Source organism: Ceratotherium simum, chromosome 11 (genome assembly GCF_057802395.1).
Source record: "Ceratotherium simum simum isolate JZ-2026a chromosome 11, ASM5780239v1, whole genome shotgun sequence".
Lineage (NCBI taxonomy): Eukaryota > Metazoa > Chordata > Mammalia > Perissodactyla > Rhinocerotidae > Ceratotherium > Ceratotherium simum.
Window position 1 is genome coordinate 35,879,797 of NC_141910.1, and position 72,089 is coordinate 35,951,885.

Consider the following 72,089-nt stretch of genomic DNA (forward strand, 5'->3'; position numbering starts at 1 on the left):
GGGACCAAGTTTCTGTCTCCTCTTTGGTCAAAAAGACAGCCTAGAAAAAATATCAGGTGGGTCTAAATGCTACAAATAGCTCAAATAATATCTTAGACTGGTAAAGGGTTAGTAAGCCATCTTGACATGGAGGACATCACACTTTGTTTCTATTCTTAGGTACAAAAGGCTTTGTAGGAGAAAGCAGAGGGTCCATTGAATGGAGATCTCCAACCAGTGGAATTATACAAGTGTAGATAAGGACACAGGCATAGCTTGGCTTGTATATCACCCAAGCTGGCTCACCCCTGTAGAAATAGTCTGTCTGAAAGCACAGGTAAATTTATGTGATGTTAATGTTATAAAGCAATGTGACCTCAATTAAAAAAAATTTATTTGATGCACGTTGATGGGCATAAAATGGGGGCAAAAATGTGAAAGCTGGCCTATGATTAAGGCTTAAGGGGATCCAAAATTACCTAAGGAGAATGATATTTCAAGACCAATTGGCAGGGAGCGGAGATAAAATGATTCAGTTTTAATCAACAATCAAACTATGAGGCTCCACACTAGTTCTATGGAGATTGAGGTTCAACAAGACAGGGTTCTCAGGGTTCTTGGTCCTCATATATTCCCTTGAGGAGTTTCTAGCTTCAGTGGTGAGACAGATACCCACACAGATAATACCAGAACATAGAATTAACAGAATCAGGATTGGTCTGGCTACTATTCAGTTCTAGATCACTATAAATGTTAATGAAACAGACTGCTTTCTTTTCTGCAGCTTATATTTTAGATTCTTCTTACACTTGAGGGTTTTCAGAGCCTTATTTGGCTACTGGTCAGAAATCTTCCCTAGTAGTTAGTTAATTCAGTAGTTAGTTAATTCAGCTGATCATTTAGAAAGGAAGAGAAGGGAAATGAACATTTGGCAAGCATGCACAATGTGCTTTCTTTATGTTATCTTATTTAATCTTTGCGGAGACTGTGAACTAGTCTCCATTTTACAAATGAGAGAACTAGTTAAGCAACGTTAGGTAACGCCCAACATCCCATTAGCGCATGGTGGTGCTAAGGCTTGACCCTAGGTTTGTGTGACTCCAAAACCTATATTTCCCTACATCATGTAGCTTCAGGCTTATCAGCCCTTAAGTTTATGTCTTAGTATAAGTCAAAACTTAGAGAAATGTTTGTGTATCAGATAAGCTCTGGCACTTAATAATTTCCAATTGATTCCCAAAGAAGCTTGTAGTTGAGGTGCTCATCTCTACAGGGGGCCTTCATTTTTTGAGATAGAGTATCATACTTTCTATCCAAAAGGCTATAAAATAGTTTGTACTTTGCTTACTTCTTGTAAAAACGCCCATACTAATGAAGGTAATAAAACAGCCAAGCCCTTGTAACCATAGGAACCTTCCCTGTCTGCTTCCTGCTGGGGGTTGGTAGAGAAGAGAGGACCCTGCCCGGTGGCCATGACCTCCCCACTCACTTTGGGATCCTGCTGACTTCTGACTCCTGCCCATCACCCTAACAAGCAATTTATAGAAAAAAATCTTGGAATTATACACACAGCGGCATTTGGGTATAAGTACGTCATACATGGGCATAGGTGTGTTTGTGTACAGATCACTCAGAATTCAGAAGCTATATTGGTTGTGGGTCAAGGGCCATACCACAACAACCCATTCCCTGATGATTCTTGAGGGCAATTCCAGGTGAGAACTGGAGTTAATAAAGCCGTCTGGTTCCCCTAGAAATTGTTTTTCTCTGCTCCCCCGCTTTGGTTCTCACTGTGATACTGAACCAAGTGGACTCGCCTCCTGGTGAGTTAAATGAGACTCTATACCAGTGGAAGTTGTTTCACAAAGTAAAGCATATTTACAGCAAATGGGAGGCCATGAGGAATCATTTCTAAAGTCATAGCGTCCCAGAACAAAGGGAAACAGGAACTTTTATTTTGGGTGGGGAATGAATATTCAAAAGGGAGAGGTGTGTACACTGCAGATTACAGTAATTAGGCTTAATCTCCTCTGGAAGAGATCTTCCCATTAAAAATAAGGCAAGGTCATGGGCATAGGAGGCTTGGTTAGCTTCAGGGTGGTTGCTGGTTGTGTTTCTTTAAAGTAAAAAAACTTGGAAAAACAGTTAAATGCTTCCAAACCCACCCTTAAGTTCCTCTGGGCACTAGTTGGTGACAATGCAATTGCAATGAGATCAGCAGTTATTTCTGAAGTTAGAACAGCCTAGCTCCTAGTCACCATTCAGACAATGCTCCAAGTGTAACCTTGGGTCAGTCATTTGTCCGCCTTGGTCAGGTGGGAATTCACTCTAATACTTGGTTCATATCCCACATCACTGGGTTAATTTGTGAATGCTCTATGCTACAAATCAATTCTGGTTGTGTCCAGATGCACTCCAGCCCAGTTAGGCATTCCTCTGCCCCACCCAGGTGCTCAGCCCAGCGGACTCAACCTCTAAGCTCCACCCCTCATCTGTCACAGCCGTCACTGGGGCGCTCCACCTAATTCGCACCCCAAAGTGGGACCCTAGGTTCTCTGGCCCTTTCCCTGGGCACAACCCTAACCTCAAGCGCCCTGCTAAGAAGCTGTTAAAGACCATATGCTAGTGAGTGACACTTCCCAGTCAAATATTTACATTTTAATACAGGTCTTCTGGAGACAACATTTTATCCAAGAGAGGCAAATGATGGCGGGAATCTCAGGCACAGAAGCATGTCTTTGAGGGAGGGTTTTAAGGCAGCAGAGTCTTTCAGTACCTGTGTAATCACCCCACTGAAGCACAGGACTAGCATGGGATTAATTTGTAACTTGTTTACTTAATACATATTTACTAAGCATTTAAATTACTTAAGTTATGCAACTCTAAATTTAGTGTTAATGGTGTCTGGGAAGTAAAAGACATAGGTCCTGTTCTCAAGAATCTCCAGCTCAGTGGGGAGTGATTGGACACACACGTGAAGTTAAAAAATAAAGAGCTATGTCTTAACACCAGACAATAATACTAGGGTACAACACTGAGCTTCTTAGAAGAAAGGTACCTTATGGTGCCCAATTCCATCATAAAACTGGGGTCTGGGGAATCCATAAACTAACCTCCAGCAGAATCTTTCAGGTTAATTGAAGTTAATTGCTTCACTTTCAGGGCTCCAAAGTTCAGTTTGGATACTGATATTTTTCCAAACACCAAAGAGAATGATTATTATTTGAACACATTCATGGCACACCAATGAGTAAGCATTTCAGCTGAGAGAGCATGTTGGCTAATAATTAAGCATTTTATTATTATATTTTAATTTCTCATGCAAGTCTATTTTTAACAAATTGTAATAATTTGGACCTTAAGCTACAACATTTCAATAATTTGTGATATCATAGCTAGTATGTATGCATTAACTCATGGAATGCTGTTGTCAACCCTAAAGTTTATGTCTGAGTCATCAAAACGGAGAGAAATGTTTATTTGTCTATCAGATAAACTCTGTCACTTAATAACTTTTGATTGATTCCAAAAGGAGCTTGTAATTGGGTGCTCATCTTTACAGGGGACCTTCATTCTTTGAAACAGGTGTCAGGTGTTACCATTACTGCCTCTGTTTTTATAAATACATGCAGGGCAGTCAGATAGCTTCTGAAGAGTAGAGGAAGCGGTAGAGAGAGGCAGAGCCAGGCTGGAACGGAGGGTACACACCACTTCTGCATGAGCTAGCTCTGCCCAAGATACATGCCTCGTTGGTAGAAGCACAGTTTGCTAACTGATGTTGGTGACTCATGAATCTCCAGTGGATGGGAAGAGTAGAGGTGAACATGGCATCAGCTGCAAATATCCAGGGCAGTCAGCTTTACTTGATGGACCTTATCTCCACATGGATTTCACTTTCCTTCAAACCTGCATGTGTCAAAAGAAACCAAACAAACTGATTTGTAGCATATAAATAACACCTTCTCATAGGAACATCTAGAAGCATAAAGAAGAAAACCATAAAAAAAAAGAAGAAAACCATAATCATCCATAATACCACATATATTTATTTTTCTAGAATATTTGTTTATATACATATTTAGACTATTTAGAATGTCATAGAACATTTATTTTTAAGAAAATTTGGATCACATGGTATATAGTTTTGTACACTGATTATTATTATTATTTTTTTTGGTGAGGAAGATCAGCCCTGGGCTCATATCCATGCCCACCTTCCTCTACTTTATATGTGGGATACCTGCCACAGCATGGCTTGATAAGCGGTGCGTAGGTCCCCAACCAGGATCCAAACCTGTGAACCCTGGGCCGCTGAAGCAGAGCGCACAAACTTAACCACTACTCCACCAGGCCAGCCCCTACACTGATTATTTTATCAACATTATATCACAAATATTTTTCATGCCATTAATTATTCTTCAAAAATACAACTTTTAAAAATTATTGCATAAAGTGGTGCAGCCACTATGGAAAACAATATGGAGATTTCTCAAAAAGTTAAAAATAGAAATACCATATGACCCAGTTATCCCCACTACTGGATATTTATCCAAAGAACTTGAAATCAACAATTCAAAGAGACTTATGCACCCCTATGTTCATTGCAGCATTATTCACTATAGCCAAGAAGTGGAAGCAACCCCAGTGCCCATCAACTGATGATTAGATAAAGATGTGATATATATATACAATAGAATACTACTCAGCCATAAAAAAGACAAAATCGTCCCATTCGCGACAACATGGATGGACCTTGAGGGTATTATGTTAAGTGAAATAAGACAGAGAAAGACAAACACCCTATGATTTTACTCATATGTGGGAGATAAACTAACACACAGACAAAGAGAACAGTCTGGTGGTTACCAGAGGGGAAGAGGGTTGGGGGGTGGGCACAATGGGTGAAGCGGCACATTTACATGACTGACAAATAATAATGTACAACTGAAATTTCACAATGTTATAAAGTACTATGACCTCAATAAAAATAAAATAAATAAAAATATCAAACACGCAAAAAAATTATTGCATAGTATTCCATTATATGAGCATGCTATAATTAAGCAATAATTTCCTTATTCTTGGACACTTATGGTGCTTCTAATTTTTCACTATTACATGAGATGTCAAGATAAATGTATTTACATATAAACCTTTACCTATATCTCTCTTTTCCTCATGGAATGGATTCTTGAAATGGAATTAATGGGTAAGAGGATGTGAGCATTTTTAGCCTCTTGATATTTATTTATAAATTGCTTTCCTGAAAGTTATTCTGTTTAAGCTTCCCCCTGCTGGGCATGAGTGTGTGGCTCATTGGAAACTCATTTTCATCAACTATTATTATCTTTTAAATCTTTGTCAATTTAATAGGCAAAAAATAGTATCTAATTATTGTTTTACTTTGTATTTCTTTGATAAGTAGTGATGTTAATTTACTAATCATTATGCTTTCCTTTAAACTGTGTATGTGTCCTTTATTTTCTATTGAAATCTTAGTGATTTAAAAAGTCAACTTTTATAAGCTCTTACATGAATACACTTTGTCATACTTATAGAAAAGTGTTTTCCCCAGTTTGTTGTTTGGCTTATAATTTTATGATATTTTTGATTCACAGAAGATTTTCATTTTCATATAGTCACATCTATCAGCCTTTTAAAGTTTTTTTTCTTTCATTACTGTTGTGCTTAGAAAGAGAGTTTCCATCCAGAAAGCAAATAACTATTTGATGAACTTCTCTTCCAGTTTTTTAAAATGGTTTTATTATTTGCAATTCTCTCTCTTTTTTTTTTTTTTTGTGAGGAAGATCAGCCCTGAGCTAACATCCATGCCAATCCTCCTCTTTTTGCTGAGGAAGACCGGCTCTGAGCTAACATCTATTGCCAATCCTCCTCCTTTTTTTTTCCCCCAAAGCCCCAGTAGATAGTCGTACGTCATAGTTGCACATCCTTCTAGTTGCTGTATGTGGGACGCGGCCTCAGCATGGCTGGAGAAGCAGTGCGTCAGTGCATGCCCGGATCCGAACCCTGGGCCGCCAGTAGTGGAGCGTGCGCACTTAACCGCTAACACACGGGCCAGCCCTATTTGCAATTCTTTTTTTTTTTTTTAATTTTATTTATTTATTTTTTCCCCCAAAGCCCCAGTAGATAGTTGTATGTCATAGTTGCACAGCCTTCTAGTTGCTGTATGTGGGACGTGGCCTCAGAATGGCCGGAGAAGCGGTGCCTCTGTGCGTGCCCGGGGTTCCGAACCTAGGTCGCCAGCAGCGGAACGCACGCACTTAACTGCTAAGCCACAGGGCCGGCCCCATTTGCAATTCTTTAATTCATATGGACTTAATCTTGGGGCATGGCATGAGGTAAGGACTTTAAATTAATACATTTAAAAAACAACCCAGGGCCGGCTCCGTGGCTTAGCGGTTAAGTGCGCGCGCTCTGATGCTGGCGACCCGGGTTCGGATCCCGGGAGCGCCCCGAGGCACCACTTCTCCGTCCAACGTGAGGCCGAGTCCCACGTACAGCAACTAGAAGGATGTGAACCTATGACATACAACTATCTACTGGGGCTTTGGGGGGAAAAAACTGAATAAATAAAATCTTTAAAAAACAACCCATTTTTCCAATATCATTCAATGAATTATCCATCTCTATCCAATGGACTTGTGGTGCTAGTCTTATCAGTAAGTTGTAGTCTTAGTCTAATGGCATTTTATTAATTTCCATTCACTTGTACATAGCTCTACATTCCTTTTCCATTTTTATTTGTACATTAGCCTTGTTTACCCAATAGCGTATTTCTTGACTAAAGAGACATTCTTTTCACTTAATCTGTCTTTCCAATCAAGGTTTACTGGATTATCCACAGGGGACTGGGAATCTTAAAATGGATAAGGCAAGGTTAATCTGCTCAAGGAATTCACAGTCCAGGACTCAGGCAGGTGGAGATGACTACAGTAGAAGATAAGTGGTATGGTGGTATGGTATAGAAATGTCAAGGTGCTATGAGAGCACAGAGAAGGCTGTACAGAGGAGGGGAGGCTCAAATTGTCCTGAAGATGAAGAAGAATTTGTCAGGCCAACCAGCGGGGAAAGGGTATTAAAAACAGAGGAAACAGTTAATACAAAGCTCTAAGATGCAGAAACTGTGCAACAAGCTTGGGAAGCCAAAACCGTTGAATATGGCTTGATTACAGGGTGCATATGGGGAGATGAAGCTGAAGGTAAAGGCCAGATGATAAGGGATTGGATTTTATTTAAGTGATGACTAATCCTGGGAGTGATGTGGTTAGATGTGTGGAATTTCTTTGGTAGTGGTACAGAGGATTGATTGGAGGGGCAGAGGACCAAGGCAGGGAAACCATATAAAAGGAGAGAGCAAAGAAGGGCCTGGGGCCGACCAGGTGGCGTAGCAGTTAAGTTTGCACATTCCGCTTCGGCGGCCCATGGTTCGCTGGTTCGGATCCTGGGCGCGGACCTACTCACCGCTCATCAAGACATGCTGAGGCGGCGTCCCATACAGAAGAGCTACAACTCTATAACTATGCTGCATAACTATGTACTGGGGCTTTGGGGAGAAAAAAGGAAAAAAAGAGGAAGATTGGAAACAGATGTTAGCACAGGGCCAATCATCCTCAAAAGAAAGAAAGAAAGAGAGAAAGAGAGAAAGAGAGAAAGAGAGAAATGGGTGTGTTAAAAAATAAAAAAAAAGAAAGGACTGAACTGACGTTGGTGGGGAGGAGGTCCTGGAGAAGAGGGTGCTTGGGAGGTAGAGTCAACAAGATATAGGAGATAAGAAAAAGGGAGCAATTAGGATGACTCTAGTTTTGTGGACTTGGTGATGGGGTAAATTGTTGTACCATTTACAGAGACAAGGAGTAAAGGGAAGGGGCAGGTTTGGCAGTGGATTTTAAGGAAAGAATGAGTTCATATTTGAGTCTGAAATGCTTGTTGTACATCTAGGTACAGATATTTAGTACACTGTTGAAAACCTATATCTGGAGCTAAGAGGAAAGTTTTTGGATTGGATATATGGATAGAGTTATCAGTATCTAAGGTCATAATTGAAATTGTAAGTGTGTATGAATTAATTACCCAGAAAGAGAAGAAAAGAAAGCTGAGACTGGATCTCTGCGAACACCAATATTTGAGGGACAGAAAGAGGAACTAGAGTCCTTAAAGAACATTGAGAAGAAACAATCAGAGGGTTAACGTGCCAGAAGAGAGGAGGGTTATGGAAACTAGGATGGAGAAGTTTTCAAAAAGGAGGAGACAGTTCAAAGAGACAAATGGGAAGAGTTTAAGCTCAGGCAAGAACTGAAATTGTCCACCATGTTTGGCCACCAGGAGGTTGTGGTGATCTTAGGAAGACAAGTTTCAGTGGAGTGATCGGGGGCAGAGTATAGAGTAGGTGGGAATGAATGGAAGATGAGGACAGCCTTTCGCTGACCTTGGAGTGAAAACTGGAGGAAGATACACTTCAGGTCTACATATATTTATTTGAGAACCTACTATGCATCAGTCATCAGGCTCAAGACACTGCAGGGGTGAGGAAGGGAGAGAAGTGAAGGAGACGTAGTCATTGTCACTGAGCAGTGCTCACACTAATGAAAGAGACAACAATAATACACTAAAATAAATGCTGGGGTATAGGTAGAAACAGTGTATTTTGAGACCTCCAAGAAGGAACAGAGAAAGGGACGAAGGTGTTTGGGAATGAATGGTGTGAGATGAAGATGTATTTTATCAGGGCACCCAGCAACACCTGAATCCTGGTCTCAGTTAGCCACCCCTTCCTACATCCTCTTACAGTACATGTAACTCCCAACTCATTCTTTATACCACAACCAGAGGAATCGTCCAAAACACAAATCTGATTACCCCATCCCCATTCCAGTGGCTTCTTGTTGTTCTAAGGACGAAACTCTAATTCCTAATTCCCCAGGGTCCTCATGATGTGGTCCCTGCCTCATTGAGCCCTTGTCACTCTATCTTCTTTCTGCTCATCCAGCACCTGTGCTCTCCCTTGCCCCCCTCCTCACCCCCATCCCTGCAGGGCTTTGCCCATCTTCTGTCCCCTGTCTGAAATGCTCTGCCCCCTCAGTTTTGTCTAGTTAACATCTACTTATCCTTCAGACGTCAGCATGATCATTGTTTCCTCAAAGAAATCTTTACTGACCCTCCCAGGCAGGTCAGATATTCCTGGAGTCCCAAGTAGCTCACCTTTACTGTACTTTTTACAGTAATTCTGTATTTGGGGATTATTTGATTAATATCCATCTCTCACACCAGACTATGAGTTCTGTGAAGCAAAGGTCTTTGTTGTCCATTACACCTTCAGCAATTATCACAATGCATTGTTTATGCAGACAACAAGTACATGATGCATGAATAAATGATGGAAGGAATGAAGGTCTTCATAGAAAATACATACACAAAAGTGTATGGCTAGCAAAAGAATACAATGTTATAAGTGGGACTTTGGCTTCAGAACTCATGTTCTACGAGGATCCAGTAAGCAAAGATAGAAAATATGAGAAAATACTTTTGCTTGGGGTAGGGGTGACCTAAAGTCAAACCAAAACAGATTTGCCTTATCTCCTTTTCCCTTAATTTCTTACCTGAATCTTGACTCTTTCCACCCCAACAGAGAGGAAAGGCCAGTGATTTAAGAGTGTGATAACCCAAGCAATAACAAAGATGTTAACCCCTAAGCTTGGAGGTTCTCGGGTCACAAGCGATATTTTTTCAAGATGGGCAAAATTTGAGTGTATTTGGTGGCTGAGGGGAAGAAGTCAAGGAAGAAGGTGAAGATATAGGAAAGAGCAGTAGTTGATGAAGCTACTGCAGAGCAACCATAATTAGCCTTATCCATTTCTGGCCTTGCTGGACACTGTAGGAGGAAAACCACATCACAGAACAGTTTGGAGCAAATGGCTGGATGCATACAGGTGGTCTGTAGAGATGATGTTCCAAATGGACAAGGAGTAAAGGTATTGCTAAAGTACAATTTTCAAAAATTTAAAAATGTGATTCTGATACAAAGATGAAATGAACATGTGTCAAAGATTCATCCATTAGTGAGTGAACCAGTGAGATGGTAAAGCTTGTTCCAAGAGCATTGAGAAACTAGGTATTTATAGGCAAAAAAAAAAAAAAAAAAAAGGAATGTTACAGTACATTTGCTAAGTTAGATACAAAACTGGTTGATGTCCCACAGGGCAACAAAACCAGTTTATCTTTTCCACTGGACAGAAGTCATTTGTATCTCGATTGTACAAAAATGTGTAAGTTACCATGTAAGTTCACAGTGCCTGGGCTGCAATCAATAGTAAATAGCAAAGTTAAACTTGGATTCTTTCTTCTAGATAACTAAATAATCTTGGGTGAGCCTGTTAAACTGTGCTAAACATTGAAAGGACATGCAGTCATCCTCTTGCTTTGTTTCCAATTTTGGATAATTTTTCTTAAAGACACTGAAGCCGCTGGCAAGAAAGTCGTTCAGGTGATTCTATGAGGTGTAGACTGGAGAAGAGATAAAGGGAAGCCAGAAGGAGGCTGATAGACTGAGATAAAAGGGAGTAGTCAAGGGCAGGCAGTCTAGGTGAGGTCCAGGAGCAGGTGTAGTGAGGGAGAGGGAACAAGAAGATTGGAAGAACAAGAATTTATACTGAAAGATAGAGAGATGGAGTAGTTCCAGGGGTTCTCAGGGTGCAGAGTGTAGCCACAGCAGAGGACTGCTAAAGTTCCAAATCTAAGGAGCTAAAAGGCTGGGTTTCATGTTGGATGCATTGCCCACATGGATATTGACTTCTAGTCCTTCCTGAATCAGTCAGGATTTAACCAGAGAAGCAGAAATATTATGAATGATATAGAATAAAGGATTTATTATACGGATTATATAGAATTACACTATTGTGGAAACTGGTGGAAGACAGCAAGGCTGTTGCCTCTGTATCTAGTGTTGAGCCTTCAGTCACTATAGGTTACTGTACTGGCAGTCAGAAAAGAAAGCTGGACCTGAATGAGAGTGAGGATGAAGGGGAACTGATGAGGACAAACTAAAACCCACTACTTCCAACTCTGATACTATGGGTGCCCTGTGGGAGATGCTGGTTCCTTCACCTGCAGCCACATGTACTTGAACCAGACTGTGGAGAAGCTGAAGGAATTCTGGTGGGAGCTAGGAGAGCTGTGGGCGTGGGTATTGCCTCATGCCTGTGAACTAGCAGAGCATGTGAGCTGCCTCAGTGCCTGGTGCCCTGCATTTACCTTCAGAGCATGGCTGCTGCCCCCCTCACATCTTCCAAATACCACACAAATTTCTCTTGTAGCCAACACTTACCTGGAATATCCAGGGTAGGGAATTCTGGGAAACACAGTTCCAGCTCAGCTAAGTTAACACCACATTCTCAACACCAAGCACAGTGCCTAAGATCAGACTCTATCTAGAGGGTGCCTAATAAATTGTGGGGATTTGTTATCAAAAGTACCTTTAAAACAAACTACGGATACCTGCAACAACATGGATGAATCTCAAGAACACTATGCTAAGCAATAAAAGCCAGACTGAAAGAGTATATACTGTATAATTCCATTTGTATGGAATTCTAGAACAGGCAAAGCTAATCTAAAGTGATAGAAATCAAAACAAAGTTTCCCAGGACAGGGGTAGGGTTGGGAGGAGAGTGACTGGGAAAGGGCACAAGGAAATTTGGCTGGGGGCCGGTGTGGAGGATGGGGGGTGGGTGGTAATGGAAATATTCTTTATTTTGATAGAGGTGTTACTTAGTATATATGCATATACAAACAAGTATGCATTTGTCAAAACTCCCTGAACTCCCCTAAGATCTGTGCATTTTATTGTATGTAAATTACATTTCAATTTCCAAAAAAAAAAAGAAAAGTAAAGAAAAATGGTGCCCTTAGAGCTAATGACAGATTAATAAGCAACCAAGGAAAACATATCACATGCTATTTCTTTACATCTGCCTACAGGGCCTCATCAATGCGCATCCTTGCTCTAAGATTGGAAAAGGATCAGACGAGCCTGCAACTCCAAGATTTCTCTCCTTCAGCCAAAAGAGAAATCAGAGGGGAGGAGAAGCTGGTAGGAGCCCAAGACAAAACAACTAATAAAAAGCCTAGGCAGATAAACTTAACATTGAACGGCAGAACTGGGATTTTTATTCCTTTTCTCCAAAATTTAAATTCATAGTCTGTTCAACAGAGATTTGATTTCTAAACTGCATCTAGCTCTCAGTGCACGCGTTTGTGTGTGTGTGTGTGAAAGAGAGAGAGAGAGAGACTCATAAACATTCCAAATAATGGAAATCATCATAAAGGTGAAGCTAGTGGAAATAGTTTCACCGTACTCAGAGGAACTGGGTTCCACAGCCCCACAAGGACCTGAATCTCTGTCCTGCTTTCCCCATGTCTTCTAGACCGGCCTCATTATCATGATGTTTGCATTTTTGTAAGCAACATCAAATAACAAAAAAATGACCTCCTTTTCCACCATTTGGCCATTTGGTGACACTCATTTGCAAGGGAGCACAGTGTTCTCTTCTATAACACATTTAGCCCAGGCACAGGCAACTTAAGGCATAAATGCTAAGATGGAGGCAGAGAGGAGGTTTGCCCCAAGATCCAAGCAGGGGTGGGAGTGGAGACCCTGAAAGGATGGAGAGACCTAAAATGAGGGGCTGGGGGCTGGAGCTTGTTGGGAAAGCCTTTCTCTCCACTCTCTGGTCTTAGCAGGACGAACAGACTGCATAAGCAGGTACCCTCAGAGGTCCCCACTGGTGCATTTACTTACTTTTACTTACAGTCCTTTTACAAGCTCGGGTTAATTTTTAACTTCCCTTGGTGAGATAAAAAACAAAGGCGGGAACTCAGACTGCGTAACAGTGGCATCCTCACCCCAGAGCTGGTTTCTACAGCTCTTGCTCTTTGTCCCCAAGTCTCCTCCCCTCTCCTTTGTCTCCAGGCCCCGGACGAAGGCTGAGAGAATGATCACGTGCCGCAAACGGGCTGTGTTCCTGGCAGTCCCCTGTGTTCCCTGCTGAGACCAAGATTCCCAGTATTTCAGGTGGCTGCCCCATTTTTTCTTTTCCCTTTTGTTTTTATTGTTCATGTGGCTGTGCATCCACAACCTTGGGATTCCCCCAACCTCAAACTCCAAAATCCAATCCCTTAGATTTCAGTGGAAACTTTTTTAAAAAGCAACATTAAGCTAATATATTCTTACCGCAGAAAAGAAGCTTTGTTCTGTTTCTCCCTAAACAGATGCTCACTAGTACTTTTCAGACCTTGAAAGATATGTGAACTATTTATTTGCAGGAAAAGCACCAGATGGAGGTGCTTTTAAAAACAACCAAGTGGGGCCGGCCCCGTGGCTTAGCGGTTAAGTGCGCGCGCTCCACTGCTGGCGGCCCAGGTCCGGATCCCGGGCGCGCACCGACCTGATGCACTGCTTCTCCCGCCATGCTGAGGCCACGTCCCACATACAGCAACTAGAAGGATGTGCAGCTATGACATACAACTATCCACTGGGGCTTTGGGGGAAAAATAAATAAATAAAATTAAAAAAAAATAAAAATAAAAACAACAAAGCACTCAGAATCATTCCCTCCCCTTTCTCTGATGATACCACCATTTTAAAGGCTCCTTCATATATCACTCAAAATAGCTAGAGTGTAAAGAATTATTTCCTGAGACATTGTTACTCTGCTGCAATTGCATGGCAAATATTTCATTAACACTTTTCTCCCTTTCCTGACTGAGCTGTTGCATCTGGGGTCAGCCTATTAATACTATACGGGAAAATGGCTCTTCACCCCCAGCACACTCTGTGCTGTGCTGCGGGGCCTGGTATCCAGTAGATGCCAGATAAATATCTATGACGGAATGAATGAAGAACAGTCTGGGGAAAGAAGAAGCTGGAGATTTTGAAAATGGGAGAGTTCCTCCCAGAATAACCAAGAATTGACCGTGTCCATAAAAGTACACCTTTTCCTTTTTGCTTAGCTAATTATTGGAGAAATTTTCAGAGAAAAACATTATTGTAAATAGAGGAAGCTTTAGGAGCCTGAAAAGCCTTTAGACCCCAGAACCACTGGGACCCCAGACCTTAAGACACAGATAAGGAGGCAGTCTTGGTCTTGGTCCTGCACACTCACAGGCTCAGAGTGGACACAGCTACTGGTTATTTTACGTCTAGAAAAATTAATTAAGTCATTGCAGTATGCTCAGCTTAAGAAGTTGCTGTGATCCTGGGGAAGGGGTAGAGGGGGACTGGTGTCTAGAATGTCCTGACCACCACTTTCTGCTCTGGGCTAGAGGGAGGCCAGAAATATTTGGTAAAATGTTGCCCAAAACATCCCTCCCAGACCCCTGGCTGCTCTGGGGAGATGGTACTGGTTGCTCAGTTGACCACACAGACCTAAGTCCAAATTCTGTCTGTGTCCTGAGTTGAGTAGCCTGATTAAAGAGAAGTAGATACTGTGAGGCAAGGTATTATCTACAAAGAAAACTCAGACAATCAGTTTAAGCACTGGAGATTTAGTGGAATGGAGAGCTGCCCCTGAAAAGACCAAAGACCAGGGGACAGTGAGGGTCGGGGATGCGAAGTTGCACATGGGAAAGGGATTGACAGTCCAGGATTGGTTGGTCTTAGGAGAGCTTGGCATGGCTGATTGCTGGGCCCCAAGTCCATTTGTTGAGGCTGATAGTACAGTCCCAAGTTCACCATCAAGTTGTATTTCTGCTGATACTGACCCATTTTTCTGGAAGCAGTCACTCTGCATCCTTCTTTAGGGGCCCCGACTACTTGTGATTTCATACTTTCTAGGCTCAGCATCCTGCAGCACATAAATCTAAATGCACACAAAATGATAACAATTCATTTATCAAACCTTAGCACTATTGATATTCGGGACTGGATCATTGTTGTGGGGGGCTGTCCTGTAGAACACTATTGTAGGATATTTTGCAACATCCCTGGCCTCTACCCACTAGATGCCAATAGCATCCTCCAGTTGTGACAACAAAAAATGTCTCTAGACATTGCCAAATGTCCCTGGATGGCAAAACCACCTTAGTTGAAAACCACTGCCTCAGACACATTACCCTTCGTGAAATTCTTCACACAGGCTGCTGTGTGAAGCAGTATTAGTTCGTCCATCTACTGGAACAAAACCAAGAAACCCAATATCAGTTCATGTTGAGTTTGAGAATGCTCCTGCCCAAGTCTACCTTGACTGGGATAAATCTAAGGGTCAGTCAGCTTGGGGTCCAGGCTTTAGAGGGTCCTGCTCTAGGCCTGTTCCAGCGGTGTGATTCCCATGGGGTGAGGGTCAACAGAACCAAGAGAATATGCCCACTAGAGCCTGTGCCTCCTTCCAGACCACATTCTGGGTACTCAGGACACCAACATTTCTTGCTGAAAAGGGTCAAGTCTGCTTTCAAGGCTGACATGGCCTCTACTCTGGGTCCTTTTTCCAGACGGTGGGCCATGCCACTGGGGAGGCCCAAATGGGGCCAACGGGTATGCGGATGGAGCTTGGACATGCAGGCTATACTCTTACCTTGGATCCTGCAAATGTTAGACAAGGGCCTGCCCCCTCCGTATATCACCAGCTTTCTAACAAAATGTAGTTGATAAGAGATCATTAGCAGTTCCTCATCTTCTCGGTACCTTCTCCATCTTCACCACCTTCCTCAGCCTCTGCAGAACGTGGTGATGAACACTGGCCCCATGTGGAGGAAGAGAAGGGAAAAGACGAGATTCTGAGAACCCAGAGAATTGCCCCCTTCTCAAGCAGGGGCTAGACAGCTTTATACCTCTCTACTGAGCAGAGACTACCTAATTATGCTCTGTTGGTGAAACACTCCCCAGAAAAACACCAGCATTCCTGGTAGATTTGTTTCCCTCTTCTTGTCTCTAATCGACACATAAGACCGGCTTCTCCACAGTCAGGCATTACTTGGTGAATGTCTGCCCCTCCTCCCCCTCCTCCCCCCCTCCTCCCCCCCCCTCCTCCCCCTCCTCCTCCAAGTCTGGTTGATCCTCCTCTAGGGGGAATGAATCACTCTTTTGATTTTGAGCCCCTACAGCCCCGTTACTCAGACCTTGACTAATCACTTACCTATTCCATTACACCTTGCACTGAGGCGTGTTTCATCAGAGATTACTCCTCAAAGACAGAGGGCATCTGACTTATCTGGCTTTCCCCAGTGGGCCTAGCACAAGGCCTCACACACAGGGTGCAGTTGCTCAAGTGTTTCTCACTGAATAAATTAACTTTAAAATTCGACCTGGTTGGGATTAAAGTCACTGAGTTTTATGAGAAAACCAGTCCAACCAGTTCCCTCCTTCATGGCTCTTAGATCCTGAGGCTGGTTTATTTTGTCAACTTAGAGCCTTGCTATCAACACTCACTTCACACCTGGGCCCCCAGAGCTTTTTTGCCTTGTAAAGACTGGAAACATCAGGGAAAAGTAAATGTTAGGGATCGTATTCATTTCCTAGGGCTGCTGTAACAAAGTATCACAAACTTGGTGACTTAAAACAATAGAAATTTATTCTCTTAGTGTTCTGGAGGCTAGATATCCAAAATCAAGGTGTTGGCAGGGCCACGCTCCCTCAGAGGGCCCGAGGGGAGGATCCTTCTTTGCCTCTTCCAACCTCTGGTGGTTGTGGCAATCCTGGGTATTCCTAGGCTTATAGATGTATCATTCCAATCTCTGCCTCCATTGTCACATGGCACTTTCCCTGTGTATCTTCTCTCTCTGTGTCCAAATTTCCCTATTTTTATAAGGACACCAGTCACTGGTTAGGGACCACCCTAATCCAGTATGACCACATCTTAACTTGACTACATCTGCAAAGACCGTGTTTCCAAATAAGGTCACATTCACAGTGACAGGGGGTTAGGACTTGAACATATCTTTTTAGCGCACACAACTCCACCCACTGCAGGGATGAAAGAGCTGAATTTCCACAGCCTTTGGTAAAGCTGTCTTGGAGCATGTATGACTCTAAGGCTGTGTGAGCTTGTTCTCCTGTCTTCTCTCTCCATGTAAGGCTTTGCAATCTGGAATACTTGATTTGAGTCCTAGCTCCACCATATGTGCAACCTCAGATAAACTACATATCCCAGAATACCTTCACACGTTGTTATACCTCTTCACATAAAATTTAAGAACCTTACAACCATATATTTCTGGTTCTTCTCTCCCATCCTTTGGGCTATTACGATCACATATTTTACTTCTACATATGGTATAAACCCCATAATACATTTTTATTGTTTTTCGCTTTAAACAGTATCAAATTTGGAAAAGTTTTGGCTGTAAATTCTTCAAATATATGTATTTTTTGCCCTCCCTCATTTTGGGGCAGCTTCAATTATGTCAGATCATTTGATATTGTCCCACAGATCACTGAGGTTCTGTTTTTTTTTTTTTTTTTTTTGCTGAGGAAGATCTGCCCTGAGCTCACATCTGCTGCCAATCTTCCTCTTTTTGTATGTGAGCTACTGCCACAGCATGGCCACTGAAAGAAAAGTGGTGTAGGTCCACGCCTGGGAACTGAACCTGAGCCAATGAAGTGGAGTGTACTGAACTTAACCACTAGGCTACCAGGGCTAGCCCATCTGTTCGTTTTTTTTTTTTTTTTTGTGAGGACGATTAGCCCTGAACTAACATGCAGTGCCAATCCTCCCCTTTTCCTGAGGAAGATTGGCCCTGGGCTAACATCTGTGCCCATCTTCCTCTACTTCACATGGGACGCCGCCACAGCACAGCTTGACAAGCAGCGTGTCGGCGCACGCCTGGGATCCGAACCTGTGGAACCCCAGGCTGCAGAAGCGGAGTGCGCACTTAACCTCTACACCACCGGGCTGGCCCCTGTTCATTTTTTAAAGTCTTTTTTGCTTTGCTTCACTTTGGCTGGTTTCTATTGCTATGTCTCAAGTTCAGTAATCTTTTCTTCTGCAGTATCTTATCTCCTGTTAATTCCGTCTCTAGAAATTCCATTTGGTTTTTTTGGTGTCTTCCATTTCTCTTCTCACTGTGTTCATGTTTTCATGGAGTCTCACTCCATTCATGGACACCTCACTATTCAGCAAAGATTCAAGGGGACCCCCAAGCTCTTTCTCTTTTGTAACCCTATCCTCTCTGGAATTCTGTGCTACAAATTCCAGCTAGTCTCCACCCCTACCCCCTATCTCTCTCTCCTCAACTCAGCAAGTCCCCTGGGCTATCCCTGTGCCCTGGTCTAGAATGTGCCTCCAGGCAGAAAACCAGAGCAATCATCGCTCTCCCTTCAATGGTTTCCCTTCTCTTAGGGATATCAGACTTGTGCTGCCTGTTGTCCAATGTCTAACAACATTTGTTTTATTTTATTTTATTTTATTTTTTTTTAAAGATTTTATTTATTTTATTTTTTGCCCCCAAAGCCCCAGTAGATAGTTGTATGCCATAGCTGCACACCCTTCTAGTTGCTGTATGTGGGACTCAGCCTCAGGATGGACAGAGAAGTGGTGCCTCGATGCGCACCCGGGATCCGAACCCGGGCCACCAGCATTGCAGCGCGCATACTTAACCACCAAGCCACAGGGCCGGCCCATTTTATTTTTTTATAATTATTTATTTATTTATTTATTCCCCCAAAGCCCCAGCAGATAGTTGTATGTCATAGCTGCACATCCTTCTAGTCGCTGCATGTGGGACGCGGCCTCAGCATGGCCGGAGAAGCAGTGCGTTGGTGCGCGCCCGGGATCCGAACCTGGGCCACCAGCAGCGGACTGCGCGCACTTAACCGCTAAGCCACGGGGCCGGCCCATAACATTTGTTTTAGATATTTTTGTCTAGTTTTCTGGTTGTTCACAGTGAGAGGGTAAATCTGATTCCTGCTATTCCATTATGGCCAGAAGTGAAAATTCTGGGTAAATTATTTCGCCTCTCTGAGCCTCAGTCTCTTCGTCTATAAAAGAGTCAATAATTTCTATATCCCAGGGATAATGTGAGGATTAAGTGAGATAATGTCTGCTTACAGTAGTAACTACCACTTGCTGAGTGGCTTAGTATGTGCCAGGCCTCATCCTAAGCACTTTACATTAGCTATTTCATGTTATTTGAACTTCACAACAACTCTGATTTAAAGGTATTATTAACCCCATTATACAGATGAGAAGTTTAAGTAAATTGTCCCAGGTCAAATAGCTGATAAACGCAGAGCTGGAATCCTTATTCCCAAGCCCATATTAACTGTGGGTTGTAGGAGCTTGAGGTGGTGCCTGGCACACAGCAGGAATTTGAGAATCCAAATGTTAGACTCTCCCTTTACTCCATTATCCTCCCCCGATACTTGGCCGCTCAAAGGATATAGAATTGTAATAGATGCCAAAGTTTATCTTGGGAAATTCAATTTCTGGTATTGGGTTCTTTCTCCCAGCTTCCTCCCTGGGATATTCTCTCTTAAACTGCTCTAAAATCCATCGGCTTCCTTTGCCTTCACTGCCACCCTTCTGGTCCAGACGACTGTTCCCTGCCCGGACTCCTGCTCCCACTCTGGCGTTTCTAACTTATCTCCTCATCACAGCCCCAGTTGTTCCTTCAAAATGCAAATCTGATCCAGTCTCTTTCCTGTTTAAACTCTTCGGAGATCTATTAGAATAAAGCCTAAAAATCTTTTTCGAGTCCACAGGATCTGCGTGGTTTGGCCCCCACCTGGTTCTCCAGCTGCTTCTCACACTGCACGTGCCTTCAGTCTCCCAGCCACTCATGGTCCTGTTGTCATTTCCCCAAATATGCTGTCACGCAACTGGGCTTTTACCTTTCCTCGTGTGTCTATATGATAATGAATTGCCATTTTAATGAAAATGTCTAGGTTCTTCTTCTTTTTTTTTTTTCTTGTGAGGAAGATCTGCCCTGAGCTGATCCATGCTAATCCTCTTCTTTTTGCTGAGGAAGACCGGCTCTGAGCTAACATCTATTGCCAATCCTCCTCCTTTTTTTTTTTCCCCCAAAGCCCAAAGCCCCAGTAGATAGTTGTATGTCATAGTTGCACATCCGTCTAGTTGCTGTATGTGGGACGTGGCCTCAGCATGGCCAGAGAAGCGGTGCGTCGGTGCGATGCCGGGATCTGAACCCGGGCCGCCAGTAGCGGAGCGCGCCCACTTAACCGCTAAGCCACGGGGCTGGCCCTAGGTTCTTCTAATTTCTATTTTTACCTGAGACTCTCTGCTAATCCTCTGAGACTTGCCAAGGCTTGGTTCTGGTTGGCCATCCAGGCAAACTCTTAAGCCTCGGTCCTTATGCTGACGCCCTGCCACAGAATTCACAATGTCTTAATTTACCTTATTAACTCAACGGAGAACATTGGCTCCTGAACGAGGATTGTTATCCTGCACGTGGAAATTTCACAAAATGGCCTTAGGATTGTCACCTCAAAATGTTGTCTATGAAGCACAGATTGGTGGCTAGGACTAACCTTGGACAAGTCTTTTTTTTGCTGAGGAAGATTCGCCCTGAGCTAACATCTGTGCCATTCTTCTTCTATTTTGTACGTGGGTCGCCATCACAGCATGGCTGCCGACAAGTGGTGTAGGTCTGCACCTGGGAACCGAACCCAGGCCGCCAAAGTGGAGTGTGCCAAGCTTAACCACTAGGCCATGAGACCAGCCCTGGACAAGTCTTTTCTTATACCAGAGAAGGCCTGGAAGTTTCTTCCAGTCTCTTTGTTCCCACATAGAATAATGAGCCCCACATCTTCTCCTCTATGTTCAGGGCTTCCACAGAAGCTAATGAGACAGGGTCCATAAATGGCCTTGAGTTCCTTGGTGAGAGACAGTGCATATGTAAATATTACATGCTGAAGTTCGTAATAGAAGTGTGTAATAAAGTCTGACATCATCATTCTAAGATGCGACATTGCTCAATTGTGAGCAACCAGTGAGACTATTGAAATGACCCATTAGAAGTTCATGAGAAAAACATGGAGAGGGAAGGTAGCTCCTGGGGGAGTGGTGGAAAGCTCCATGAGGGATCATGGGTTCTTTAACTGTATCCTCTTCAGAGCTTAGTCCAATATGGAATATATAGGAGCCGCTCAGGATAGGCTGATTATCACCTGTAAAGGTTATCAGAGGTGATTCTGTGCTTGGAACACATAAGAGAGAAGCAGCCTCTATAATGAGATCACTGGGGCTCTGTGAAAGAACCAGTGCTTGGCAGAGTTGGTTGCTCATCAAACCTTGGCTGAGTGTTTGACACCGCAGTAGCTGGTTAGATTCAACGCTGGCTTCAGTGAGGGGTGAAGCGGCAGCTACATAGATGGTAGCCTAGTCTCTTACACTTAAATATGTCTCGCCCCAAAACTAGCAGCCCCACCTTTAGAATTCAGTTCCTTTGGGTTACTTTCCCCTTGTTAAGATGTGAACACCTTGTCACGAATGGTGAACGAGTTTTCTTTTTCCCCAGTAGGACTTCTAGTGGAGGATCACACCCTACCCGATGAGAGATGCAGAGGCAAAACCTGAGGAAAGCATCCTGGGAGGAAACACTCCTTTAGATAATGTCCAAGCCTGTAAAAAGGCACTGGTTCCCAGAAGGAACCCAGAAGGCAGAGGAAGGGGCAAGGAAGGGTCTCATGGCCAAACACCAGCAAGTAGCTTGGGACAAGATTTGGCTAACTGTGGATTGGGACAGGGTGAAGGAAAACATGTCCCACATAGGAAATTTTCTGGCGCTCATAAGGCAGATTTATACTCAGTTATAGGCATGATTAGGAAAGAGTTTGGAAGCCAGGACTGTCACTAGGAGAGCTGGGTCCACAGTTAGGAGGCAGGATCTCAAGCTGGAGGGCCTGGTGTTTCAGGGACAAGAGATTCAGACTCAAATGCCACTGACTTGACCTGCCTTCAAGGTATTGACGTCAGGTATGCTGGGAAGGCTCTCTACCTCGTGCAACGTTTTCCCCAACTGCTCACTGATGCCTGACATTCCTTTGAATGGGGAGCAAAGCCTGCCTTACAGAGCGAAAGAGCAAGCTTAAAATGACCATGAAAGGAAGGAGGAAGAGAGAAAGAGAAAGTGAGAGAGAGAAAGAGAGAATGTATGCATGACACTGAAGGAGGCAAAGAAAGTCCAGTTGGCCTTCGCCTGGGGCTGGGGGGGTCTAGGGTCTATCATTTTGCTCAAGGCCATCCCAATGGGGAAATCTGTTTTCTCCCTCACAACAGCAACAGAAGCTATTTCAGAACGGCTTTAAGGTTCCCCAGAATTAGGAAACAGAAGAAAACAAGGCCTTTCTTCTAGGCAAGTAACTAAGATTATGAAGGTGGTGGGAGGTGAGGAGAGGGGCTCAAATTCTTTACTTCAATTCTTTAATACTTCTCAGTTGCCACTCTGAAATGCAGTACTGCTCTCTGCTGGCGACAGTGTGGTACAGCTCTTCAAAAACGGACGACTTGCAAGTCCTTTTCACACGGCTGGGAAAGACTGAGGCGTTGACTCTCAAAGTGAGGTGGGAGACAAATCTAACATGGAATGATTTTCCAACCACCACGCTCCCTCAGAAAACACCGCTTGGTGTCTTTGGCTTTGCATTTAAACAGGTATATCTAGCTTCTCCAGCTTGTGCTTAGCAAATTAGGTGACTTTGGCATAAATGTTCAAAGAACAATGGCTCCGAGCCCCACCCACCTGATTGCAGGCCCTTGGCCCCCTCCCAAAGCCTCCCTCAGAGACACTGCAGTGCTCTCAGGGGTGGAGGCTCACGGTCCGGGGCTGTGGGCACCATGGAGAGTCCACCGTGTTCTTCTCGCTGGCTCCTGGCCCTGCACCGTCTCTTGGCCAAAATGCCCTTTGAAGGAAAGTTCCGCTGCACTGCTGACTGGCCCTGGCGCTACTGAGTCTCCGCTCTGACACAGTTACCAGTCCCGCTGGTGCCTGTTTCTGGGCAGACATAGGAGAAAGGGCCCAGCAGAGATTCGGGATTTATTCAGGTAGCTTGTATGACCAAATCACTGAAGGTAAAGGCTTTCAGTTGCCTGTGCGGTGTTTGGGTATTAACACAAGCTCACATGCTTGGGGGCTTTTGTTCATTCTTGTGAAACTGGATCTCCGCAAATGGATTCTAAAATCAAAGTGAAAACTTTACTAGTATTTTCTCTCTGTTCCTTTATAATATTTACTCAAAATATGTTTTCATTTTCTTTAGAGGCCACCAAAACCTTCCATAATGAAGTGTGGGTACATATCCATCAAATCCTTTAGGATGAGAAATGGAGCCTAAAATAGAAGATGTTCTCAACACTACTCTCCAGTAACCAGTGGTATTAAGTATTAGGGTTAAACTTCACCTTGGGGAGAAAAAAAGAAAATGTTTATGGACCTTTCTCAAAGCGCACTGGGAAACATGAAACACGGCTCTGATTTCAGGGGCTGGTAAATGCAAGCATATTCCAGGTTTTAAAAGCAATTAAATGCAAGTTATTATTTCTGACACAAACAAACCAGACCCCCAAGACCCTGAGGTGCTTTTTACAATCTGGAAGAAGCTGACGAGGCGACAGTGATCTGAATCTGAGGATGCTCAACCATTACTCCTTAGGCCTCCGTTGATGTTTTCATTACTGCAGTGGGGAGCTTCCCACCTCTCTAATGCCCGTCTGAGGACCCATCTCAGCCCTGATAGTAGCAACTGGGAGCAAGAAAACTCGCTGAGGACCTAAACCGAAGACGTGTGTGTTGAAAGTTGTAGCCGTGGGTGTGCAACCAGTGTGGTCTCTCGAGGCCCCACCCTCAGAAGGGCGCCATGCTCAAAGGGTCCTGCACTTGGGGGTTAATGCTCTGCGGCCAGTGTCTTGATACTTTTACCTTTAATCATTTTAAGAATTATTAAAGAAGGTAATTTTAAGAATAATTTCACCATTCTTAATAACGTTATCTTTGAATTTATGTTTTGTAAGTGAAGTCTGGTGGGACAATGAAGCATGCGCTGGGGCTTGGAGCCTCACTCATGCACGGCCTGCCTCTTGCTGCCTCGCTGGGATGGGTTCTCCGCTGTCTGTCTGATGCCGGCCCTGATATCAGTTCCCCCACGTTAAACCCAGCGTATATGGGGTTAAAACCAAAGGTGCTCATCTCCTTTCCCTGCTTCTTTGTTACATTCATATGTAAATATCAGTTTTTTAAAACTTTGTATCCCTGAACTTCACAAGGCAGATAGAAGTTACAAATTGTTAAAAGCCCAGGTGGCCTCATCTTGGGCTTACACTGAAGTTGTGGCTAGTTATGGGTCTTTCGAAGTTTTATTACAGGGAAATTGATATCCAGAGAATATCAAGCTGAAGCTTCCCAGACCCCAGCTCCTTGGCTTCTTGGTGCCAGAATCCACCATCTACCAAGGACACCCACCTGCAATTCCCTTATCTTGCCATTCTCCTCCCTGCCAGCAACCTCACAAGGCCAAATGCAGCCTAGTGGGAAAGCCTCAACCAGCAAGGCCACAGGCTCCCCCTCCCTACAAGCAGCCGCATTCCTCACAACCTTTAAAACCCCTTGCCTGCCATCTTTTGGGGAGACAGGTCTAATTTGAGGGCTTACTCTCTTGTCTCCCAGCTGACATCACCCGAAATAAAAACCCTTTCCTTGCCATAAGCCTGGCATCCCAGTTTTTATTTGGCCCCTCTTATGTGGCAGGTAAAGAACCTGGGTATGTGTTTGGTAACATGTTCCCTGCTCCCTGGCTCCCCTGGCCCTGCCTGGCTTTCGCCTCCCTGTCTTTGCCCCATAATGCTGTCACCCTCCGCCCCTGGTAGAGGCCTGGGTATGGGCACAGGGAGAATTGCAGTTGAGCACATGTGCCTGCAGCACCTCCAGGAGAGGCATGGTGGCAGCCGTCCCTGCCCTGGGCCGGCAGTGCCACATTTGGCGGGTAGCAGCAGAGGGGAGACCCTCTTCCACCCCTCATCCAGGTATTGAGCATGACCTGGCACAGAGGTTTAATCCTGTGGGGCTCTCCCATCCACCTTGGGATCTGCCTGGAGCATGGCATGTCAGTCTGGTGGCTGGCCAGAGGACCGGAGGAGGAGTCCCAGGGCGGGTGGCTGTGTGTGCTTATGCAGTCAGGGGGCAGCCCACGTCCACCCCACTGCAGTGCCTGTGAGGGTTTGCACTCAGCCTACAAATATCCCTGTGCCCCAGGATGCATAACATTAAATAACAAATACATACCCCGAGAGGGTGAGAGACAGAGACCATGGGAGAAAGGGAAAAGTTTCATATTTTAATGGCACTTTTCCCCTGCTTTTTGAACAAGGGACCCTGATTTTCATTTTGCACTGAGATTCATAAATTAGGGATCTGGCCCTGGCTGTAGCAGAGGGTAGGGACCGTCTTTCTGGTTCTGTCTATATGGCATCTTAAGTTACTGGGCTTTATTAAAGATGACTTATCAAGTTTTCATGGGTACAGAGGAACTTCTCCAGGGGTGGGGGTCACACAGGTAGCCACCGACAACCTGAGAATAATGAGTGAGAATAAATATTTGCTGAATGAATTGATGGATAAATGAATGAATGAATAAAACAACAAACTAAAGAAAACCACAAGGCATAAATGTGTGATGGGCCCAAAATATGATCCTCCTAGTTTTATTTGCCTTAGAACAGGAGGCAGAGGCTAAGGAGGAAAAATTTGTGGCATAGAGAGCCCTTGAGGGCTCTGGAGGGAAGGTGGCTCCTCAATCTTGCTGTTGAGGCTGCTGTGGGCAGTCCAGGCTCCTCTGCTGGTCAGTCTTTCCTGTCTACTGTACCTCCCCCTCACTGCTTTAACACTGATGTCTAGAAGACCTTCATCCTGTAGAGCAGTGGGACCTTTGTAACGAGGAAAGTCAGAAGCCTTGACATGGAATTTCTCCTCCTCGGAGGAAATACTGTACCTTATGAACCTCTGTTGTTTTGTCTCCAAAAATCTCAAGCTGCAATAATCCCAAGTTGCTCGGAGCACAGAGAATGTGGCTGGTATTTAATCAGAATGCCCCATAGCGTGCACTGTGTCCACGGTCCCTTCATCCCTGCCTGTCAGTGCCTCTCCAGCTGGTCTCTACCTTCTCCTTGAAGCCCTCTCTGCCTGCGCCAGCGACCTGAGTTTTCTCTTCTGAACTCACAGAGCACGGACTGCGACTCCAACTTTGCCAGGTGTGCTATTATTTTGGCATTTGCTGTGTGGCTTTTAGAGGCTCATTGCCTCTTTGAGGCCAAGGATTGTGTTGTTCCCTTCTCTCGAATCGCTCTCAAGGCCAAGCCCAGGCTTGAGCACCAAGTACGTTGACTCTGCTCCAGCCACTCAGCCCTCTCACTGTTCCTCCATCACCCTGGACCTGCCTGCACCACAGGGCCTTGGCACCTGCTCTCTCCCTGCCTGGAAAACCCTTGCCCCAGCCATCTGCAGGGCTGGATCCCTCCTCTCTTTCAGGTCTTTGCTCAAATGTCACCTCATCCCTGAACCTTCCCTGACCACCTTGTTGAACATTCCAAACCTTCTCTTACTACCTTCATCCCCTATCTCATTCCTCAACTTTATTTTCCTCTAAGGTACTATCACCATCAGGCATTCTAAATAATAAACTTATTTATTTATTTAGTGTCTGCCTTTCCCGTCTAGAAAAAGGACATATAAGGATGGTGACTTCATCTGTTTCTTCACTGAAATATTCTTACTATCTAGAATGTTTCCTGGCACATAGTAGATACTCAGACAACATGTGTTGAATTAAACACAGAACATGCTCGACAGGTTCTTATTTATTTCAGTTGAAGTCCCACTGTACGGTGTGGCTCTTGAAGGCAGCTTCCCCGTCAGGCTCGGAGAGAACAAGAGAGGAACTTGGGGGATAAGGAATCATTTCTGTTTCACAGTTAGTTAAATTTGCTACCTATCTGAATTCCTGGATAGTCATAAAGACCCGTGGTCTTTATAACCAATGCACTTTTGTGCTCCAGGCCCAGAGAGCTCAGCTATTTAGGGCCTGGAGTGGGGAGGCCAGAGTCGCGGGTCCCCTCCTGGTGTGGGTCAGGGCCCTTGGTCCAGTTCCACAATCCAGCCAGGGCACAGGGAAACCAAATGAGAAAATGTGGGCAAACAGAGTGGAGGGTGTCATGTCAACGCAGACTGTAGCTCACTTGTTCCCTCCTTCAACAACTGTGTAATAATCTCCTATTGGAATGGAGACAGGATCAGGGAACCAGAGGTTGTTGAACAAAGTGGAGATCTATCCTGTTCTCCATGCCGGTTAACAATCGGAGCATGGGTTCTGCAGGACCCACGGGGGAGGGAGCTATGTGCTGTAGAGGAGGCTGTGCCCCTCTTTGTGGGGCCTTCAGGTGGGCTCAGCTTTAAGGGTAGCATTGATTATGAGGAGATTGCAGGGAGAACATTCCAGGTGGGCAGAGCTGTCCAATCAGGGTGACTCTCGGGACTCCCGTTGGGCTAGACCTATTTCCTCTTTCCTGGGGACACCGATGGCCTGACTGAGCCAGCTGGACGCAAGGCTGGAGACGCAGGCAGCACGGGGAGGAGGGTAGGAGCTGGGGACCCACAGATGAAGGGAGCCAGGCCTGGATTAAAGCAACTCTGAAAGGCAAAACCCTCTGCATGCTTTTTAGGGCACTTAGGGATTACAGTAAGGAGTCTAATAAAAAAACTAAGATGTCCATTATTTACGTCATTCCAAGTATAAAAGAAATATGGAAACTCCTTTGCTTACAAACTTCCAACTTCCAGTTATGCAGATACCACGAGCTATAAGCAAGAGCAAAAGGACTTCTGCCCATCTCTACCACAGGTGGCCATCGCTGATGCCCAGGAATGTGGGGTTGGGGACTAGCTGGCATTTTCAGCTTATTCTAGAAGCCCAGGACTCCGCATCTTGTCTTCTTACACTAAAAACCTGGAATGGGCTGGCCCAACCCAGGGGCAGGCTGCGAGAACGAAAGCCTTCGAGGCACACGCCCATTCCGCCCCCGGTACTCTTGTAGTCACAAGAGACAAATGCTGCCCTGTCTTCTTAGCAAATGGCTGAGAGTACACTTACCTGCAAGAGTGGAAGGGATTGTGAGTCTGTGTCCTGAAAAAGGAATGCTGAAGTAGAAAAAGTTTCCCTTAAAAAAACAAACAAAACAAAAAACCTGGCCTCTGCAAACAGGTGCTTCTCCCGGGTTCTTGGCTTCCAAGTTCACCTCCTGGCTTAGCTGTGGAGGATGATGGCTGAGAACCCGGAAGCAGTTCCTCATTTGCAAGTCAATGGCCAGCGTTTTAGATAAAAAAGAAAAGCGCAGGTAAACTTCTCTCCCTCTTTCTGCTTATTAGGAACAGTCCTGTATTGTTCCCTTCCAAGAACTTCCCAGAAGTCAATGGCTTCTTGGCTCCTAAAGGCAGATCTGGAAGGGCCTTGAAGATGGAGAGAGAAGCTGAGGGCATAATGGTTAAAACTTGGCACAGGCAGCCATGACCTGGTGAGCTGGGGCTGGGTGGAAAAGCAATAAAACAATCACGGCTAACATTCATTGAGTGTCCATGTGTGCCATGTGCTGTTCTACGTGCCTTCCACTTAATCCTCACTATCAACGCACACATGTCGTAGACACGGAGACTTGAGCACAAGAGAACATAGCAACGTGTCCAAGATCATACACAGCTAGCAAGTGGCACAACCGGTATTCAAACCCTAACAGTCTGATTCCAGAATCTGTGCTTTTAGTGCCAGGATGAAAAGCCAACCCCTAAGGACACAGGCTGTGGCCAGGAGTCCAAGAGGTGGAGCAGCAAAGGAAAACAGCACGAGTGCACCTGGGGGTTGGTGGAGGGCTTCCTGGTTCACTTAGGAGGATTTGGGGATTCACAGACCAGTAAGTTCCCCCCAGATGTTTTTATTTTGTCGAGTAAAAACATTTGAAAATCTTCTAAAACCATCTCATAAAATAAAATAAATGTAATTTCCATGCAAAGAAGGACACAATCTCAGACTAAAGGCCCGTCTTTTAAGTTGAATCAATCCACCTTTGTAAAAGCCTCTCTCCGTTGTCCTTAGCTCCCTGTCTCAGCGTGGGCTGGTGAAAATGTCCTCATGGTGGCACCTGTCTCAGGACCCTCATCTCGGACCCCTGCAGTCCCTCGTTTGATCCTCATAAACCCTCTGCAAGGCAGCGGAGAAAGTCTCGTTAACCTCTGCTTTATTAATGAAGAAACCAAAGCCCAGAGAAGTCAAGAAATTTAAGGACACACGATATAAAAAACGTCAGGGCCAGGTTACAAACCCCGGTGTTTAGACCTCAGGTCAAGTGTTCTTTCCTTGTGCACATCAAGTCATTCACCAGACGAACTGACTGGCCACCAGACTGATTCCTGTCTGAGGACCCGAATGTTCAGAAAGAGAGGGAGCATTTGTAAGTTGTTCCCATTGACAGGGCTCAGAACGGAATAGCACAGCTGGCTGAGAGGCAGTCTCTGGCTTCAGGACCAGATGAGAAGCCCCTTAGGGGTAAGGAAGGAACATATTTTCTCTTCTATCCCCAGGCCCAGCGTAGCACAGAGGTGGGCACACAGGCTTGGCAAGAAATCCTTCCAGCTTAGAAATGGGAGTATGGTTTGAATGCCAGTTTTTATTTAACAGGATTTTACTGTGGAAAGAAGGGAGGAAGGGGAAAAAATCTCAGACAATTTGATAGGATGCTACTGGGATGAGGGAAAAAAAGATGGAGTCCGGAAAAGACTTGATGGAGGCACCCTGGGCGGTGAGGGGTGGAGGCAGGCAGCAAGAAGGGGCTTGTCCCTGGGGGTGGGTGGGTGGGTGGCAGGGAGGCAGGAGCACTAAAGGTGGCTTCCCACTGTTCTTAGCATCAAGGCCTCACTTCTGGTTATGGCCCGCAGTGCCTAATGGCCTGGCCCCTGCCTACTGCTCTTGCATTACCTCCACCACTCTCCGTACTCTAAACGTACCCCATGGGATCCCACCTCAGGACCTTTGAACATGCTATTCCTACTTCTGGGAATGCTATTTTTTTAGCGAGCACTTATGAATGCCTATTCATCCTTTGATGACTTCCCTGACCCCTGTCTACCAGTTGGAGGGGTAGACAGCCCAGAGCCACAGCAGCTCACCTCCAAAAGCAGTGAATGCTTAGATGTACACTGTGTGCACAGAGCACAGGGGCAGCACCTTGACCAATGGAGTGCTCATGAGGGCCATGGGAGCACCAAGGAGCACTTATTATCTTGTCCTGGGTGGAGTCAGCACCTGAACCTTTCCTTCATAACCTTGTTATAGTCTGCAGTTGTGTATCCGGGTGATTGTCTGGTTAATGTTCTTTTCTCTACTAAGTAGTCTGCCACCTGTGGGCAGGGCTTTGTTTTTGGTGGCCATCGTGTCTGCAGCCTACATGGAGCCAGGGGTCTTGTTGGTGCCCAGTGAGGGTTTGTTGAATGGCTTCCTTCCTTCTTTTGCTGGGGGCTGCCTGGCTGTGCAGCTGGGGGCAGCTGGCTGTGCAACTCACACTATTCTCGGGGATGTGGAGGGAGGGGTCGGAGGTCACAGCTATCTGTAGAAAACTGCACCCAGGCTACTCGCAGTTGTTTCTTCCTAGCCCAAGGTTCAGAACCCACTGGATTTGAAGTCCTCTGCTACTGGGATGATGGAGCCTGTCACCTGCTGACCAGATTGGGGCTGGGGCTCTCATGAGAGGTGTGTACTGGGTGGGTCTGAGTTGTATCAGCTCGGATTGTGCAGGACAAAGGAAACTTCTAACCTGCAGGATGTGGAGTGGGGCAGGAGCAGACCTGTCATTTCCTGTTCAGCCACTGGAGGGCAGTGTTGCTTCACAAGGAAGAGAAAGGGTGGCAGGAGCCAGCACCGAGGAGCCACTAGGTGCAAGTGATGATACCAGCTGGCATTTGCTGAGTGCCACCGGTGTGCTAGGTGCCTTGAATACTCTAATTCCACAATCACACAAGAGAGGGATGACAAAATCTATTTTACAGATGAGATCAAGTGGATCAGAGAGATTAAATGACATCTTCACGGTCCCATGGCTAGTAAACCGCCGAGCCAGAATTCAAACTCAAGTCTGCCTAAATCCCAGTGCTTTCCCCCAGCGCTCCCTCAGGCATGATGGTGGATGTTTTCAAGCTTGTCCTCATCGCAGCTGCCTGCCAGGGCTGTTGCCCAGAGCACAACCTTCTCTCACTCAGCTGGCTCTGTTTAGCCAACTTTTGATTATCCAAATTAATATAGGGGCCACTGACTTGGGTCTAAAATTTAAAATCAGGTTGTTAAAATGATCTATTTGAATCCAGAGACCATTATTCTATGTGTGGGGACAACAGATTTACCCATCCAGAGCCTTCTCCTCTGGTCTCGTTCTGCAGTCCCTCCTTTCATCCCTGCCTGCCCGCACATAGCTGCCTGAGAGCTTTCTTGCAGATTTGATCAGATGACTCTCACTGCTGTGCTTCAGTGTCCTCCTGTAGCTTCCAGGAGGAGGTCCTATTCCTTAGCCAGCACCCAAGGGCCTTCATGAGCTGGAATCTGCCTTGTTACCTTAATTCCCACCCCCCTCACCAGCTCACAAACCTGCCCTCTCAGCTCCAGTCCCCTTAGCACCGCACTTCAGCGCCCCTCAGAGCTGCAACCTCCCCACTGCAGAGTAGGAATAACAATACTTCTCACCAGGTGGTGGTGAGGATGAAATAATACCTGAAAGCCGCTGGCCCAGCGATCACCCACAGGAGGAACTCATTAATGTTCCTTGCCTTCCCTTTCTCAGCCCTTGGAAAGTGCAAGGACAACCTGCAAAGGCAAATTGACGCATTATAATGCTCCATACAGCGCAATCCCTGTGTAAACATTTCCAGACATAGACAAATGTCATCGGGGTGGTATTTCGCTCAAGCTGACCCTGAGGAAGGTACTTCCTTTACTGTTTTTTCCTGTGCCCATGCTGAGCTCGAAGGTGACTCAAACACCATCTCGATGCTAAACGCCTTGAGGACAAGGACCGGGTTGTGAACCTCTGGGTGTCCTCACAGGCCCAACACAGCACTGGGTCTTCAGTGGCATCTCCAAGAATGTTGGTTGGCCAATTAATTATTGACTGGGTGCATGAGAAGCCATAGGGATGGGCAGGCCATTTCAGGGTATCATCGTCTGAAACAGAACCAGCATTGTTTTAGGAGTCTGTTGAAATCCAGATGAAATATAGTACTTTCTTTTTCCTGTTGCAGAAGCTGGCTGTTTAAAACCACAGGGCATTAGACCAAGAAAGCCGCGAGGCTGATCAGTGAGCGGCTTGATTTGAGCCCTCTGGGCCGGTTGGGCTGACCATGCTCAGACGTGGAGCTCAGCAGGACCAGTTCCCTGGGTTTTGAGCACCCGAGCCTTGGCCCACCCTCTCCTCCTATTTCTCAGTTTAGTCTTCTTATTCTGAGCTTCAAAGAGACAAAGCTTACGGAGTGTCCCCTCAGCTTCCAGAAACTCTCCAAAACAGACAGACCAGAGTCATGGAACTCAGCGTCTTCCAGGGAGCGTTCCACCGGATGGGATGAGGAGCGGGGATTCTGCTCTCAGCTCAGATTCTCCTGGCTCCAGCCCAATCTCAGTCCCACCCCCAGGGTTCCAGTTTCCTCCCATCCAATGTCACATCGAACCTACCTACTTTGGGTTTGCGTGGCAGGTAAGTCTTCTGATCAAGATGCATTTGCCTGTCCCTGTTCCATGACTGAGGTCCCTTTGGTAGCGGGAGGTCTGCCTGCATGTGTTCTCATAATCTCAAGTCATCTAATGCCCGTCGAACGTTGTCAACATGTTGTATACGGATTATTCTTACCTTTAGTCATCTCAGTAACTGTGATATGGGATTTAAACTACCTGAGTGGTCTTGTATACTTTACCTCCTTCAGAACAATAGGAAAAATTGATTGCTATTATTCCCATGAGAGATGGGGACTCTAAGGGACTTGTCCAAGGTCACTCTGCAAGGTGGCGATGGGCAGGAGCTCTGGCTCTTGTGTCAGCAGCTCCACCGGCGAGAGTTCTGTCCATGCTCTGTAGTAGCCCCCCCAGGGCTACATGCAAATATGTTGCTGCTGCAGCTCGTAAAGATGGAGCAGCTGCAGAAGCCGGCACACGCGGGCAGGGGTTGTGGCCAGGGACGGCCAGCCAGGCAGGGGACTCTGGAGGGGAAGGCTGCTGAAGGATTGAGATTTCTGGGCCCTGGAAAGAGCTCCCCGTCTCCCAAATATCCTCTCTGCTGCCTGAAAGCTCCTTACCAAGGAACAAACCTTGCAGTCCTAGTTGAGAGACCAGGGTGCAAATCCCAGCTCTCCTTATTGGCTGTGTGAACTCGGGCAGCACACCTAGCCTCTCTGAGACTTTGTTTAATCGTCTCCTAAATGGAGATTTATTTAGTTATTTATTTTTTAAACAATTATTTATTTATTTATTTTTTCCCCCAAAGCCCCAGTAGATAGTTGTATGTCATAGCTGCACATCCTTCCAGTTGCTGTATGTGGGACGCGGCCTCAGCATGGTGGGAGAAGCGGTGCGTCGGTGTGCGCCCGGGATCCGAACCCGGGCCGCCAGTAGCGGAGCATGCGCACTTAACCGCGAAGCCACGGGGCCGGTCCCTTAAATGGAGATTTAAATAATATCTATTTTATAGGGTTGTGAGGATTAAATTTTAGAATGTATGTAATGGGCTTAACACACTGCCTATCTCTAACACACACTCTCTCTCTCAACAAGTGGTTATTATTGTAAATGGGGAGATGTAGATGGTGGGCTTGTGGTGTTTTTTATGTTTTCTTTTTGCTTCTCTGGGTTTTTAGCAAATTAACATACACTGCTTTTGAAGTACGGAAGATGATTTTTAATAATAAAAAGTGTTAGTAGCCAGACACATAGGAAAAGTAAGATATGATTCAAATTTACACGAGGACTTAAATAAATGAAAGCAGAACCTTTCCAGAGAGAAAGATGGTAGACTCTGCATTTATTGAGCACCTACTACATGCCTGATACTCTGTGTATATTTTTGTTTAATGTAAATAATCATCATAACAACCCTATCATCTAAGTGTTGTTATTCCCATTTTATAGATGAGGAAGCTGAGGCTCAAATGGGTTTTGTAACTGGCCCAAGTGCACACAGTTAGTTGGGAATTGAATCCAGATCTGTCTTATTGCAAAGTCTGCAGTCCTTACAACAACTTTTCAAGTTAACTGGAAGGGTAGAAAAAAATGGGATGAGGATGGGGTGATGGAGGGAGGGAGCATGGGAAGTAGGGAGCCAGGGACACCAGACATGTAAAAAACTTAAGTGGGCATAAAGGAGGGGAGAAAAAAGCAGAGTGCGGGTGGAAGTATCTCAGAGCAAAGTTGCCCAATTTCACAAATGTTCAGATGGGCTCTGCCCCATTCCAGGAAGGTTGACATCTGTAGCTGCAGTGGTTCTGTTTAATTGTCATTGTTTATTTTACAGCCTCTTTTTGCAAAGCTGCAAACGTGGGCAAGGAAGCCTGTATTGCTAGGTTTACCAACCAGCTCTCAGCCTTGTGGATTTCTGGGACGGTGCATGGTGGGCTGTCTGCTGCATGACTTTCCCAGCCTTGCACAGGACGTGTTTGAAGCCGCATGAGTTTCTGCAGCAGCTCTTGGAGCCTCCTCTCTCTCGCCTCTACTCTTTTCCATTTGCAGTCCCCTCATTGCATCTCAGGTGAAGGCACAGGTCCAGTGTTTTCTTTGTCAGTTAAATTTCATTTAAGGTGAGTTCCTTTCAGGCTGGGTATAATTGTTCCAGTTGTTCATTGCATGAGAGCATGCAGCTGAGGGATTGCTAAAATCCAGAATTCACCTGGATTTGTACAAAGTCACGCTATGGACCAGTGGCATCAGTGGTCACCTTACAAATTTGTGAATTTCCCTGAAACTCAGAACCAACCCACCTGATTACAGGTATTGAATGGCACAAGCTAATTGTTCATTGTTTTGCCATCTTCTAGAGAAGCCAAGCGACTGGGCCAGGGACATATGGGCTCCAAGAGAGGACAAAAGCCCAGGCTTTCTGATTCCCAGACCTGTGATGTCTCTCCAGAACCACTCACTACTATCCTGCCCCTTTCCTCCACCGAAGACAGAGAGAAGAGCTGGAAGAAGAGGGTCATCCCTGTGGGCAGGAGGCCCCTGAGGCTGTGGCTGTTGCTGCTGAAGGCAGCAGGGCGTAAGTGCAGAACCTAAGGGGTTAGTTCACCATCCAAGGAGTTCTGTGATCTGGCAGACCTGGGGAAGGAGCTGGCCTCTAGGCCCCAGAGGCAGGAAAGGGGCTTCAGAGAGAACGGATGTGAACATGTGGTGGGAGCTTGTGGCCCTTGGCCCTGAGATCTCAATCCTGACTGGACACCGAGATCACCTGGAAGCTTTAAAAATGCTGATGTCCAGGCGCCTGCTCCAGGGAATTGGAGGTGGTTGGTCTGAGGTGGGTTGGCTGGGTGTATTTTAAAAGGTCCTCAGATGATTCTCGTACACAGCCAGTGTTGATTCTAGTACACTAGGCAGCGAGCTCCTGAAGGAAGAAGGCCTGGCCTTTTTACCTCCCCTAACACGGCAGCACTTGGCACATAGAAAGGCTGCACGCAAGCATGCTGAACTGAAAGACGTAAGACCAATAACACTAAGTGATGGATGATCGCAGCCACTCAAAACTGGCCTGAAGAATATGTGGTGAAGTGGAAGCAGTTTGATTCTTATTCTGTAAAAATAAAAAAATACACATGTAAGGGAAAAGGACAGGAAGGTTTTTGATTTATTGAGGTCATCATGGTTTATAACCTAGTGAAATTTCGGGTGTACGTTATTATTTATCAGTATTCTGTATAGATTGCATCGTGCTCACCACCAATAGTCTAATTTTTATCTGTCACCATATATATGTGCCCCTTTACCCCTTTTGCCCACCCCGCAACCCTCTTCCCCTCTGGTAACCACTAATCTGTTCTCTTTGTCCATGTGTTAGTTTATCTTCCACATATGAGTGAAATCCTGTGGTGTTTGTCTTTCTCTGTCTGGTTTATTTTGCTTAACACAATACCCTCAAGGTCCATCCCTGTTGTTGCAAATGGGATGATTTTGTCTTTTTTTATGGCTGAGTAGTGTTCCATTGTATATATATACCCCACGTCTTCTTTATCCAGTCATCAGTTGATGGGCACTTGGGTTGCTTCCACGTCTTGGCTATTGTGAATAATGCTGCAACGAACATAGGGGTGCATAAGTCTCTTTGAATTGTTGATTTCAAATTCCTTGAATAAATACCCAGTAGTGGGATAGCTGGATTGTATGATATTTCTATTTTTAATTTTTTGAGAAATGTCCATACTGTTTTCCATAGTGGCTGCACCAGTTTGCATTCCCACCAGCAGTGTATGAGGGTTCCCTCTTCTCCACATCCTCTCCAATATTTGTAATTTTTTGTCTTGGTACTTATAGCCATTTTAACAGGTGTAAGGTGATATCTCATTGTAGTTTTGATTTGTATTTCCCTGATGGTTAGTGATGTTGAACATCTTTTCATGTGCCTGTTGGCCATCTGTATACCTTCTTTGGAAAAATGTCTGTTCATATCCTCTGCCCACTTTTTGATTGGTTTGTTTGTTTTTTTGTTGTTGAGTTGTGTGAGTTCTTTATATATTTTGGAGATTAACTCCTTGTTGGATATATAATTTGCAAATATTTTCTCTCACTTGGTGGGTTGTCTTTTCATTTTGTTCATGGTTTCCTTTGTCTTGCAGAAGCTCTTTAGTCTGATGTAGTCCCATTTGTTTATCTTTTCTTTTGTTTCCCGTGCCCGAGTAGACATGGTATTTGAAAAGATGCTGCTGAGGCTGACGTCAAAGAGTGTACTACCTACATTTTCTTCTAGGAGTTTTATGGTTTCAAGTCTTACCTTCAAGTCTTTAATCCATTTTGAGTTAATTTTTGTGTATGATGAAATATAATGGTCTACTTTTATTCTTTTGCACCTGGCTGTACAGTTTTCCCCAAACCATTTATTGAAGAGATTTTCCTTTCTCCATTGTATGTTCTTGGCTCCTTTGTCAAAGATTAGCTGTCCATAGGTGTGTGGTTTTATTTCTGGGCTTTCAGTTCTGTTCCATTGATCTATGTGTCTGTTTTTGTGCCAGTACCATGCTGTTTTGATTACTATAGCTTTGTAGTATATTTTGAAGTCAGGGATTGTGATGCCTCCAGCTTTGTTCTTTTTTCTCAGTGTTGCTTCGGCTATTTGGGGTCTTTTGTTGTTCCATATAAATTTTAGAATTCTTTGTTCTATTTCTGTTAAGAATGTCATTGGGATTGCACTGAATCTGTAGATTGCTTTAGGTAGTATGGACATTTTAACTATGTTTATTCTTCCAGTCCATGTGCATGGAATATCTTTCCATGTCTTTATGTCATTATTGATTTCTTTCAATAATGTCTTATAGTTTTCAGTGCATAGGTCTTTCACCTCCTGGGTTAAATTTATTCCTAGATATTTTATTCTTTTTGTTGCGATCATAAATGGGATTGTATTCTTGAGTTCTCTTTCTGTTAGTTCGTTATTAGAGTATAGAAATACAACTGATTTTTGTAAGTTGATTTTGTACCCTGCAACTTTGCTGTAGTTGTTGATTATTTCTAATAGTTTTCTGATGGATTCTTTAGGATTTTCTATGTATAGAATCATGTCATCTGCAAGCAGTGAGAGTTTCACTTCTTCCTTTCTGGTTTGGATACCTTTTATTTCTTTTTCTTGCCTAATTGCTCTGGCCAAAACCTCCAGTACTATGTTGAATAAGAGTGGCAAGAGTGGGCTCCCTTGTTCTCAGAGGGATGGCTTTCAGTTTTTCACCATTGAGTATGATGTTGGCTGTGAGTTTGTCATATATGGCCTATATTATGTTGAGGTACTTTCCTTCTATACCCATTTTATTGAGAGTTTTTATCATAAATGGATGTCGGATCTTGTCAAATGCTTTTTCTGCATCTGTTGAGAGGATCATGTGATTTTTATTCCTCATTTTGTAAATGTAGTTTATCATATTGATTGATTTGTGGATGTTGAACCATCCCTGCATCCCTGGTATAAATCCCACTTGATCATGGTGTACGATCCTTTTAATGTAATGCTGTATTCAGTTTGCCAATATTTTGTTGAGGATTTTTGCATCTATGTTCATCAGCAATATTGGCCTGTAATTTTCCTTCTTTGTTTTATCCTTCTCTGGTTTTGGGATCAGGGTGATGTTGGCCTCATAGAATGAGTTAGGAAGCGTTCTGTCTTCCTCATTTTTTTGGAATAGTTTGAGAAGGATAGGTATTAAATCTTCTTTTAATGTTTGGTAGAATTCTCCAGAAAAGCTGTCTGGTCCTGAACTTTTGTTTTTGGGGAGGTTTTCGATTACTGTTTCAATCTCCTTACTTGTGATTGGTCTATTCAGATTTTCTATTTCTTCTTGATTCAGTTTTGGGAGATTGTATGAGTCTAAGAATTTATCCATTTCTTCTAGGTTATCCAATTCATTGGCATATAGCTTTTCATAGTATTCTCTTATAATCCTTTGTATTTCTGTAGTATACGTTGTAATTTCTCCTGTTTCATTTTCAATTTTATTTATTTGAGCCTTCTCTCTTTTTTTCCTAGTGAGTCTGTCTAAGAGTTTGTCAAGTTTGTTTATCTTCTCAAAGAACCAGCTCTTAGTTTCATTGATCCTTTCTATTGTTTGCTTGGTTTCTATTTCACTTATTTTTGCTCTAATTTTTATTATTTCCCTCCTTCTGCTGACTTCGAGCTTTGTTTGTTCTTCTTTTTCTAGTTCTGTTAGGGGTAGTTTAAGATTACTTACTTGAGATTTTTCCTGTTTGTTGAGGCGAGCCTGTATTGCTGTGAATTTCCCTCTTAGAATCAATTTTGCAGCATCCCATAAGAGTTGGTATGATATATTTTCATTTTCATTTGTCTCCAGATATTTTTTGATTTCTCCTTTGATTTCTTCATTGATCCAATGGTTGTTCAGTAGCCTGTTGTTTAGTCTCCACATATTTGTGAATTTTCCAGTTTTTTTCTTGTAGTTGATTTCTAGTTTTATAGCATTATGGTTGGAAAAGATGCTGAATATGATTTCAATCTTCTGAAATTTATAGAGGCTTGCCTTGTTTCCCAACTTATGGTCTATGTTTGAGAATGTTCCATGTGCACTTGAGAAGAATGTGTATTCTGTTGTTTTTGGATGGAATGTTCTGTATATATCTATTAAGTCCATCTAGTCTATTCCACTATTTCCTTGTTGACTTTCTGTCTGGATGATCTATCCATTGATGTAAGTGGAGTGTTGAGGTCCCCTACTAGTATTGTTTTGCTGTTAATTTCTCCCTTTAAGTCTGTTAATAGTTGCTTTATGTACTTTGGTGCTCCTGTGTTAGGTGCATATGTATTCATAAGCATTATGTCCTCTCGGTGGAATATCCCTTTTATCATTATATCGTGCCTCTTTTGTCTCTCATTGCCTTTTTTTATCTTGAAGTCTGCTTTGTATGATGTAAGTATGGCAACACCTGCTTTCTTTTGTTTGCTATTTGCTTGGAGTATCATCTTCCATCTCTTCTCTCTGAGCCTGTGTTTGTCTTTAGAGCTGAGATGTGTTTCCTGGAGGCAGCATATTGTTGGGTCTTGTTTTTTAATCCATCCAGCCACTCTGTGTCTTTTGATTGGAGAATTCAATCCATTTACATTTACAGTGATTATTGATATTTGAGGCCTTCATACTGTCATTTTATCTCTTGTTTTCTGGTTGATCTATATTTCCCTTGTTTCTCTTCCCGTCTATTTCTGACTGCCATTTCAGTTTGGTGGTTTTCTATGATGATTTTCTCTTTATTTATCATTTGTGTCTCTGTTCTGATTTTTTGTTTAGTGGTTACCATGAGGTTTGTATAAAAGATCTTGTAGATGAGATAGTCCATTTTCTGATAGCCTCTTATCTCCATTAGCCTAAACAGGTTCCATCTCTTTCCTCTTCACCTTCTGAGTTATTGTTGTCACTAATTGTTCCTTTTGTGTTGTGAGTTTGTGATTAAAATGAAGTGCTTATAGTTATTTTTGATGCTTTCTTTCCCTTTATCTTTAACGTTATAATTAAGTGTTTGCTAACCTGTTCTGATAGAGAGCTGCAATTTTCTGATTTTGTCTATTTATCTCCTTGCTCAAGGCGTTGTAATCTTTTCCTTTTGTTTCAGGTATGAGGGCATTCTTGACCATTCCTTGTAGGAGGCGGTCTTGTGGCAATGAACTCCCTCAGCTTTTGTTTATCTGGGAAAGTTTTTATTTCTCCATCGTATCTGAAGGATAGTTTCACTGGGTAGAGTATTCTTGGCTAAAAATTTTTGTCTCTCAGTATTTTGAATATATCATTCCATTCTCTCCTGGCCTGTAAGGTTTCTGCTGACAAGTCCACTGAAAGCCTGATAGGGTTCCTTTGTAGATTATTCTCTTCTGCCTTGCTACCTTTAATATTTTTTATTTGTCATTGACTTTTGCCAGTTTTACCAATATATGCCTTGGAGAAGGTCTTTTTGCGTTGATGGAATTAGGAGTTCTATTGGCTTCATTTACTTGTAATTCCAGCTCCTTCCCCAGGTTTGGGAAGTTCTCAGCTGTTATTTCTTTGAACAAACTCTCTGCTCCTTTCTCCCTCCCTTTTCCCTCTGGAATACCTATAATCCTTATGTTGCATTATCTAACTGAGTCAGATATTTCTTGGAGAATTTCTTCATCTTTTTTTAGTCTTAGTTCTCTCTCCTCCTTCACCTGAAGCATTTCTATATTTCTGTCCTCTAAATTACTAATTCCATCCTTCATAATGTCGGGTTTATTTTTTAAGGCTTCTAGATTGCTTTTTATCTCATTCATTGTGTTCTTCATCTCCAGCATTTCGGTTTTTCTCTTTTTTAGAGTTTCAATCTCTTTTGTGAAGAATTCCTTCTGCTCATTAATTTTATTCCTGAGTTCATTGAACTGTCTTTCTGATTTTTCTTGTAACTCACTGAGTTTCTTTATGATAGCTATTTTGAATTCTCTGTCATTTAGGTTGTAAATTTCTGTGACTTCAGGATTGGTTTCTGTCTCGTCATTTTCCTTCTGATCTGGAGTGTTAATGTATTTCTTCATGGTGGTTTTTTTTTTTTTTTTGAGGAAGATCAGCCCTGTGCTAACACCTGCCAATCCTCCTCTTTTTTTGCTGAGGAAGACTGGCCCTGGGCTAACATCCATGCCCATCTTCCTCCACTATATATGGGACGCCTGCCACAGCATGGCTTGCCAAGCGGCGTGTAGGTGCGCGCCCAGGATCCGAACCGGCGAACCCTGAGCTGCTGCAGTGGAGCGTGCGCTCTTAACCGCTTGCGCCACTGGGCCAGCCCCTATGGTGTTTTATTAAGTGGACTTTTGAGGCACATAGTGATAGTATCTGGTCACAGATTCCACCTGCCACCACTGGGGGGAGGCAGGAGCTGTGTTTTCTGAACCCACCACATCCATCCCCTGGAAGCTGTGCCAATAGGGCTCTCTGCGTTTGCCTGCTGGCCGCTGCTGCTTGGCGGGTCCCACACGCAGGCACAGGCGCAGATGCTCTGGTGCGGATCCGCTGCCCTGGCCGCCCAGCTGAGCTGGTGCACCAGGCAGGAGGGGAGGGGAGAGGAACTTTCTTTTGTGTGTGCGAGCCCACTCTGCACTCACTGGTGGCCTGCGTGGGCTGCTGGGCTTGGTGGGGACACCCACGTGGTGGCTGAGCCACCTCAGTGTGGAGTATTCCTGTGGGCTGGGATGCAACTCTGAAAGTGAAAGCATTCCTACAGAGGCCTGCTTGTTCTCCTGTCTCCTCTTAGAGTCACATGCCAGCTGCAGTGTGAGGTCCCGCACCCTAGATCCCTGCTGCTGGAGAGGGGGAGGAGATCCACTCACCTCCTTCTGCTGCTTCCCGGGGATTCACTACCCCCACCTTCAGATGTATGGCTGTGTGGATCTCCCTGACATCCTATTGTGCTGTGTGGGTGTCTGTTGGTTAATGAACGTCCTTTTGGTTGTATCTTAGGGAGGAGAGACTAAGGGAACAGCTCACTCCGCCATGATGCTGACGTCACTGCAAAAGAATCTCATTTTTAAGGCTTTCAATAGTTTTCTTTCATCTATATTCTTCCTTTAGATTGCTCACATCTGCTTCTTTCTTGCCAGCATGCTTTGTTTCACTTTATTCTTAACACTCTGGTCTCACTGCCCCACAGAAAATCAGTCTCCCAGGGGCCGACACAGCTCACTGACCGTGGATCCAAAGCCCCAAGTGAGCGAAAAGGACTGGAAGTTTAAACATCAAAAGGTTAGTGTTGGTGATTGTTTGAGTGGTTAAGTTACAGGCGAGGGTGTTTTTGGAACAGACTGCCTGTGTGAATTCAAGTAATTCACGTGTCATTCAACCTCTCTGTGCCTCAGTCTCCTCATCTCTAAAACAGGGATAGTAATAGGGCAAACCTACATCATAGTTTGTCGAAGAAAAACTGAGATAGAAGTTTAGAAAAGGAAAGAGAAAATTTACTTACAAAGACTGCAGGAGAGTCAGGAATGGCTCTCTAAATATGAAAACATAACAATAGCCTTTAAATAAGCAAACAAACAAATACGCACAATTACCAAGGCTACTGGAGTGGGTTGAATGGTGACTCCCCCCAAAAGATATATCCATGTCCTCACCCTTAGAACCTGTGAATGTGACCTTATTTGGAAAAAGGGTCTTTGCAGATGTAATTAATTTAAGGATCTCAAGATGAGATCATCCTGGATTATCCCGGTGGGCCCTACCTCCAATGACAAGTGTCCTTATAAGAGACAGAAAAGGAGAAGACAAGGGGTACAGAGGAGAAGGCCATGTGAAGACGGAAGCAGAGATTGGAGAGATACAGCCACAAGCCAGGAACGCCAGGAGCCACCAGAGGCTGGAAAAGGCAAGGAAGGATTCTCTTCCTGAGCCTTCAGAGGGAGCACGGCCCTGCTGACACCTTGACTTTGGACTTTTGGCCTCCAGAACTGTGAGAAAAATTTCTGTTGTTTCAAGCCACCAAGTTTGTGGTAATTTGTTATGGTGACTAGAAAAATAATGTAGCTACCAAGTTTACATTAGTCTGCTTATTATGGAAAAATAATAACATTCTCCCACGATTATCATATTCACGAAGGTCACCACATCTTTAGACATTAGCATACCAAAAATTAGGGATAGAACCGTTTTTGTTAAGGAGTCCATGTTCACAGGAAACAATCAAGGTTTTATTATTTGGGTACCACGATCAGTCAGGGTTGAGCCTGTTGTTTTTGGTTTACTTCAGGATGCAATATGTTTCGTGTTTTGTTTTTGTTTTTGTTTTGTTTTGCCTGATTGGTATAGGAAATGTTTCCTGGCTTTGGAAACACAGCAATGTTTTGCTTCTACGTGTTGTTGTGAGATGCAGTAAGTTGATATTTGTAAAGGCACTGAGAACAATGCCTGGTACTACTGAGCATCTCTGTGTCAGTTATAGCTGGCTGTCTTCTTTTTGTTTACATGTTTCTTCTAAACTTTCTGCAGTTTAGAGCATGCAGAACCATTTTCTCCTAATTCACTACTCGTTTATATTAAACATCACAGAGGCTAGCTGTGTGAGGAGAGCTGCAAGTGCAGGCCTCTGCTTAACCTCACCTCCCTCGTGGTCCTGTGACTCTATCTGGTTCATCCCTCTAGGTGAGAGATGGATCCCAGCATCCGTTATTATCTCTCTTTTTAATAAGAAAAATTTGTGTTTAAAGAAAGGTTCGGTTGTCAAGCCATGCTGTGGCGGCGTCCCATATAAAGTGGAGAAGATGGGCACAGATGTTAGCTCAGGGCCAATTTTCCTCAGCAAAAAGAGGAGGCTTGGCATGGATGTTAGCTCAGGGCTAATCTTCCTCACAGACACACAAAAATAATAAAGAAAGGTTCGGGAGTGTGGCTGGGAGTTGGACAACCCCAGACTGGAGAGGAGGTGACCAAAGTCTCATTGGGATGGTGGAAAGGAAGAGAAAGAAAGGGAGGAGGAGCAGCTGTGTCAAAGGGCACAGTCAGGGTCAGGCATCCAGGAGGGAGCTGTGAGCAGGGGAGCACAGGGGCCTGTCCCTCAGGAGCAACAGGACTGAGTCATGTCCAGTCCCCCAAGAGGCGGCTCAATCCTGGGATTCCCATGTGACCAGTGTGTGCATGAGCCCAGAGGCTAGGAACACAGTTGCTGGAAGCCTGGAGCCTGCCATGGGATTGGAGGCGCTGTTTCTTGGGGTCAAACATTGGGATCTTTCCTGGAAGTTCATTTATTCATTCATTCATCCAGCAAACATTTCCTTCATTGATTCCAAAAATATTGACTGAGCACCTACCATGGCCCAGCCCAGGCACTGAGGCTACAGCAGGGAACAAAGCAGACAGAATCCCTGCCCTTCAGGAGCTTGCATTCTAGTGGGGGAGACAGACGACAAACAAGATACATAGTGAAGTATTCAGTAGGTTAATAGTGATGATTGCTAAGGAGAAACAAAGCAGGGAAGAAGGATAGGAAATGCAGAGGGAGCTGCAATATTAGCCCGTGGAAGGCCTCACTGCTAAGTGACATTTGACTAAACACCCAAGGGAGGGTGGTGAGGGAGGGAGTCAAGCAAGTGTCTGGGGAAACCTTTGTTGAGCTCCCAAAGCAGCACAGCCTCCAGGAACAGGAGTCAGAGGGCCGACCCTCATCAAAATCCAACGGCATGAGGAACAAGCACCTGGGTGGGGTTTTTAGCTTGCAAAGGGAAATACAAAGTGTGCCCCTCGTGTGTTTATAGATGAAAACTGAGGATCATAATAAATGATATTCAGTAAATACAAGACATATAATTTCAAAATCATACTTCATCTTCTTTCTAAAGAATTATTTATATGAATTATAGATCATAGCATAGCACAAGACCTTAGCAACCATCTGGTGTTAGTGTTTTCCAGATTTGCCAGAAGATAAGAATCCACTGGGGGGCTTGGTTTAAAGATCCAGATTCCAGCCCCCCACCCCATCCAGGGAAGGCGTCTGGGAATCTGGGTGTTTAATAAGAGCCCCAGGTGATGCTGTGACAGGCAGGCTTAGGAGACACAGACAGGTCACTCCTCATGTCTCACAAATGAGGAAATCGGGGCCTAGGGAGAGGGGATGTCTTTCTCAAAGTAGAACTGATCAGTCAGGCAGAGCCAGAAATAATATATAGATTTCCCAACTCCTCGCCGATAAAAGTTTTTTGCACAGACAGCACAAATTGCTTATGATATTTAAACTTAGGATACAACAAGACACAAAACATGAAAACAAACACCAGGACAGACACGTAGGAGCACCAGTTACCATAACCGATCCACCAAACTCAGCACTGAGTTTGCTGGCACCAAGCCTACAGGGGAAAGGGGTTGGGTGATTCCATTCACAGCATGCAATAAAACGATGCAGAATAATTTCATTTGATAAGAAAAGCTTTTTGCTTTAACAAACAAACTTTAAAACCCTCCAAACTTGCAGTCTCCTTTATGGCAATTACAGGAGAAAGGGGAAAATAAAGAGGGAGAAAATGGCAAAAGGAGAGATCCACCCTCCCCCAGTCAGAATTACTTCTTCCATGTAATTGATCTCACGTGGGCAGTCTGGAGCAGCAACCCTCTCAATAGGCTGTGAGTAACTGTGCTTTTGAAGGGACCCTGGAAGAGACTTCCTGAAAACAGATTTTTCTCTGATGCTCCTAACGTTCTTCGTGGGAATGGTGGTGTGACCTGTGACAAGTCGTAGGACCCTCTGGGCCTCTGTGGCCCCACCTGGAAAAGAGGAATAATAAAGCTGTAAGCTCCTGACGGGGTGGGCCGGATGCCCCTTGCAGCTGTGGCATCTGTGATTCACAGCCCTGAATGTCTGGGCAGGAGCAGTTTGTTGGGGTTTCTGTGTGTGTGTGAGGGTGTGTCCTGTGCATGTGATGCGCACCCCGCCACACACGTGGGAACTCAGACGCCACACTGCTCCCGAGTTGTGTGACTGTGTGGCCACATCTGTGACTGCAGCCGCTCAGGCAAAGCTGGCTTCTTGGTGAGAGAAGTTTCTCTTTCCAAGCCTGCTGTGCGGGCCTGCGAGGAGACACAGGATTGCCTTTGTGTTTTGTTCTTCCTGCGTGGGGACAAAAGCCCTTTCAGTTGCTGTGGAATGTGCAAAAAGTTCTGTGCCAAAGGGCTGTCAGGCCCTGGCCTGGATCCTGCAAACAGGGACCAGTGCGGGGAGCTGGCCTCTTCCACCTGAAGCTCCCGGGGCCCTACCCTGCAGCTGGGGCAGCCTGCCAGGTATCTGTGGAGGGGAAGTGCCAGGAAGGTCCTCCACTGCTGCTCCCTGCGTCACTGCATGCACCCATGGTGGCCTGCAACACCCCATCCTAATTGTGGCCCTGAGATAGCACGGGCCTGTCGCGGGGTGGTGGGGGACACAGTGCCAGGTGCAGGGCTTTGCTGCCTCATTCAACCCTCCAAACTCTTGAGGCTGCAGTGGTGTTACCTATACTTTGCAGCCCAGGGGACTGGTCTTCAGAAGTGGGGATGGGGAGGACAATGCTGAGACAGAGGAGCTGGGTCACTAAAAGGAGAGAGAAGGAAGGAACTCTCACAGCTCAAAAGCAGAACAGAAGGCCTTGACCCATGGTGTTTACACTTTTACCTAAGTTTAAACAAAACAAAAAAAATACAACTGACACTTTGGTGGGGGGGTAAGGGAGAAATGAACCCGCCACCATGAAACCTAATGGTGGCACAGTGGCCTTTTCTCATTGCTATTTACATCCCAGGGCGTTTTGACCGTCGCAGAGCCAGAAGCCTCCCCACAGAGAAACCTGTTGCTGTGGGGCTGTGCTATTTCAGGAGGGCACTTTTCCCAGGTTGCTATTGTCTGTATTTTCTAACCAGGGTGGGGCAATTCATAGGGTGTGAAGCCAACCAGTGTTGAACTTCGCTCTAGTTTCAAAATGTAAATGAGCAAGTGCCAACTGGAAGTGCCCAGGAACAGATCTGAGCAATCAGCCCCCCGGGGGATCCCCAAGCTGTCAACTCCCAGGGAGGAGGTAAGGGCAAGGCCTGGGGGAAGAGGACTCACAAAGAGGGCTGGGAAACAGATTTGCGTGTTGGAAAGCAATTTGCATTAGGTCTGGCAGAGATGAGTCTCTGGGGTGGATTGCACGATCTTGCAATCTTCTAAACAAGAGAGACAGAAAGGAGAGAGGGGAGCAGAGGAGAGAAGGGTGTGGGGATCAGACCAGCCTTTATTTGTGATATTGTTTAAACAAGGCTCTTATCAAAGAGTAATCCTAAACTTTGGTCTTTCTCGTTACTTCAGCTCCCTGGGGAATGGGTATGTGACTTTTGGGTTCCAGGAGAGTGGATTAAATTGCCTCTTAGCTATAAGAGCCCCACATAAGCAGATAAGGTTGATAGAAATGGGGGGGATTCACTTGTGTCCCATGGGGACCTTCTTTACCCCCCACTACGTGGTCCACGTCTTCTATGGCACAAGGTGTGCCCCAAGACTGAGAAGAAAGCTGACGTCTAGTTAGGGAGCTGCACTGCATGGCGCAGCCAGAGCTGTGGGTGCTGAGGTTGGGGTGGGATATGGAGGAAGGCGCCACACTCTGGCTGTGCAAGGAATGTCCAGCCCTGTGGTGGCTAAGCAGGTGCAGGGCATTAATTTTTAAATCTATTAAATCGCTATTATGTGCCTAACACTCTGTTAGATCCTCTGGGAAAACCCCAAGTAGTTGACATATAACTAAATGTGTATTTGCTGTCCACCAAGTTCACAGCCTGTGGTAGAGAAGGAACAGCCACAGCAAGGGCGGCAGTGGAGCGTAGGTTGGGTGGGAAGTGGTTAGGCTCTGCCGTCAGACTGCCTGGGCTTGAAGCCACACTTGGCTGTGTGACTGGGTAAGTGACCTCTCTTCACCTCCATTTTCTTGCCTATAACATGGGAATAATTTCCCAGAGTTGTTGTGAGAATTAAATGAACAGAGCTTGGCACAGTGCCAGGAACACAGTACTTGCTAATAGACGTTAACCATCATTTATTATTATTATTATTATTATTATTATTACTACCACCCAAGACTCTGGCCTTTGCCCTTTGGGTGTTTACAACATAAGGTGAAAAGTTAATATGGCATGTCTTGAAATACAACACTAGTGGCCCTGGTTATTCCTGGTAAGTGTTGTTGTAGATATCAGAGAAGGACCAAGACCCTTCTAGCAGGAGTCATTAAAGAAGGCTTCCGGGAAGAGAGGAGGACTGGGCCTTCAGAACTGAGTGGGAATTTTGTAGGTGAGGATGTTCTAGCTGGGAACAAATGGCATATATAAGGATACTGAGGCAGGAAGTGCCAGGCATGTTTGTAGGGTGCCAGGTTGCTTTGGCTTGGCTTTAACTAAGATCCCATAGAGGAGTCATGAGAAATAAAGTTGGAGATTAGGTAAATCAGGCCAGGTGGCACACTACGGAGTTTGAACGTTATTGTGTATGCAACAGGAAGCCACCAGGAAGGCTTTGAGAAGGGAGTGGGATCTGCTTCTCTTGCCTTCCCTGAGGGTGATTGTGCTCAAATATGGAGATGATGCTGAACCTTCCATCACCAGATCTGCAGAGACTCGCATCTGCTTCAGCCTCTTGCCAACCAGTATGCTGAGGGCAAGGCCTGTCCAGTGTGCAAAAAGGCCCTTCTCCATTTCTCCCACTCTTGGAGCATTCAGGACTAGCTGGGAAATGAACTGGGCATAGGGATATGGTCGGAAGGCTGCTGCAGGTCACCAAGTGGAGCTAAAATTGGTCTGGAACTATGCTGTTCAATATGGCAGCCACTGGCCACTTGCAGCTGTCGAGCACTTGAAATGTGGCTGCTCCACACTGAGATGTGCTGTAAGGGTGTCAAAGGCTTAGCACAAAAAAGAATGTAAAATATATCATTAGTAATATTTTTAATATTGATTACAATAATATTTTTAATATCTTGGGTTAAATAAAATGTTATTAAAATTTCACTTGTTCCTTTTTACTTTTTTATGTGGCTACTAAAAACGTAAAACTATACATGCAGCACTCATTATATTTCTACTGGACAGTCTAGCGGGATAGGGGTTGGGTGATTTATGACCTGGATAGTTACCAGGGCTGTAACTATATACCCCATGGTAGCCTCGGTGGGGTGCCTAGCTTCTAAAAGACCCAGGCTCAGATTTGAACCAAATCAGCATTATGCTCAGGATAAGAAGTTCGGGGAGGAAAGGGTGTATCATTTTTTGTGGATCAATTCTCCCGAATTTCTCCAAAAGTTGGCTCCAAAATTCTGACTTTCAGTTGAGGCTGGAAGATGGCAGGACACAGTGTTGAGGGGGCCACTTTGAGGAGCAAGTCTTCACTCATGAGAGTAAAGGGAGAAGCTTCCAGGACACAGGGGGCTCCAGGTCATAGTTTCCTGGACCTTCTGTCGGTAGTTCCTTGGGTGGGCCTCTCTGGGAACACCACCAACACTGGTGAGTCAGGAGCTGGTAGGCAGGCGGGGATCAACAGGGCTCTGAAAAACACGGCCTATAGGAAATATGTCAAGCTGTTTTAAAAGATTATCTCAAGGTTTTGTAATTATGGATGATTATTTTTTCCTCCTGTGCTTTTCAGGATTTCTCTGATTTTCTGCAGTGAATAAATAACCAAAGGAAACTATTTTTTTTTTAAGATCGAGAAGGGAGAAGTTTCTCAGCTGCAACTAGTTGGAAGCTGGTCAGAGGGGGAACTCAGACAGGCTTCACGTAAAGCACATCTTGATGGAGGGAGGTTCTTTTTGTGAAGGCTGGAGAGGCTCCCTCAGCAGCCCACGCAGGCAGGTCTGACGGCTGAATACCGATGTAGTGTGCAAGTTAAGGGCATCGGCCATACAGAACTGGATTCAAATCCTCAGTGGACGAGTTACCCTCCGTGTGTCCTTGGCAGGCCATCCACCATCTCCAAACCTCAGCTTCTCCCACTGGACTGGTTACTAGCATCGAGAAATGCTAGCTATCATTAGAGTGCAGATTTAGCTTTTCAAATATTCATTCTAACAGTAAGAGAATGAAATTTTTTAAAAGTTTCCTAGGCTCCACCATGGGTATTTCACAAGCCTTTCTTTCCAGACAAAACAGGAAGGTGATAGGTCACAGAAAGGCCTTCGGGAGGTGGTAAGCTGGGCTCCGCGAGGTCACTCAACTGCACACAAGCTCTGTTCCAGCACTGCCCTTGAGATTCCACTCCCTGGGTCAAAGTCCCTGAGAAAAGTCTGAGCTTCTAGAAACTCTAATTAGGAAAGCCCAGAATCACGGTAAACATTTTCACAGAGTCCTTATATCAACAACCTGCCTGACACAGAGCGCAAGAAAACAATACATCGGCTTCTGAATATCCCAGCTGGCGTTAATCAGGGGCTCTAGTTGGCTTGATGCCAGGTCTAATTGGACAGCATTTCACTGCCCAACTCTGGGACAATCATAATGTGTCGTTTTATTGCTAACGGCCTCAATGTTCAGAAGGAAATAGAACATTTTCCCATCATTCTTTTCACTTTTTTTATTGTGGTAAAATATACATAACATAAAATTTACCATCTTCACCATTTTTAAGTGTACAGTTCAGTGGTATTAAATACATTCATGTTGCTGTGCAACCATCACCACCATGCATCGCCGTAACTCTTTTCATCTTGTAGAACTGAAACTCTGTACCCACTAAAAAATAACTTTCCATTCTCCCTCCCCCCAGCCCCTGGCAACCACCATTCTACTTTCTTTCTCTATGATTTTGACTACTCTAAGTATCTCATAGAAGTGGAATAATACAGTATTTGTCTTTTTGTGACTGGCTTATTTCATCTAGTGTAATGTACTCAAGGTTCATCCATGTTGTAGCATGTCAGAATTTTCTTCCTTTTTAAGGCTGTATAATATTCCATGGTATGTATATACCATATTTTGCTTATCCATTCATTGGTCAATGGACACTTGAGTTGCTTCCATGTTTTAGCTATTGTGAATGATGCTGCTATGAACATGGGTGTACAAATATCTCTTTGAGACCCTGCTTTCAATTATTTTGGGTATATACCCAGCAGTGGAATTGCTGGATCGTATGGTAGTTCTAGTTTTAATTTTTTGAGGAGCCTCCACAGTGGCTGTACCATTTTACATTCCCACCAACAGTGCACAAGGGTTCCAATTTCTCCACATCCTTGCCAATATTTGTTGTCTCCTGTTTTTTTGATAGTAGCCATCCTAATGGGTGTGAGGTTTGATGTTGATATTAAATTACTTCAGAGCTTTCCATGTGTTTTTGTTTAATATTTTTGTTTTAGGTGTTTCATCTCCACTCAGATGCCAGGCCACCCTCGTTAAGTCTTGGCTTGCTGCATTTTACCTGTTTTTTCCTCCCTGGTGGTGTTCTCCAGGCATATTGAAGTAGGGGCTGGTGAAGAAGGCCACCACCCACAACTAGAGCCTGGGATCCAATAGGAGGATGTATTCTCTATGGGCTGCAGATTGTCATCATAGGGCTGTGAGCATAGGGGCCCTGCTGGTGTGTGGAAGAACCTGTCAACCCTGAGAAAAATCACACACAGATCATGAACACATCACAATGCCTTAACCCAGCAGTTCTCAACCCAGTGAACAATTTTGTCTCCTGGGGGACATTTGGCAACTTCTGAAGACATTTTTCATGTCACAACTGAGTGGGGGGTCAACTGGGGGTGAGGGTACTACTGGCATCTAGTGGGGAGAAATCAGGAATGCTGCTAACCATCCTACAGCCCACAGGAGGTTCTCGTCCTCCCCCCACCACCCCACACACAGAAAGAACCGTCTGGTCCAAAATGTCAATAGTGTCGAGGTTGAGAAACCCTGGGTTAAGTTGACACAGCAATCAGTGCCCTCCATTATACGCCCCTAACCCACATGTCCAACCATTGCTCCCCAACATGCACTCCTGTTCCTCTCAGGCAAGTCCTGTCCCTATTCCTAAACTGGACTTTCTTAGTTCTGACCTCTGTGCCTTTGTTCATGTGGTTCCCTCTGCCTGGAATGCTCTCTCATGCACCCATCTGAACCCTGCCTTTTCCTCAAAGTTCCAGCAGCTCGTCTCCTGTGAATCTGTCTTCAATCACCCTAGTCAGAGCAACCTCTCTGACCTTCCTCTGAAGCAGGAGCAGCTATTTCTCACTTGCCATGCGAGGTAGGATGGTTGTTATATGATATCTGGAGGGTAAGCTCCTTGAGGGCAGGAACTGGAGCTATGTGTATATGTATACCTATATCTATATCTGTATCTATATCCATTTATCCTCCGTAGTGTTTGAGGTTTTCTGCACATAGCTGAATAACTACGCACCTACACTGTCTGAAGTTTTCCCTTGCTGTTCTATTGAGAGTTGTTCCTACACTATAAGAAAAATGGCTGAAAGGTAGAAAACTTGGTGGGCTGAGGGTTGGGAATAGCTTTGATGGAATAGGATCTGACCTGCATGGCCCAGAGATGGGAATTTTATCAATTTCTAGCTCTTTAGACAAACAGCTACCAATCCTTCCTATAAAAAGTCTGTGACGACATCTATGAGTAAATACATAGTGTAACACTGTTTGCCAAACTGCACGCCCAGCCGCAGAGCCGCAGGGAGCCGGGCTGACACTCTTCATTTCCCGGTGTCAGAACAACAGCTTTACCAGCCTGGAGGAGTCTGGAGGAGTGGCCCAGGCCAGACCTTTATGACCTCTGATATTCAAGCATTCTCTTTGATATTGTATTGCACTGTTTGAGCTGAAAAATCTTTGTGTGTGTGTGTGGGGGGGAGGGTTGCATGGTAGGGGAGGAAAATTGTTTTTAAAGGAACAGCATGGGCCTTGGTGTGAGATGTGTGAATCTCAGTTCTGTTATGTTCTGGCTATGAGACTTTGGGCCATCTCTTTACCTCGCTGAGCTTCAGTTTAGTTTCTCATCTGTAAAATGGGGATAGAGCACCTACCTTATGGTTGTAGTGAGGATTAATAATGCAAATTGGCTGGCTTAGTGTGGTCTATTAGCAAACTTACAATAAACGTTACTTTTCTCTGCTTCACTTTCCTGCCCTTCTCAGCCAACAATAATACGATAATAACTTGAGTAATAACAGCAACAATAACGATATTAGAATACTTGTATTTTTGAAGAATTTTCATATCCATTTGCATTTCATCAGTTCTTTCAACGTAGCCGAAGCAGGGATTTTTAATCCCATTTGTCAGATGAGGAGACAATTCCAAGGTCAGAGTTGCAAAGAAGTAGCAGAAATAATAATTACGGTTTCATAGAGGTCCTATCTGCAAACCTAGAAATGGGTTGCTTTCCTGCAGGCTAGCCTTCCTTCCCTACAACTTTTTCTTTTTCTTTTCTTTCTTTCTTTCTTTCTTTAATTTACAGGTGGGTGGGAAGGAACACTGTTTTCCTATATTTTCTCTCCTTAGGTGAACTCATCCGCACACTGGTCTATAATTACCATCAAAACGTAGATGACGCATACAAAGATCTTCAGAGCTGTCTTCTGAGTTCCACACTGGTACTTCCAGCTAGCTGCCTATTCACCATCAACTCTTAGAGTTCTCAAATGCACCCTGAGTTCAACGAATGCAAATCTAATCCTGTAGTTCTCCTGCTTAAAACCCTTCCATTCTTTCCATTGTTCTAAGGGAAAGGATGAGACAAACACAGCCTACCGTGTTGTGCATTGTCTAGCCCTGGCTGCCCCTCTGGTATCACTTTGCATCAGTACCCTGTGGAGACACATTTAGAACCCCAGAGTTGGTATGAAGGTTATTTTAAGCTGAAGACATTTGGAATTCAACAGCTCTAGAAAGATGCCTTCTTGGAGCTTCCCTTTTCTGACTAAAAGCAGAAACTTCTGGGAAATGAGGCTGCCACAAATTCCCTCCTCAGGGTGGCTTTTATTCCTGGGAAGGAGACCAAGAGTAAACCTAGCATGAATTCTCTCTCTGGGGGTTTTATGACCATGAAAAAGAAGCACAGACCACTTGTACCTGCACACACAAGCATTGTCACAAACTTTCTTATCTCCCATTTGTTCTTCTAGAAATCCATTTGTCTTTCCTATTAAAAAGCCCCACTCGTTCTTCCCATAGAGGCCTTTTCTCCCCTATCCCTTTTCCCTACTAAATTAGATACACAAGCCTCTAACTTTAACCATTTATCAAGCTACTTCTTTTGTAAGCTCCCATATGCATATGAATAATTTTTTTCCTGTTAATCTATTTTTTATTAGGTTAATTCACAGGCCTCAGTACTGAACGTAAGAGGGTAGAGGAAAAGTTCTTCCTCCCTGACACCCCCTTGGTCTCTGTGCTCCACTACACTGGCTTTCTTTTAGTCTCATGATTCCTCCTGTCACAGACCTGTGCTCTTTCCTCTTCCAGGAATGCTTTTCCCTTCCCTTGGTACCTTTACTTAACTATACTCATCCTCCAGAACTCAGTTAAAATAGCACCTCCCTAAGGAAGCCATCTCTGATCTCCCAATTTTAGGCTCTCAAGGCATCCTGTACTTTTCCTTTGTAGCACTTGTTTCAGTTGCAATGAAAATTTGTATGATTATTTGATTAATGTCTTCTCCCCCAATGTAAGCTTCTTGGTGATAGGAGTCCTGTCTATTTTTGCTCACCATTGTATTCTAAGTTCCTAGCAGAAAGTAGGCACTCCAGAAAAACAAATTACTGAATGACTGCATGAATAAAAGATAGAGAAGAAACTCCACATAGGACAGACTAGAACCACTCCCTCCAGGATACCCCTTCCAAACCAAAGACATGTGGGGCTCGTACATCTCAGCTCTTTGAAGGCCAGGCATACAACGGGGGCAAAGCAATATCAAAACAGCCAGTGCTAGTGTGGGAAAAGTTGTTACTCTATCGGGGCGAATGTCCTGGTCGTGGATTAGATGACAGTTTATCTGAGAAAGGTTGACCCAGAAAACCACCCTGCAACATGCAACATGCATGAGAGAACCAGATCAACTCTAAAAATAGCTCCATCGCTGCCATTGGAAACACTTTAGTGAGGATTCAGCCTCTCTCCATGCAACCTCTACCCCTATGGAGGCTTTTACCCTGTTTACTGAAGTATAGAACCCCAGGACGGCAGTGCTGAGACGTGGTCTGGTCTACCGCTCTCATTTTAAAATGAGAAAATTAGGTCCAGAGAGGCTTAGTGACTTCTCCCATATCACCCAGGTAGTCGTGTGCAGAGTCAGGGCTCAGAGACGGACTTTCTGCTTCTCCTCCACAGTGACGCTTGGGTTTGACACCGCCTAGGTTTTAGCCAGCTTGGATGCTGAAGACCCTGCAAGACTTATGTTCTTGTGGGTCACCCAAATTGGAGGCAGGAGAGCTGGGTTTATTTCCCAGTTCTTTGGTTCACTGTCAAAATGAGCAAAAGTTTGGGGAGGGGGAATATGAGCAGACCATTCAAGACCCAGGAGAAGGATCCCTGGATGGAGACTGGACTACGGCGGTGTGGAGGACAGGAGCTTGGATTCTGAGGTCTGGTCTTAGCTCTGCCACCTGATAGCTTGGACTATCATGTGGGCAACACGCTTGTCTCTCTAAACATTTATTAAATGAGTGAATAATACTGGCTTCAGGCTATTGTGAGACTCAAATAAAATAATACACTAAAGACCTGTAGCACAATGTCTGCATCTGGTGGTGAGTAAATGGAGGTATTGTTCATTTCCATTCCAATTCAAACTCATAAACATTTGTGGGAAGTCAGCTTTAAAGGCAAGCAGTCAGAGAGCAGAGTAACTACTTGGGAAGGGAAATCTCAGCCCTCCTTCCAAACGACTACACATTCTTTCTTTAGATGTGTTGACATATTCAATCAAGTTGCAGTCAAGTCCTGCCTGCCGCTGAGCCTCTTTCGTTGACTTTGCATATCTGTTCTCTGATCCACTAGTCACAGGGTTTACAGTTCAATGTCTGGAGCAATCTTAGCTCCCTCACCCTCAAATTCTCAAGTAGCTTATCCCAGTATCCCTGTGCTTACAGCCAATCACTGAGAAAGAGTACGTGTGCTTACTAAGCACGATCGTGGTTACTAAGAACTTTCTCATACCCTGAGGATTGAAGAGGTCCTCTTTTAAGCCTTTGTGACTGTGGTATAAAAATTATTTTGAGTTGGAATGGAAATATTCTGAGTTCCTGAAATCTCTTATCTGCCTAAAAGCAGAGCCTCCCAAAAGAATTCAATTGTCATAAATCCCCTCCCCAGGAGCAACTCGAATCTTCGGAGAGGAGAAGTCGGCACCACGCCCCAAGAGACGTTGTCACAAAATTATCATATCTGCCATCCACCCTCTGAAGGGCCTGTTTATCTTTCCCACACCTGACCTTCTCCCTCTCCCATTTATCTCTTAAGATGGTATATAAGCCCCAAATTCTAACTGCCCCTTTGAATCACATTTCTTTGTGATCTCCTATACATTCATGATTAAAATCTATCTTTTCTCTTGCTAATCTGTCTTGTCAGTTTAATTCACAGGCCCCCCAAAGTATGAACCTAAGAGGGTAGAGGGAAAGTTTTTCCTCTCCAACAAGATCATGGTACCACCATGCTGTTCATAAACTGAAAAACAAAACATGAAATGAGTATAAGAAAGTGTAATTTCCTATTCTGACCATTTTGGTGCTTTTTTTTTTCCTATCAAACATTATATTCTTTCAAAAGCATTTTCTCTGGTGCCTCTGCTATATTAGTGCCTAAACACATTTGCCAATTGATTAATCCAGCCCTGGGCATTGTTAGTCCTAATTTTACAGACCAGGAAGTAAAGGCTAGGAGTTCAGGGCATGTAGTCAGTGAGGAGTGGGGTGAGGATCAAGTATCAGCCTGGTGAAGGAGTTGATGCTTCCTACTGTCATCGTTAGTGAATGCTTCAGACTGTTTCAAGTTCTTCACTGTGATCAAGGGCACTGAGATAAACATCTTTGGGCGTGAAGACTTGGGCACATGCAGCTCTGAATACTTCTGTCGAATAGGTTTTTAGAAGTGGAATTTTAAACTCAAAGCCTACAAACACTTTTAACATCTGACTATATTTTTAAATTATCTGGTAATATTTTCTCATTTCTCAGGAACCAGAAAATTTAGCACTTGAAATTGCTTTTACTTGTGGTGGTTGCTTCTACTTTCCAGAAAGGAAACTTTGTTCAGGGAAATGATATAAAACTTGGAAATAAGGCAGAGACATGTTTGTGTGACCTTTTAATATCATCTGAGAACATGTGCTATTAGGCCCAGCTGAGGGTCAGCTGACTCTCTGAGGAATATAGCTTTATTTGATGGACAATTGATTTTTATTGTTATTTTAAAAATTTCACAGTTTTAGGAGGTCCTGCTCCCTCACAAGGACTCCCTAAAGTAGACAGCAGCCCCTAGATCAAGAACCTCACAAGGGCCGGCCTGGTGGCACAAGCAGTTAAGTGCACGCGCTCCGCTGCAGCGGCCCGGAGTTCCCAGGTTCGGATCCCAAGTGCGCACCAATGCACCGCTTGGTAAGCCATGTTGTGGCGGTGTCCCATATAAAGTGGAGGAAGATGGGCATGGATGTTAGCCCAGGGCCAATCTTCCTCAGCAAAAAGAGAATTGGCAGGTGTTAGCTCAGGGCCGATCTTCCTCACAAAAACAAAAACAAAAACAAAAACAAAAACAACACCTCACAGAAAACATAATTTTGAGATTCTTTGTGCCTCCCTGGCCTTCTTGTTTCAGAGTTGCCTCAACCAATCAGAGAAGTTTTACCAGGATATGGCAAATTTGGCTCTTTTTCAGAGCTTTTATGTGTCCAGGTCTGATGGTCACACCTATCTGTCTGCTGTGGATAAGATCTTTGTCTTTCAAAAATTAGAAACAGAAAATGTAGTTCTCTAAGTCATGTCTGTCTGTCTGCCTGTTGGAAACTAGTAGGACCTAGTTATTGTCTTTCAGAGGAGAGTTTGAAAGGCCTGGTCTGGGCCCCAGAAGCACTGACCAGAAAAAAGTCCTGGTAGACGAGGTTGGAGGTTGAATGCCTATCTTCTAGCTTAAAGTCTGACATCCTGGGTAGATGTAGAACCACTGCTTGTGCTGGAAAGTTTGTGGAAGCTTCCCAAGGTGAAGTAGAGACCTGGGCTCCTTCTGTCAACAGCAGGCTTCTGTCAACATTTCTTTGTTTAAGGAATTCCACGGGGTGGAACCGTGAAAGATCTCCAGAGTGGGTGGGGAGAAAATAGTGGCCCACAGCTTTCTGCCTGTCCAGTTCTGCACTCTCAGAGTTGTTTACCCACAGAGGTTTATTTCTGCTTTTGCTTTTTTCCTGTAGGCACATGTGTCTGTGTCTGTATTTGTGTTTGACCCGTGGCTGAAATTATAGCACTGAAGCTTGTGGTTCTTATTTGTGTATCTGTAAATGAGAAAACCATTTGCCCCTCCACACAGAGGAAAAGTAATTGGCCATTTATGATGGCCATTTGTGATGATCTGTTTGTAATTGTAGCCCTGTAGATCTGTGGTTGGCTTCACGGAGGAAAGCTCGGTTAACAGATCATAGGAATCTGTCATGTGTACTCATTATAGGGATCTTAAGAGAAGGAAAAGAAATACAAATAGGTATCGAGCTAACAGTTAGCAGTCTGTTCTAAAAATGTATCAAGGATTTGTTTTAATTAGGTGTGGTAAGATATGCAGACATAGAAATCATTGTCATGAGAAGAAGTTCATACTCACAGATCCCTACAAACAGGAGGCCAGGCATGCCATGCAGGGCCACATGGGGGAAGCACCAGAGTTGATCAGGAGACAGAAGAGGGGAGCATGGCCCAGAGCCTTAATTGGGGTTTTCATGAGAAGGAATGGGTGAGGCAGGGTAGATGTGTTGAGAAAGCTTAGGATTGGATAGTTTGAATAATTTTGGTGAGCTCTGGGCTACAGGGGTTGTTCCTAGTTGTCTGGTACGTGGCCCTGGGGTGATTTAGGGCAGGGGAAATATTGGCTTGGTGTGTGAGAGTTTGATAAAAGAGATGGTTGGGGTGCAGGCTCTGGATTGGTTAGTTTGTATATCAAAGGCACAGGTGCAGGGGAGTGTTTGTTTTCTAGGAATTAGGTAGCCCTGAGAGGGCAGCCTGTCGGGACCAAGGCCTCAAATACCAAAGTGTTTTGAATAAAAATACAGAAAATAAGAAATATAGTCAATACACATCCATAAACAAAGTACTAAGGGAAACTTCTATGAAGTATTTTTCATATTTGGTAAACGAATGCAGAATTATATCTGGATTCACATTCACTGATACTCTTAATAAGGTGAATCCTTGAACAGGTAAGATTGATTCGATAATTTTGGTTTAAAAACAGCTCTATGGCTTCATCTTGATTTTATCACAGTGTGGAGTGTTATATAAATGTACATCTCATTTTAGGTAAGACTTGGGGTTTGGTTTTGTCTTGTTTTCTCTGGAAAGCCTAATTAATTTGAACTTGCCAATTTGTTGATACTGGCTTTAAGGGTTAGACAAATTATCATTGTTTCCACAAATATCTAAGATTATGAGAACACAAATGTGCGCATTCAACTACATTGAATTATAACAACGAATGTGTTAATAAAAAAGAAAAAGGAATGGATTGGTTCTTGCGAATTTCAGACAATGCTTCAAATCTTTGGATTTCATTATTTCACCTTTGATGTCCATGGAAAATTTCTAATTGTCATCTCTCCGACAAACTTTTAATATCAGCAATGATTGTATTATTTTGTGATTACAACTTAAACATAATTTTCAAGATCCTAAAACAACTTTAAGACTTTAGACTAATATTCTAGAGTATTCAGTTAATTAATAAGAAATCCTTGGCTACCTGAAATATTTTTAAGAAAATTAAAATTCATGGAGAGGTAGAGAGAAAAGTACTGGATCACCAAGCATAAGTTTTTTATATATATTTTTAAGCACCAATGAAGAGGCAAATTCAATATGGTATATACTTTGTCATGTAATGTAAGGTTAATTATATATATTTTATTTATTTATTTATTTTATTTATTTATTTACTTATTTATTTCCCCCAAAGCCCCAGTAGATAGTTGTATGTCATAGTTGCACATCCTTCTAGTTGCTGTACATGGGACGCGGCCTCAGCATGGCCGGAGAAGTGGTGCGTCGGTGCGCGCCCGGGATCTGAACACGGGCCGCAAGCAGTGGAGCGCGCGCACTTAACCGCTAAGCCACAGGGCCGGCCCAGGTTAATTATATTTTAAAGCTAAGATCATCATCTAACTATATACATAATTGTATATGTTTAAATATATATACACGTATATATGAATATTAAAATGAATAATCAAAAAAGATTATGTATGATGATGAGAAGATGTATGGTTCAAAATTGATCTTGGAGTTGTTAGTCTGCTTTTCACCAAAGGTAGTAAAAAATTATTTACCATCTGTGTAATCTGCCCAGATAGCATAGATGCCTTATGTCAACTGACTATTTTTCTTGAAAGCCCATTAATTTTCGGTGCTTTTGAAACAAATATCACAAGTTCCTCACTTCTGAAAGAGCTATATCACCTGATGATGATGATGATGATGATGATGTTACCTCTGCCGTGCTTATTTAAAAATATTGCATTGTTGCTCTCGTTAGCCAGCTAGCCAAGCTCCAACTATTCCTTGTTGTCAAGCACCTATGCTTCTATCTGAAACTAGTGCTCAATCTCTTCCTCCGACTCTTTTTGATATTTTCTTTCCCTAATATTCAGAAGAAGCCTAGCAAGGTATTTTTTGCACACGAATCTTATTTTGAACTTCCCTTCCTAATTTGGTAGCCTCCAAAATTCTACTCCCTTGCTTTATAAAAGGAAAGATGCTAGAAATAATTAGGTATGTTTGGTGATCTCCATGCTTTTGTTGCTCAACTGATAGTGAGAGCTGTTGTGTTTATCAAGCTCATAATATGGGAGGAACTGTCAGTAAAAAAGAGAAGCTTTAACTCCCTTGAGTCAATTATGAACAGGGAAAGTGTAACTCCAGTAGTTGTTCACCTTTCAGGATGGAAAGAAGCCGACTCATGTTCAGGCATGTAGACTGACATCATAACTCTCTCAACAAACTGATATTTATGATTTTTTCCTGTGTTTAAAATACTCTTGCCAACCAGGAGCAATTGTAACACACACTTTACTGGATGGATTAGAAGGACCTTGAGATTTGTCAATGCCCTCAAATACCATGATATATGCTTACCCCAGAATCATGAAATGGTTATGTATTATACCCAATGGAGGATTCTACTCTTCTTCATTCTGGTATTGTTGGTTACCGTAGTAAATTAACCAGACATTCAGTTTTGTCATTAGCAAGGCGTTTCTGCTATCCCTTCACTTTGTCTAGAGACCCTTGCTACAAGCTATAGGTCAGAAACTGAGTCTTTTGAAAGAAACGTTAGAAGAATAAGTAAAGGACTCTACCAGGTACTCTTAACTCTACCAGGTACACTACAAGGAATAGACTCATGGGCACAGACTTCCCAGTATGACTTCTGGGAATCTGAAGTATTATCCACACATGAACAGGATGTATATGCAAAGATGCTGCAGTGGGCTATACGATGTCCCCACCCCCCCAGCATTCATTCAACTCCTATTCCTTCTTAAGATTTAAATCTATGAAATTGAATTTATCTACTGTATTGAATGAAAAGTCTTCCTAACTCTGGCTCACATGGCATGGTTGGAGTCCTCTCCCGCAGGATGTGGACTTCCCTGTACTCACTTCTGGCCATCTCCTGGCCAAAGCAGGATATTACTTCAGGGATGGTCACCCTTGGACAGTGACATCAGCCTTAGCTTGCCTGAATCCACTCTATCAGTCAAGGTTCAGAGGTCATCAGGAGATGGAAACCACCTCATTTATTTTAACCGTTCAAAATGAATAATTTTATTAACTAGTTAACTAGTTGTAACTAGTTGTAACAAGGTAACTGACAAGGCAAAAAGAGAATACCAACTTATCACAAATGTAGCAACTGCCAGAAGCACCTGCCACCCCAAAGGCTGAGGGAACAAAGGAAAGAGGTTGGAATTACTAAAACTTAGAACTCGGACGAGGGGTTCTGTGGAGCCTGGAACTTAGCTTCTAAGGAGGGGCTGCTGCCCGAACCCTGCTGGTGTCTCCGAGGCGGATGCAATGAAGGTGATTCTGCTGCTGCACTGCCAGGTGAAGATGCATGGCTGGGGTGATGCTGTTAGGAACAGGTAGCAAACAGGAAGGAGCAAACCCATGTCCCTACTCTAGCCTCGCAGGCTCCCATGATTACCCACTACCTGTAGAGCCTGTCAGGGAGCAGCTGGCAAAGGAGCAAAGTGTTTGTATAGAGTCCCCGCCAGCGTCACAAAGTGGAGAATAGAGTAGGTTGGAGCTGAGAGGTAATAGCTTAATAACTGGCACACCCAGCTTTCCTAGTTTCTTATTAATTTCCTGGTAAATGAACCAGAGGTGGAATTTCTTTCTACTTCTCTTATTTGCAGTTATTTTCCCCTTCAAGGGTTCAGACTTTTGTTCTTGCTGGCTTAATATTAGATCATCTTCTGTGTGCAAGTCAACTTTCCTGTCCATATTATAGAAGCTGGGGCTTTTCAGTCCTCAGCTACTGTGACACTTCATAGCCTCCCTATCTGGGCCATAAGGTCTTCAAGAGGAAGTGATGTGCGATCCCCCACAGTGCCTGGTTCAGGGCCAGGACCACAGAAGGGCTGAATACTTACAGAGTGACTGGCTGACTGAATGCGTAATGTGGTTTCACTTAAAAGGACTCCTTCCCGGTCATCTCTGCTCTCCTGCTCACACACAACTCTGCCTCCTCCCCATGTGTGGCCAGTCAAGAATGGTCATCTACTTTGTCTCTAGGCTGGGACAGGGTAGTCATTTGCTGCAAATGACTGGGTAAAAGCACCTCGGCTCTCACTAAGCTTGGAAACAGGAGGCTGCAAAGCGCTTTCTCCACAGGACCCAGAACTGGAAGGGAATTCCAGCGAGCTCACTGGGGTAGGCTTGTGACAAGGGCTACATTGCCTCAATACCAAGAAAGATGCCTAGGGGGGAGTTGCATGACGTGGGACTGCCTTTGATCAATCCAGAGCTGTGGAGCTGATTTCATCCTTACAGACTCAGCATCCACTACTTCACTGCCCCCGACAAAAGTACACCACCTCCTGGGCAGTTCTATGGTGGGGACACAGAGGACAGGAAACATCACTTCTGATAATTTTGAACACAACACAGATCAGGCTTCCTTAACAACTGCTCACTGGAAACAACCCAAGTGTCCATCAACTGATGAAGGGAAAAACAAAATGTAGTGTATCCTTATAATGGAATCTTGTCCAGGAATGAAGAGAAATGACGTACTGAGTCCTGCTACAACGTGGGTGAACCTTGAAAACATGATGCTATGTGAAACAAGCCAGTTACAAAAGGTTACATATCATATGATTCCATTTATATGAAATGTCCAGAATAGACAAATCTATAGACACAGAAGGTAGATAGTGGTTGCCAGGGGCTGGGAGAGGGAGGAAAGGGAATTGACTGCTAACAGGTATAAGGGTTCTTTTTGGGGTGATAAAAATGTTCTGGAATTAGATAGTGGTGATGATTGCACAACCTTGTACTAAAAACCACTGAATTGTATACTTTAAGTGGTTAATTTTATGGTACATGAAATATATCTCAGTTTTTTAAAAAGGGAAAAAGTGATACTGCAAAAAAAAAATCAAAACCATTCACTATCCCCATGAGTTTCCTAAATGACTAAATTCTACCATGGCTTTCAACATTCAGCATTTCATATAACACGGCAATGGCAACAGATTTAAGAAGTTGACAGCAAGTGTGGGTTTTACAGTGTTCCTCCCATAGAAGTTTATAGGCAGAGTTTGTTTCAGACTTGCGTTGGAAGGTCTTCAGATGACTTCAGAAGCTGTGACAGTATGTGCACTGTCCCCTAGCAACTGTGACATTTCCTCCCAGTAGAGGTGATTATCTATTTAGGCTGTAAGTTATTGAAAGAGAAGGACCATGTTTTCTCCATCTCTTATGTGTTCCCCACATCTATCTATGTTTCATCTGTCAAACCAGTAGACAAACTTCTTCCCCTTTTCTCTAATTATAGGAAGAAAAAAGGCTGCTCCACAAAATCCAATACCGAGTTTGATCCACTTAATTATTTTTAAATTTATGGAAGCAAATGGTGTCTCCATCTCCCTTCAAAAGAGCAGGGCACAGGAATTCATATTAAACTCAGTTAAGGAAATGCACAGTCCAGTTTCTAGTAACTTTTTGCTTTTATGTTCCTTGATTGGGCTGAAGTACAGAGTGCTTTAACTTTCTCCTCTTTATCCTTCTTTTTTTGCTGCCTTTCTCTGTGTGATCCTTTTACTTTAGGACTCTTTTATTTGCAAGAGAAAGAAGAAATTCAACTCAGACTTCCAGAAGCTTCAGTTAGAAAGGAGCCAAGTAGATAGAGAGTCCAATGTGCCAAGCAGGGGTCATGTGCCCCTCACCAAGACTGTGGAGGCCTGGGCATCACACCAGAACTAGAATAATTTGGCAGAGTTCCAAATAGTTCTCTATACTCTGTTCCTTTTGCTTGGATGTATAACATTATTAACTGTATTAGTTATCTAATGCTGCATAACAAACTACCCCCAAACTTATTCACTTACAACAGTAAACATTTATTATCTCGCACAGTTTCTGTGGGCCAGGAATTCGGGAGTGGCTTAGCTGGGTGGTCTGGCTCTGGGTCCCTCATAGGGTGGCAGGATCAAGATGTCAGTCAGGGATGCTGTCATCTGAAGGCAGGACTGGGGCCGGAGAATCCACTTCCAGGTTGGCACTCTCACAGGGATGGTAAGTTCATGCTAGCTATTAGCAGAAAGCCTTGATGCATCACCACGTGGACTTCTCCATAGGGCTGCTTGTGTGTCCTCACAACATGACAGCTGGCTCTGGCCAGAGCAAGTGATCCAAGAAAGAGCACAAGGCAGAAGCTGCATTGTCTTTATGACCTAGCCTCAGAAGTCACATTCCATCATGTCCACAATATCCTACTGATCACACAGGTCAGCCCATGGTGTGGGAGGGGACTACACAAGGGTGTGAATATCAGGAGGTGCAATCATTGTGTTGCCATCTTGGAGGCTGGCTGCCACTTAAGCCATAAGATAAAGGGCAGTTTCAATTGAATTAAGTGGGAATTCCTACGTCCCCCAATACAAACCCTAAATCCTGGTTGTGACACCTCAAGAACGCATATTGTACCCGTTTGCAGAAGATCCAGGGGAATGAGCAGGGATTAGACAGAGGGAGGAAAATCCACTGAGGACAGTCTAAGGAGGATTCAGACTCACCCATCAGAGAAAAATGAAAGTTCTTGATTGGAGGCTATAAATCAAGAAGGGGCTGGAAGAGAGCCCATTTTGCCGAAATACAGGAGAATAGAGAGGGGTTTCCTTTTTAAAGCCAGAAAGTTGTAGGAACATTCAAAGCTGCCCTCCAATGAATCTCAGTCCCCTGGGGTGATCCAGATTGAGAAGGTAGACAACACCTTCTGAGGCGAGGTCAAAAAGTTCCGCATGGTTCCTCCAAACTGCTCCTTGGCAGTCTCCCTGAGTTTGAAACCTTTCCCTGGAGGGGCCACAGGCACTGTCTCTCAAGTGCCCATGAGACCTGGTCCTATTTATGCCATGGCCCCAGGTGGCCTTGTTAGGATAAAGCCACCAAAGGGATCGGGGCAACTCTCTCTGCAGCTGTTTTCTTCTCTGTTGTTTGGTTGGTAGGTTTGGTCCTGAGGTTTCCTGGGTGGGGTTGTCTCACTAGGCCAAACCAAGTCTAGAGATCTGGCTCAGATTTGGGGTGGGGACTGGATCTCCCTCTTCCACATAGCTGTGGCTTTGAGAGACTGGAGCTGTCACAGGGAGGCATGTGTGTGTGCATGTGTGTGTGTGTTTGTTGGGCCTCTAAAACTCTAGTTGTTGTTTCCAGACTGGATATCGTAGAGAAATTATTGCCAACTGAACTATACTGTGGTTGAGCATCTCTGTTTATATTTAGTATAAATATAGCTGATCCAAACGACTTGCATTGTGAGTAGGAGTGCAAAGTTCAGGAAGACAATAAGGAGGAAATGGAAAAATCTTCCTCTTCCCAATGATTTTGGACTTTTCTGGCTTTATGATTCCAAGTTATGTTTTGTGCTTTATGTCCACGTGTGCCTCCTCTGTCCCCAGAACTAGGATGGAAGTGTTTGTGCCACAGGCACCACTCGGTGCCTCTCTGGGGCAGAGGGGTGAATCTCTTTATGCTATGCTTTGGGATGACTGTGTCTGGTCCTGAATTGGGGAACTGAAGTGCCCTAGGCTGGTCATAAGAAAGTCCTGGGTTTGAGTCTAGCTTCTGTCTTCAGCCACCTTTGCAAACTTGAGCAGCCCTCTTAGCTTCCCTGAGCCTCAGTTTTGTCATCTAAATCAGAGGTAATAAGACCTGTCCTGCCCATTTCACCGGCTTGTGGGAGGATTGACTGGGATAATGAAGGTGAAAGTTGGATATGCGTGTATGGTATTATTTTTTATCAGATATAAGTGAAGAAGTACATGTCAAGCCACCAAGCCACCACAGGTGCAGCCGACTGCTGTCTGTCGCTGAGCCTTGCCCATCTGATTAGAATGAGTCCTTGTCAGTGTCCTCCACCCACCACATAATGGCTCCAAATCACAGGGCACACTGGCAGAGCTAGGGCCAGGTTTTATAAATGTATACAATTTAGGAATACTCTCCTTAAGGAAAAGAATGTGAACACAGGCTTGAGCCTCTCCAAGGTCTTGGAAGGGGCCATGCAATGGGGGACGCTGAAGCTCCTTTAGCTTCCCCGCCCCCCAAAGCCCCAGTAGACAGTTGTACGTCATAGTTGCACATCCTTCTAGTTGCTGTATGTGGGACGCGGCCTCAGCATGGGTGGAGAAGCGGTGCGTCGGTGTGCGCCCGGGATCCGAAACTGGGCCGCCAGTAGTGGCGCGCTCGCACTTAACCGCTAAGCCACAGGCTGGCCCTAAGCTCCTTTAGCTTTAAGATAATTCCGCTTCTGGCTTCCAGACTTGATACATGTCTGGGATCTGAGCATCTTAGGGAGCAGGTCAAGATTCAAACAACCTTTGCCCCATTGCATTTTCTGGATTGGGAATTTTCAGCAGCCTTCCCAGATGTTAAAGGTGAATCCCACCATGATATACTCTGAGCATCCCCTGCCTGAATGTTCCTTGACTCACTCAAGACCGGCTCTTCCTCTGGTCATGATCTCTACTCCAGAGATACCAGTGTGGCCACAAGCCAAAGCCCTCATTTCACGGGTGGAGGAAATGTGGCCCAGAGACGGGCAGTGACTCACCTGAGGTCACACGGCCTGTTAACAGCAGAGCTTAGAGAGGAAACTGGAGCGCCTGAGTCCCATGTAGGTTCTCTTTCCACCAGGTCCCCTTGAATACAAGTCTTCTTGAAGTTATTCCTGACTGTCGCCTAACCGTCCATCAGGGATCTGCTGTCAGTGAACCCGTTTGGTAGTCATTGGTACTTCCAGCTGGGGACAGCCCCTGCTTGCTCACTGCTGGCAGAATGGGTTGGCCTTTGACTTGGCCAGCACGGACTCTCACGGCCTTGTCCTAGCTCTTTCCAGGGGTCTGGCAGCACTGACAAGAGGTCAGCCTAAGACAGCCCCCTCCCCCGACACTTGGCCATAGGCTTTGCACCCCGCACAACACCAGGAGGTCCCCAGGCCCTGGCACCTGTCCCCTGGTATTGGCTCTGTCCCACAGTTCCTGATTGTGTTCTCCACCTTTTTCCCAGAAACTGACCTTTCAGGTTAACCTTGCCCCAGAATTTGACCTTTGGTTGCCTCTGGCTCACACACTTCCAGCTCCCACATACCCCCACACTGGCCCCTGTGCCCCAGCCAGAGCACTGATTCAGCCAAGACAGAAATTCTAAAGGTCCACTCAGGACCCTACACTGAGGGGCCCAATAACGTGGGGCGAGTGCGTGCCTGTGTGTGTGTAAGGAGCCCACTGGCCCCTGGGCAGGCCCAGCTCTGACCCAGTCCATCCCAATGACCCTAGACTCTAGGAAAGTCAGGAGCCTCAAGCCACACTTGTCGTCCCCCTGGGCCCAGGGCTGACACTCAGATACTAACAAATGGCTTCAGTTGTACCAGTGGTTAAAATACTGCAGTACCTCCACATCAGTGGGTAGATAGCTGCAGGTCCATGTCCCTTGAGTGCCCTCTGCCAACTCAGACTCCTTGGCCTCTCTGGGCCCAAGACCTTCCCATAATCCACAAAATAAAGGGTTGGCCCTGAGTCTAGTAGGAGGTCTCCAGGACCCTGCCCTAGTTCTAAGGCCTTTGTCTGCCCTGACTGGTGGGAGTCGGGTCATACTGGTGATTCAATATTATGAATATTACACCCGCTTGGGCTGACCTTGGGCCCCCTCTTCTGCTACTAAATGGGCCCCCTGCAGCTTGGTTTCTGAGATGAGGTCCGCTCCAGGCCCAGTCCTCTCCCTGGCATTGTGTGCCTGCGGACATCTTGTCCCAAGGACAGGGGTCTGCACAGTCTTCCCAGGAAGGACTTTTGCAGCCCAGCCTGGTGCTGTCTGGGGCCCTGCTCTCTCTGAACGATCACTCTGGAGCTGACTGCTAAGAGACCCCAGGTCTCTGGAACCACGCTGTGGATCCCCCACCTGGGCTTGGCTACATCTTCTGGTACTCTCTTTGGGTTCTGCAGCACCTCCACACACCTGAAGGGTGGTTCTGGTTCAGATCCCAGGCCTTCCCAGCCTGCCTTGTTTCACTGCAATTAACTGGGCTGTGCCTGACAGTTCGTCCAGAGGTCCGGGAGTGGCAGGGAGGGGCAAAACACGCCCTCCACCATCTTTAAATGCCCCTGCCCCTGCACATACACAAAGGCAGCCAACCAGTCCCCTTCCTGTACTTTTCATCTTCACTGAGGTGCACACTCAGCCTGTGCTCTCTGGGCTGCATATGACCTTTCCCTCCTGACCCCCACTCCCCTGGTGCCCAGATCCCAGCCTGCAGCCAGGCAAGAAGCATCAGACAGTCTGAGGCTGAGGGTGGCTGAATGTGTTGCTCAAGTCTACCTATTCCCCTCCTCCCTCATCCCCTTTGGATTGAAACAGAGACTCAGAGCACTCATGGTGCATTCGAGGCATTGATGTGAGGATATGTGGGAGGCAGTTTTCACCTCCCAAGTCTATTAACCCTACCATGCAGAGAACTGTCTGTTCTGCACAGGTATAGGAACAGGCCTATCTGAGATCAGAGAGGAATAAAAAAAAAAAAAATTCTAGCTAACATTTTTTGAGTGCATAACCTGAGTGGGGCATTTGGCTAAACACTTTGCAACCATTTTCTCATTTTCTTCTCCAAGAGACAAATTGCCATAGAATTTCAGATGTGTAAGTTACCTGAGGTAGAGGTTCTAGCTACCTAAGCCAACATTCTTTCCTCCCTTCCTCCTTGGTAAAAGTGTCCTGATTTTATTTGGAATGGCAATGTACCCAGAGGAAAGTCTATATTTCCCAGACTCCTTTGCAGCTATGTGACTAAGATCTGGCCGATGAGATTTAATTGGAAGTGTTTAGGGCTTAGCCTCCTTAAAGGGAGTGAAATTCTTTTACCCCTCCCCCTTCCTCCTTCCTGCTTCCTACCCATTAGGATGACTATTATCAGAAAAACAGAAAACAAGTGTTGGTTGGGTGTGGAGAAATTAGAACCTTTGTGCATTACTGTTGGGAATGTAGCACAGGACCAGCCACTATCGAAAACAGTATGGTGGCTCCTCAAAAAATTAAACATAGAATTACCATTTCATCCAGCAATTCCCCTTCTAGGTATATATACAAGAGCATTGAAAGCAGGAGCTAGTAGAGATGTTTGTATACCCATGTTCATAGCAGCATTATTCACAATAGCCAAAAGGTGGAAACAACCCAAGCATCCATCAATGGATGAATGGATAAACAAAAATTTGGTGTATCTATTCAGTAGAATATTATTCAGCTTTACAGACGAATGATATTCAGACACATGCTACAACGTGGATGAACCTTCAAGACATTACGCTAAGTGAATTAAGCCAGACATAACAGGACAAATGTTGTATGATTCCACTTATATGAGTAGTCACATTTGTAGAGACAGAGTAGAGTGGTGGTTACCAGGGAGTTGGGGAAGGGAGTAATGGGAGTTACTGTCTAAATGGCTATGGAGTTTCAGTTTGGGATGATGAATAAATTCTGGAGATGAACAGTGGTGATGGTTTCACAACAATGTAAAAGTACTTAATGCCACTGAACTGTACAATTAGAAATGGTTAAAATGGTAAATTTTATATTATGTATATTTTGCCACAATAAAAAATATTAAATTATAAATAAATATAAATAAATTAATCAATTGGGGAGTCCAACTCCCTTGCTGACAGCTAAGCCAAGAAATTATTTGCTCTGAATCACACAGCTCCTGGAGTAGCCAAAAGAACCAAACCTGGGTATCCTCCACGCAGTCCTAAGCCCTGCCCTATGGTCTGCATTTGGTGGAACACGTTTCATCACCTGCTCTACCTCTGCATCCTAGAAACCCTTTCAATCCTCTGATTACCCACCTGGGGTTTCTACCTTGGGGCTGAACAGTTCTCTCTTCTGCAAGGGTGGGAATGAAGAGGTGGGGGTGGAGGATGGGGGCTGAGGTCCAGTCTGAGGCCCTCTCTATAGGGAGGTGAAGTTCAGGACACCTGCCCCAGGACAAGTGAGGAAGGTAGCTGCCCTTTCTTTCAAGGGGATGAGAGACTCTGTAGGAACTTCGCCAGTGATGGATGGTCTTCTTGTCCTGCTCTCGGGCTGGTTCTGGGGTCAGAGCTTCCCACCCCTGCCTCCTGGCTCCCAACATCCCCCTCTCCTCACACACTGCCCCTGGCCACCAGCTGCTGAGGCCTCTTGGGTAGTTGGCCTCCCAAGTTAGATTAGAAATGCTCTGAGATCAGGGGTCACATCTTCTTTGCAGATGCTACCCCTCCCCAACTCTCACCCCAGCATCTGCCAACCATCTCACCCAGGACCCAGCACTCAGGAGCCTCCAGGGAACTTCTGCTGGCTGCCTCATACTCCCAAGCTCACATAACTCGTCAGAAGGTGCATCCTGGAAATGCACCTGGTTGTTCTCCATGTAACTGCAGAGGTCCAGGAAGGTCAAACCTGGTGAGAGACAGTCAGGGAGAACTTGGGTGGGGCCTGGGAGTGGGTAACAGGGTCAATGCAGGCTCTGAGTGGTGAGTAACAAGCGACAGCCACAGACCCCAGGAGATGGGCCTGAAAGCCTGCTGAAGTGGGCCTGAAAGCTGTCACCTAGTGAAAGAGCCAAATGTCAGGGACAGGTTAGTGGGACTGATTCTGAGGAGGCCTGTGGCCACCTTCCTGCCCTGAGTGTCCCCACTGGTCTGCTCACATGTGGGGTGGGTTTCCCCAACCTAGCCCTGGCTGTCCATGTGCCTCCAAGGCCAGAGGAGGTTGGCGGGAGGAGAACCAGGATTTGTGGAGTATTGGCCAACAGCCACCTGCCCCACCACCCACGGCTTTGATCAGAGCCAGCCAACCATTCTTCTTGTCCCCCCTCATGCCCTGGGGCTGAGCCTCTGGGCCAGAACCAATAGCCACCTTTAAAGAGAGACCCGTTTGGAGACTTGTAAAAATTAACCACCAGCT

The 72,089-nt window shown here is 44.7% G+C and overlaps 1 long non-coding RNA gene across 1 annotated transcript; it reads right to left on the reverse strand.

Annotated features, from left to right (window-relative positions):
* Positions 1 to 3,255: 3,255 nt before the first annotated feature.
* Positions 3,256 to 28,197, reverse strand: LOC147915974 (uncharacterized). Its single transcript, XR_015553657.1, has 4 exons — positions 28,082 to 28,197; positions 15,564 to 15,725; positions 14,755 to 14,852; positions 3,256 to 3,885 (listed from the first exon to the last, which is right to left on the reverse strand). It is a non-coding gene; the product is annotated as an uncharacterized LOC147915974 (long non-coding RNA).
* Positions 28,198 to 72,089: the final 43,892 nt, after the last annotated feature.